A 68761-nucleotide genomic window follows, 5' to 3' on the forward strand; every position below is an offset into this window, starting at 1 on the left:
AACGTACGTCGTTGCATGAATATTTTGTCAACCATGCTTTTATTTATAATAATATTTTGTCTCTTGATGAATGGTATAATTATATTTAAACCCTTATAGTTTGAGAAATTACATCTAGTACTTCTATAGTTTGCTTCCGTCTAATAAATAAGTTCTAATATTAACAAAAAAATTAGAAAAAAAATCTATAACTACTTCTGATTGACTTATTACTGATTTATTGTAAGTCAAATAAATCTTTTTATGATCAAATTACCCTCATATATTTTCACGCGTTAATGCATGTGAGCAGGTATATCTTTACCGTTATAAAGGTAGTTTAGCCGAAAAAAATTATTTAACCTACAATAAGCCAGTAATAAGTCAATCAAGGGTAACTATCAATTTTCATTCAGTTTTTTGGTTAATATCAGCAAATTTAATGAATTTTGACTAACGGAGTGACTTATTTGTTAGACGGAAGCGAACTTTAAGGGTGCTAGATGTAATTTTTTAGACCATAAAAAATGTAGATATAATTATACAAAAGTTTAGGGGTTAGGAGTGTAATTATCCCTATATATTATTCATAAACACATCTTTCCTGCAACTTATTTGTAATGAAGAAACGGTAGACATGTTATATTAAAACGTTACCATATATTAACATAAACTGCATGAGATCGTCAACTGGTGCCAATTCACTTTTTTCCCACATTACATTGTTTTGTTAACTAAGTAACCTTGGCAATTAAATATGTGTTAATCCAAATCAAATTAAAAAACAAATGAATACGAAAGTATGATAGGAAATGACCAATCGCATGACACTTGTAATAAAAACTTGCTATATATCTATTTCATTGTGGTCCAATTAACAACCGAAAAATGTGAGATTTAGTTGTCGTCAAATTGGAAAGTTGGGAAACAATAGAAATCTATTTTGCAGGAGAGATCATGATGAAAATGGGAACGACTGTCGACCAAAACGATGCTGAACATCTCGTAGAAGCAAACGCTTATGACGATCATCTTCCCCCTTTGGTACGTGCACTAAAGGCTTCAGCGGAGAGAAAAATAATAGCTTTTCACTTTCCAGGGCATAAAAGAGGGCAAGCTGCACCGTCACCTTTAGCTGAACTCATCGGCACAAAGCCCTTTCTCCATGATGTTACTGAGCTGCCAGACCTGGACAAGTTTTACTCCCCAAAGGGTCATCTTCTGGAAGCCAAAAGGTTGGCTGCAGAGCTATTTGGAGCGGAAGAGACGTGGTTTCTGGTTGGGGGCACTAGTTGTGGTGTTCAGGCAGCCATTATGGCCACTTGCTCGCCCGGGGATACTATTATCCTGGTGCGAAACGCTCATATTTCCGCCACTACAGGTGTGATACTTTCTGGGGCTGTGCCAAAATACATAGTTCCGCAGTATAATTCCGAATGGGATATTGCTGCCGGCATCACACCCTTCCAGGTACCTACATCATTGTATATATTTTTGGCCTTTTATATTATCGTTTGCAGTATGTTGTATCTGGGACTAGTTGCAATAATTTCATTGAACAGTTAGGGAAAAATGCAATTTTAGTTTTGTAAATTAGGGAGGGTGACAATTTTGGTCTTATTCAAATTAGCATTTGCAATTCGGCCTTGTAAATTTAAAAATTATAGTAATTCTCAGTCCAATAATTATAATTGTCGGTTAATGCACATCTATACTCCATATAACTGAAAAGGGATAAAATGGTGTCTCAATTATTTTGGTATTTCAATTTTCATATTTAATTTAATTTATTAACTTTTCACACACTCATCTAACTTCCACTCCCCATTATCTTTCAATAGTTATTATTTTTCCTAAAAAAAAATATTTATTATTTTGCATATAGTATATTAAATAATAAAATTTTATAAATATTTTATTTTGAATCATATTTACATAAGTTGCAAACACATATATGATACAATTTACAAATATTATTTTTTTTATTCAAATCTTATTGCATTTTCTGTTGCATTTACCCATGATGTATGCAAAAAGATTTGAAGGAAAAAAATCCAAAAATGGAATATAATGTATTTAGTATTATCAAATACAGGTGAAATCGACAATTAGGGAATCAAAAGCGAGTAGTCGGAAAGTGGGTGCAGTTTTCGTCACATCCCCTACCTACAACGGGATCTGTAGCAACCTGAACGAGATTTCAAAAGTATGCCATTCTCAAGGAATCCCTCTGATCGTCGACGAGGCGCATGGAGCTCACTTCAAATTCCATCCTGAAATGCCTAAAACAGCACTGGATCAAGGGGCCGACATTTCCATACAATCTACTCACAAAGTTTTGTGCTCCTTTTCACAGACATCGATGCTTCATATTTCAGGCGAAAATATTGACAGAGAAAGACTCCACAAATGCCTACATGCCCTTCAGTCCACCAGCCCCAGTTGGCTCTTCTTGGCCTCATTGGATGCTGCCAGGCACCAACTAAGCACCGACTGCACTGCCTTCAATGACGTAGTTAATTTGGCTAATGTAGCCAAAATCTTGATCCGTAAAATTCCAGGGATTTCTGTTCTTGATCTTTCAGCATTCCCCGGCTTCTCAAGCATGGACCCTTTGCGTGTCACGATTGGTGTCTGGCAGCTGGGCCTCTCGGGTTTCCAGGCGAATGAAATATTGGACAATGATCTTGGGATCATCCCTGAACTCGTCAGCACAAACTCTGTGACTCTAGCGTTTAGCCAGGGAACAACTGGTGAGCATGTTCAGAGACTCGTGTCTGGATTGAAGCATTTATCGGAGAAATTTTCAGCAGTAAATTGTGGTAATGCAATTACTGGAAAAGCACGACCGTACGATGTTCCTGTCATGAGTTTGAATCCTAGAGAGGCCTTCTTTGCTAGCAAGACGAGAATAAAGTTTAAGGATTGCAGTGGAGAAGTCTGTGGAGAGTCCCTTTGCCCTTACCCGCCAGGAATTCCTGTTCTTGTACCTGGTGAAGTGATTACTGAGAAAGCATTGGATTATCTGCAGCAAATAAAAAGCCATGGTGGTTATATAGTTGGAGCTGCTGATCCTCAACTTGACTACATTGTTGTGTGCAAAACAAGCCACTAATAATGAGGCAAAAATCAGGGTATATATATTGAGAAAGATGCAACCCGCTCTGATATGGGATATATGTAAGACAACTACATATGAAAAAATAATTAATAACGTACATTCTTGTAAGTAGAAATGAAGCAAAAAATGTCTTATATGACGTGGTGTAATGCACATGCCATTTGTGCAATTCTATAATATATATAAATTTTTATCTCTTTCTTTTTCATCACCTCCCTCCCCCTCATGACCGTCTCCAGTCTCCACTTCCACTCCCTTTTTCTCCCACTGACACCGCCCCCTCCGCCACCTCCACCTCCCTCTTGCCCGGCCGCTCCCTCTCTCCATCTCCTCCTTGGTCCCCACCTCCCCGACTCCCCAATCCCTTCACCTCCCTTACTCACCAATCCCCCTCCCACGATCTTTGTCCATAGATTGAAATTAATATCTAAATAGTACCTACATAATGATACAAATCATTTTTAATTAATAATAAAAATAAATGTGCGTAATCCACACGAGGCATGGGGGATGTTTTTGCATCATTTTGAAAATTATGACCATAAATACTTTTAAGTATTTTTTATAATATAGGGACAAATTATATTTAACTCTCTCTCTATATATATTTATTATGGCTGCTAATTCTTTCTATATATAAAGTTCCTGCCAGAATGAAATGAATTTTGAGACATAAACGTTTGCTGCAAAATTTGAGTTATATAAGAATGAAGGGTAGCATTTCTAGGACAACCGATTGTGGAGTGACAATTTTAGGCAATTTAAGTCAAAAGTCCGTGGGAATATAAGTGTAGCCTGGATGATCGTTGCTTGATTTTGTTTATATTAATATAGAATAAAATGCAAATTATCCCCTGTGTTATACGAAATGAGTAAATTAACCTCTTTGTGAAAAAAAATATTAAAATATCCCCTTGTGAACAGAAAAATAGAACAATTAGATCCCTTACACGTTTTTTTCTTTAATTTTTTATTTTTTATTTATTTTTAATTATAAAAATTATATTTATAACCTTATTTAATAAATTTATGGCTCAAATTATGATTTATTTCTATTGGTGGTTAATATTTAAACAAATATATAAATTTAAATAATATAGCGAATATATAAATTTAAATAATATAAATGAATAAATATAAAATAACAGTTCTTAGTAGTTATTTATAATAATAGTTGAAATTATTAATGTATTAGATGATCATTATGTTTAATATGCATTCATCGTGTTTATATATTCGATAAAAGCCATAACAATTTTTGTATAATTAACTGGGAAAATTTATCATAATTAAATGGATTGTATAGAGAAAATGTTCCAAAACATACTCTAATGTTACATTTGGACGAAAAGATTACGATCCAAACAAGAATGTGAGAGAATGATTTCAAATGACTTATTAAATATATTTGCAATTTATCACAATACTACAAAATATAATAAAATTTAAATATTTTAAATTCTTTGTAATTTAAAATTACTCAAACAAAATTTAAAATTCTTAACTCCAAATTATCAATTCAAAAAGCATAAAATTCTTTAAAAATGATCAAGATTATAAATTCTCGAGTATTTTTTTTTTCTTGAGAAAATTCTCGAGTAGATTAAATGACCTAAAAAAACTCCCCCATAAAGTTGAGGCCTTTTTTTCTCCAGTACAAAGATGGGCCTGTTGTTTATGAATATGTTGGTGGTTTTGTAGCAAAGTCCTTTGAGGAAACCCTGTGACATACGATAAAGATCGGCCCAACAAGAATGTAATTACTCCATAAAAGATAAAGGAGTAGCATTAATCCTGTATAAAGAACGTTTAGGTATTCAGAGACAACCAGTGGATCTGCTTTCCTTCTGGATATGGTGGGTTTCTTTCGTTTTTCTCCTTAAAACAGACAAGATTTGAAGAGGAAAGTTTGAATAAATGCTAATATATCATACACCTTTTGCAGAGCTTGAGTCTGAATATTTGCAGTAATTACTGGAGTTTCAGGGTCAGCAGTACTCCGAGAGCTTGTATCTCCCAGGTGGGTTCCTGGAGAAGTATAAAGTTTTTATCAGCTCAGTTGATTATACTTAAACCTTTTGCTTTTTAATTTAGATGTTTCTTGGTACCAACAAAAGCTAGCCCAAGAATAGGAAACAGAATTATGTGCTCACTTGGATTCTATTTGAATTTCGGTGGGTGTTTAAAGATGACTCTTGGCAATATGTAGTTTAATGCGCCCAGTTAATCTTTTGGAGTGATCAATAATTGGTGGGTTGTTAGTTTGCTATCAGTGCAAGTAGTTTGCGGTACGTTGGTTGTGCAGCTTAATTTCACTAACCATTGCTACTAAGAGAATAGAGTGAACCTGGTAGAGATGATATGGTTGAGTCTAACTCTCACTTGAAGAGATTGAACTATTGGAACCATTGAAGAGATGAATGATTGGTTTTCATATTTCATTCAAATTGATGCATGTCACTAAGCCTAGGAGGAGTTAATTCAGTACTCTGTTTATGTGGGTGCATCTTGCAAATAACTGATTGGTTACCAATTATGTTGGATAAAGATTCGATTATGTGAAAGATGTTTATCCTTTTATGTATTTTGCATGAGAGACTTCAAGTAGCACAAGGGGAGAAGCAAGAACAGAAGGGACAAAGTGGAATTTTAGAATTTGAAACAGACAATATTATCAGGAATGACAATAAGAAGGTCAAGTTCTGCAGATCACCTCCTTTGGTTAGTGCATTAAAAGCTTCAGCTCAAGAAGATGCAGCCAGTTTTCACTTCCCAGGACATAACAGAGGACAAGTTGCTCCGTCATCCTTAACACTGCTGATTGGTGAAAGACCATTTCTGCATGACTTACCAGAACTTTCGGAGCTTGACAATCTCTTTGCTCCGGAGGAACCTATTTTAGAAGCACAAAAACAGGTAGCGAAACTTTTTGGCGCATCAGAGACATGGTTTCTTGTTAGGGGCAGTACATGTGGAGTCCAGGCAGCAATAATGGCAACTTGTTTGCCTGGAGATACTTTCATTCTTCCACGAAATTCTCATATCTCTGCAGTATCTGCCATGGTATTATCTGGTGCAGCACCCAAGTATATCTTTCCGGAGTATGGCCCTAGATGGGACATTGCCGCAGGGATCACTCCTTCACAGGCAAGTATAATGGTTTTTGTGAATCACATCTTTGGTTCTTTTAATTGTTTCAGTTACAGTTTGTATTTAGTTTAACATTATGATTTGTTTGTCCCAAGAATATATGATGGTCATGTTCACTTTGAACGAATGCTTGGTATTATTATTTCTAAGCTATTTAAATGTCTTTTGCACTTATGGAGGCCTATGTACCAAGATAGCCTGGTAAAAAGTTGCAAAGTTACTGGATCAAGAATCCAACTTACAGAGTTATGATAATCAAACACTATTAGGTCTCTTTTATGTTTGGTTGAGAATATTTTCCATCAATTGTTAAATTGATAATAATCTGAATGGAAGAATCTTGTAAAGACTTCTTTGAGTAGGGTTAACTTGGAAAAATCATATAACCATTATAAAATATAATAAAGTTCACTAGTATTTGTATATCTTCAATCATCTTACAAGTGAACATGGACTTAGAGAATTATTTTCTCTGAAATCTCCAGATTGCTGTTATAACAGGTAGCGGAAGCAATCAAGGAACTAGAGATGGAAGGTCGTAAACCAGCTGCCGTTTTGGTCATTTCACCTAGTTATCATGGTATATGTAGTGATATCAATGGAATTTTAAAACTGTGTCACAATAATAAGATCCCCGTAATTGTCGATGAGGCTCATGGGGCTCACTTTGGCTTCCACCCGCGGTCGCCGAGCTCAGCTCTTGCTCAACGGGCTGATCTTGTCATGCAATCGACCCACAAAGTGCTATGCTCTCTCACACAGTCATCAATGCTGCATGTCTCTGGTAATATTGTAGACAGGGAGAAGATTTGCAGATGCCTTCAAACACTTCAAAGCAGTAGCCCGAGATATTTGTTGTTGGCATCATTGGATGCTGCTAGAGCCCAACTAAGTGATAACCATGGAACTATTTTCAACAAAGCAATTGACTTAGCTATGGAAGCAAAAAGTGTGATTGATGAACTTCCTGGAATCACACTCATTGGCGTTCCGAACTTTCCCATGTTTCCTACTTTTGATCCTTTGCGAGTAATTGTTGGCGTGTTGCACCTTGGTATTTCAGGCTTTGAAGCTGATAACATCTTATACAGGGATTTCGGTGTAGTTTTCGAACTTGTTGGAACTCAATCTATTACATTTGCATTTAACCTTGGCACAAAGAGAGAGCATGTTTTGAGACTTTTCTCAGGATTGAATTATCTCTCAGCAACTTTAATGCCCACTGATGGCTCAGTAATTAAATCGGTTGATATCACGAACTTACCTTTCTTTGATGATATCAACATGGTTTTGAGTCCTAGAGATGCCTTTTTTGCACATAAAAGAAAAGTGAGCATCGATGAAAGTCTTGGTGAAATATGTGGAGAGCTTATATGTCCTTATCCACCAGGGATTCCAGTGCTGATACCGGGTGAAGTTATCACTGAACAAGCACTGCAATACCTGTTGCATGTTAAAAGCAAGGGTGCCACTATCAGTGGAGCTGCTGATCGTTTCCTCTCGTCTCTTGTTGTATGTGATGTCTAATAAATTTTTATACCTAAGAATGAAGAAACATTCTTGTGGAAGGATGTAAATTCTGAAGAAATGCTGATTGTTCAGGACTGGGAGTTACTGGCTTGCCATGTGGATTGGTGAAGCTTAATTCAGTCATATGTACAACAATTAGCCAAGTGTAGATTCTTGCTAGATTGAATGTAATGAAACTTATACTGGAAGCAACATAGGGCTAAGAGTTAGCTATTTCTTGGAAGGTATAATGTTCCTGAATATATTTTTCTGAATTTGAATTGTGACTACTGGAACAAAAGCAGTAAAATGCATTGGTTTTGAGATAAGAAACGTTCATAGTTGTTCCATGCAGACCCTTCTTGTTGTAGTAGTTGACATGCTCTTTCAAAGTAGTTGCCCTATATCTTGATGGCTCTTGGACTGACATTGTTTGCTATAAACTCTGTGTTCAGTACTAATAAGTAAACCTGTCATTTGGTACAAGCTGCAAGGAAAAAACAAAGATAGGTTGTGCCTCTCATTTCCAGTACATTGAAAAAGTCGTATCAAATGTTGCAAGGCATTGTGATTTCCATGAATGCTGAGATGAAAATGCTTGAACCATGAAAGCACACTGGCAAAGTGGTGATGTTAGTATTTTATGGCCCAAGGACCTAATTTAATTGGTAGGCCCATTATCGGTCCGCTTAAACATCTGACCCACTTGGAGGCCCTCACCCGACTTGGATTTGACCCAATTAATCGACCCAGATACTTTTATATTTATACCTAATTCTCCCCTAAACCTAATTCATTCTACCCATTCCTCTTCACCTGTGCGCTGTTGCCTGTGTATCTCTCTTTCTCTCTCTTTGATACCGCCTCTCATGGAAGATTCGATCTTCCTTCTCCACCATCGTTAATGGTGGTGGCTTTCCTTAGCCAAGTTAATGGCTTAAGGAAAGCCACCCCAAAGCAACCTTTTCACCTGTTCCATTTCTCCTATAAATAGGAGCTTTGTTCCTGGTCCAAAATCACCTTGAAACCGAGAAATAACTTTGAAATCTCTTTATCATTTCTTCTAATAAGTTCTAAGTGAACTGAGGTGACTGTGTGTGATGGGTTTCTGGGTTTGATCTCTGTGATCTTGTCTCTATGTGAGGAGCAATCGTGGGTCGGAGTTTCTGTGGGTGCGGTGCCAAGTGGACTGAATCTGGCTTGTTCCTAATCCTCTTTCAAATATATCGATTTATTTGCTTATTTCTTTAATTTCTTGTTATTCATTCATTTTGTAATATTGGTTTGTATTAAGGAGTTTCATACTCCAAATCACTTGTAATAGTTGGTTAGGAACTCTGTTGATAAAGGATACCACTTGGGTTGTGTACCCTACAGGTGATCCAGATGTTCGGTGCTTCTGACATGCATGCAAGCCAGGGTCAATCTTCTTGACAGCATCCCATATGCCTAGCCAGACTCCAAGTCTTGTTTTATGAGGAATACATTTGTTGGTAATGGAAGGGCAACACCTCAGAAGCGGTCAATCGTTCTCTTTGCATCAGTCTGAGCCTACTGACGTCTGATACGTGGTTGTGGTAACTATTCACACGTATTCTTGGTTTTTCTCCTAAGTGGAAACTGATAACATTGTTGACATTGCAGAAATTTATCAAAATGTTCTTTGTAGGTGGCATATTCATCATCTGTGTATTACTTGGCAGCTGATTCACATTAATGTGTTAAACCGTGTCGTATGACATGGTAGATTAACATCACCAGTTTGGACGTGCTCATTTTGGCTGAGTCCTACATGGCACATGGCATGACATCTGCTCATCTTGCTCAGTCCATAAGATATATGACATGGCAACTGACTCAATCTATCCATCCTTCATGGCAACGACTTGTATGTTACCTAGCAGTTGACTCCTTACTAGGGTCTTACATGTCATTTGATACATCTTCACTGTCCAACAACACACACTACATGGCATCCGATCCACCAACAGCAACCTCCCTGGCTGTTGACTTTTATGCTAAGTCATTAGCAACTCTATACACCAGTGTCCTGGTAGATGACTCATGAGATCGTGCAACATGGCAGATGAATATACAGTTGATTTAGTCTGACATAGCATATGACTTGTCATTTGACATACAACTCCATTCTACCAACTAAGGCTGCTGAGTCATGATGCTTGTCTACGTGGATTGTGGTTTAGTATCTGATTCATCAACATCATCCTATATGCCCACATGCCAAGTGATGCGGCTGATGCATCATCAACTTGGTAGTTGAGTTGTCAGATGATTCATCGTGGGTTCTATAAGGCACATAACTGGGTAGACGATTCATCTCCCTCGTCCAACAAGTCGTACGATTTGGCAGTTGAGTCATCTTTATACTACATGGGCTGCTGAGATGTATAGTTACTTAATTTACTCTGCTATCATGGCTGCTCAGCTGGCAGATGACTCGTCCACGTTCTACATGGTTGTCCGTTGGCAACTAGCTCATCTCCCATGTCCTACGCCAAATGCACGTGGCATATGATTTATCCCAGCATCCAACAGGCGGCCATACGCGGCAGATGATTCATTCTCACATACTACGTGGCCCATTATGCGATTGCTAACTTAACTGATTTTCCAACATAGCCACTGATGCTCTATTGAGTCATTCGGGAGGCCAACATGGTGTGTCACCTAGCGGCTGACTCAGCCACATGGTCCAACACAATCATTGACAAGGTAGATGATTCCTAAAACTGTCACACATGTCACATGATGTGTATTTGACTCGTCTCACATGTCCTACATGACTTGATTTGGAAGACAGACTCTCTGCACGTGTCCCAATACAAATGACGTTAGTGCACTGACAATTCTTGATTTCTGAACCCCTACTTCACCATGAGATATGTGCATTCAAGAATGATTCTTGGACAATACTTGTATTTTTGTCCACTTTCTCATCACTACATTATTTATCTTTTATAATTTTTCATGACTCAATGATATCTCAGTTTAATTGTTAAAACTAATATTCTATGAATAAATTTACTATCAGAATTCGAGTTCCACCAGCATATGCTTTCTCATCACTATATTATTTCTCTTTTATAATTTATTTTAGAAATATCACATTTACACCCCTGATTTATGGTCTATTTATATAAATCACCTCTACATTTTGCATAACTAAAAAAACCACTCATAACAGTCAAAAATCAAGGGTAGTGTTGACATATAATTTTTCAGAAAAATGCATAGGTTATGTAAGGTGATGTTGATATTTCTTGTGAGTGTATGCAAGTTTGTATATTGATGTGCTCGAGGTTTTTACGAAAGGATGAAATTGAGAATTTTACCCGCGAAACGATAACTCACCGGTGAAAACACGATTTTTGAGGGAGTGTTTTAGTAAGAGTAATCACTATCAATGAATAGTAGTTAGGTTAAAAAAGTAATATTTTTCATACTTATAGTAGTGCTCAAAGTTATATTGTGTGGTGGGTGGCATTTTGTATAACATGTGCCTCATATATGTTAAATTATTTTTTTACCATTACAGGTTAATATTTTTTACCAATATACATCATATATAAAAGTAAATTATATACTTTAAAATAATACAATATTAGTAACATCATGTGTGCAGTATTTCACACCGCAATGTCTATTTATCCTTGAAGTAGACTGGTTTGTGTAAACAAACAATAAGTCAGAAGATATAAATATAATTATTCTTTTATATTATTTTTCTTTATTATATTAATATATTAATCGAATGTATGTATTGTTCAATTTATTAAAATAATTATATGTGATTACCTTTTAAAAAAAAAAAAAACTCAACAACTTGACCTAATTGTTGCCAACCTTCCACATTATTTATGTGAAAGAGAACTTGTCATGGAACCTGTCTTATCTAGGAGTGTCAATGAGTCAAGCTCGATCTTGGCGAGCTCGAGCTCGACTCTTACATGATGAGCTCGAGCTTGGTAATTTTTTTATTTTTTTATTAGTTATTTATTATCATTATTAGATTAAATCATGGGATCGAATCATCAAATTTTTATATAAATTTATAAGTAATAAAATAGATTGCATAATATATACTATGTTATAAATATACCAAAATATAGTATGCAATTTCAATTTATTGTTATAAATATAAACTACTAATTAGTTTAGTAGTAATATAATTAAAATATACCAAAAAAAATATTCATACTGAACAATTTAAAAATTACAGAAAAATATCCATTATCTGAAATAATGCTATCGAAATACATTAAAATATTTTTATAGTTAGATTAATATATGTTCATAATTTGCAATAAATTTATATATTATAAATGTTAGCTTTATTTATTATTATTATTATTAGATTAAATCATGGGATCGAATCACCAAATTTTTATATAAATTTATAAGTAATAAAATAGATTGCACAATATATACTATGTTTATAAGTAATAAAAAAGATTGAAAAATTTATACTATGTTACAAATTTACTAAAATATAGTATAAAATTTTAATTTATTGTTATAAATATAAACTACTAATTAGTTTAGTAATAATATAATTAGTAAAATATACCAAAAAAAATATTCATACTGAACAATTTAAAAATTGTAGAAAAGTATCCATTATCTAAAATAATGCAATTGAAATACATAAAAATATTTTATAGTTGAGATTAATATATGTTCACAATTTATAATAAATTTATATATTTATAAATATTAGTATTAAGTGCTCACCGAAAGCCCTCAAATAACTGTTGGATTTAACGTTTGCGCCTTGGGGATTGATGTTAGTACATCCCCAGTGATACTTGGATGATTCATTCTTTGGAAATATATCTTTGCCTATCAAAATTATGACAAAAAAGAAGCTAATGAAGCAACGGAAAGGTCTTGAAAAATACTTGGATGATTCAAAATGCTTGAAAAGTAAGAAGCTAAAGAAGCTAATCACCAACCTGAGAGTTGTAGTAGCAATACTTTTTGAGGGTTCTGTTAACATTTACCTAAGCACAACTTGCGGAAATTAATTCTGCGGATCTAATTTCATGTCCAAACAAGCTTATAATTTTTTTATTGGAATAAAGCATTATGTAAACCTAACAGTGAAATGAAAATTATGTCTAAAAATATTTTCAAAATTATACTGAAAATTTTTAAAAAATGTCCTATAATTTTTTTATATATCCTAATGAAAAAGAATTAAAATATTACCAATCAAAATAATAATAACATCGAGTGATGTTATAAATACAACACCATCAGTTTGCAGTTATAATAATAATAAAAAAAACCTTACACTCACGTCACCAGACACATAGAAAGTCTCTAAAAAATATTATAAACATCAGTTGAAAATAAATAATTCAAGCATCATTCCATATTTACTCAGTTCTTGCATAAATTGAGATCCCATTATCTAGGATGTTACTTAATTCTTGCATGAAAGACTTTGTTGATCACAACATCCAGTTATTTTCTTGTATACATTTTTGTTTCATCCAATGGGAGCAAAACAAAGGCTTGTGGAAATTTTCCATCTCATCTGGAGTGATGACGAATAACAGTATGGGTCTGATTAGCTTTTCGATAAGTTCCTCACAGTATGGACAATTTAAGTTCCTCTTTATTTGTGATGCAGGTCGCAAGATAGAGATCGAATCGTCGAATTTGGATACCCTCAGATTGGATCATTGAACCCTTTTCGAGCATTTTAAAAGTGGATCCTAAGAAAAAAAAAATACTTTAGGCCCTCCGATACTTAAGTTAGAAAAGTGGGGTTGAATTCGTCCTTTTATCTGTCTGGTGGAGTTTGCATTATGGAAAAGCAAAAAAAAAGGATTATAAAATGATAAATTTTCAAAGCGTATAACTACAAATTAATATTAAAGGGTTTTGATAAAACAACACAAAATAACTAAATTTTGAACTAATTCAAAATTTCACGAAACTTGAACCAAAAGTAAACAATGCTTTGATTAAGCAAAGAGAGCTTTCATCATCCAGCCGTATTGTATAACAAGTGTGAAACTTTTATTGAGCAATGCTTTGATTACCAAAGAGATAATGGCATAAGCATAATCCACAAAGTATCAGCTTTCTGCACAAGACTTGATATGGATACCCTCTTAGGAAAAGACTCAAAATTCCATGTCTTCTGCCCTCCTATTTTCATATATCCTGTCCATGCCTTTTCATGCCTTTTCCAAGGCACACTTATTCAGTTTTCCAAGTAAAGTGGGTTGCATGATTACCTGGACCCTGGATAACCAAATTCTTGCATAGCAGAAATCAGTTTTGGGTTTCATCTACTAATCGGTTCTCGGGAAGTGCTTGCAGAGCTGGTCTTGGTAATGCTTTTTCGTTGCCACTGTCATTTTTGGTTGACTTCTTGGTGATCTCTAGCTTTTCCTTCAACATCTTGGACAGCTTTCTCACACTCAACTCATTCAAATTGTCGGCATTCTCAATAGCGTTTTCAGCTGTCTTTACTCTGTCTTTCACAAGAACCAATTTACTGCCACTACCAATGTTCTCTTTGTTATCTGTGAAAGCAGTCACCATTTTCATTGTTGCAGTTGCGTTGCTTGCAGAATTTTTACTCGGCGTCAAACAGGTTGGTTGACTGATGAGCTGTGAATCTAACTCTGCAGCAAAGCCGAGTGGAACACCTTTTGCACCCGGTTCATCACCTAGTTGCTTGCATGGTGAATCCTTTACAGCAGAAAGTGCATAATTCACCTCCACTCCACCATCAGACCGCACCAGATCAGCAGCAACCTTTGTGCTTTCGTCATGCTGAAGAATTTCAATTTTATCAGCCTCCTCGTTAAGTTGTACAGAGATAGCCAAATGATCAATGAAATCGGCTTCTGTAACATCCTCCAGCATTTTTCTAGTTGACACTTCTTCTGTAGTTTGTTGCAATCTGAGTTCTGTGAATTTCTCCAAGGTCACATCTAAATTGTGGACAGCAGCCTTGTCTTGAGGTCCTATCTCTTTCTCACCATTCAGTTCTTCTGTGTTTTCAACTGTAACTTCAATCTCAGATGTACAAACATCATAAGATCCTGCACAAGAATTTTTATATGTAAACAAGATAGTAATAGATCATTTGGCTCATAAAAATTACAAAGACAGACCAAGGAACACACACACTTTCACTTTCATTAACTTCAGCTTGTGTCTCAAAATCAATACCTGTTTCCTCATTTTCCACATCACTATTCTCCTTCACCTCTGGCTTAGGACCATCTGCCTCAAAGTGCAGGCCTGGTGCCACTTCGATCTCTTGAACCATTGATATAACCTGTTCTTCAGCTGAAACAACTTCTGATTTATCTTTCTCCTGAGAACTCTCATCTATCGGTACCTGAAAATCGAAAACTTAGAGGGTCATACAACAAGCAATATAGTATTAAACATGTAAACATCACTCGTGATTTAATGCATTTTATAAGTCCCTGAAAGAACAGATACCAGTAATTTCTGATACTTCATCAGAAACAGATTCAGGCTCTTCTTTTGCAACATTTCTCCGGCGTGTGCTTCTGCCACCAGTTGGAGGCACATAGGGAGACATTACCTCGCATCTCACTGGTGATTCAGTGGATGATTGTGCAGTTTCAGATTGAGACAGCTGCGTCAATTCTTCAATTCCTTCAACCTGCCAACCACAAATCACAATAATTTTCTCGAAATAAGGAATAATACAAAGTGAAAAAAATATTTAAAAAAAAAAACAGAGCAGTAACAGAGACAGAAGACAACATTTAAGTAAGAATGTAAAACCCTGAATCCGTCCATGTATAAATGCCTGGTTAAGCTCAAAACCTCAAACAAAATTTTCAGAAAAATAAACATAATTCCAGATATAATTTCAATACATGCCAGTTAAAAGAATTAATTTAATCAGATTAAGTTAAGCAGTTAAAGGCCAGAAACCTGAACAAAGCACTGGAAAATCCGGAACAAATCCTTAGGACAAGATTATATTACGAAATACAAGAAAAACAAACAGGCAAACATGAAACTGAGCTCTCCCAAAATTTGAATAATGGATAAATAAACTTACGAGCTGGAGAGCTTTCAGAGCGTCGGCCATGGCAGCATTGGTCACGTTTGCAGGAATTTTGTTCTTCTTGCAGAGAGCTTGCAATTCTCTCCTTGTAAGTTTCTGGAAATCCATTGCTCCGGAATTGGGGACTTCAGATTACCGTTTTCTTCTTGTTTGGGGAGAGGGGAGGGGGATGGGAGGGGGAGGAGCAGGGGTTTCTTGTAATGCGAAGTGAAAGTACCATATATATATATATATATACCCACACGAAATATGACCGTTGGGCTTTTGAAATTTGCATCCCAACGGCTCTTTCCTGGGAATGTTACCGTTGCAAATCACACACACACACACTCGCCGCCAGAAGCATCAGGAAATTGAATTCGTATATAAACCCAATTCGACCGATTTATTCGTATCAATCAGCAACCCAATCATCTCCTATCGTTTCTCTCTAGTTTATTCGTTTTTAGTGTTACTTGTTCTATTGTTTATCCTTACTTTAATTAAATTCAATCTTCAACTGTTCTATACTAATTACTTATTTTTGCAGGCTTCTGTTACACTGTTTTGTTTTTGTTTTTGCAGCGCATTTGATTTCTGTCTGTTTTAGTATGTTGAAATAGTTGATCTTGAATCTGCTTCATAATAATATCAGGAGTTAGACATTACTGATTACCCTGAGATAGGGGTGGCAGATGAGTCGAGCCGGCTCAACTTTGAGCTCGAGCTCGCGGGTGAATATTTTTTATTTTTTTTATATATATTTTTATTTTTGAATTATTTATTTATTTAATTTTATATTTAATATTTGATCAGTTCTATAATCAAAATTGACCATATATTATAATTATTAATCTATATCATATATTTTATTTTAGATAATAATGAATTATGGTACTTTTATCTATACATTAAATCTTTATACTAAAATAAATTTAATCAACAACTTAGTAAATTATAATATTTTTTATAATTAAAATTATTGTTTAATATTATATATAGAACTTTATGTTATATTTTAATATATATTTGTATTACGTTAATATTTTTTAAATTGACAAGTAAGTGACTTATAATTTTTTATTATTTATAAATTTATGTCAAAATTTAGTAATTCCTATGAATTAATCTAAAAATCATAATAATAATAATAATAATAACAACAACATAATAATAATAATGATAATAATGATGGTTGAACAATTCTAATTATTATTTTATTATATATATAATGAGATTAAAAAGTTTAACCTAATTCAACGATACACCGTCTTGAATGATTATATTTATGTTCTAAGTACGATATCTCGACATCCGTATACACAATAAGTCTAAAATTTTACCAAATGTTCAATAATTACGATATCTTAAATTTCGAGCACCTGATTCATACGAAATTTAAATATATACAAGACTGTGTCCATTAGATCATATCAGACGGTATGATTTAAAATCACATGGCGTAATTTAACGATACACCGTTTTGAATGATTATATTTATGTTCTGAGTACGATATCTCGACATCCGTATATCCAATAAGTCTAAAATTTTACCAAATATATTTTTTTGTAAGTTTTATCATATCTAACGGTTTGATCTGAATTTTGATGGTCCGATTAACCCATGTTGTTCAACAATGTAAGATGATAGTTACATTAATGTTATACTAACATTTATAAATATATAAATTTTGCAGATTGTGAACATATATTAATTTCAACTATATCTATGTAAATTTTTATAATTCAATCTCATGATTTAAAATAATAATAATAATAATGATGATGATGATGGTTGAACAATTATAATTATTATTTTATTATATATATAATGAGATTAAAAAGTTTAAGCAATAATTAAGATATTTTAAAATTCAGACACCTGATTTATACGAAATTTAAATATATACAAGACTGTGTCTATTAGATCATATCAAGCGGTATGATTTAAAATTACATGGCTTGATTCAACGATACACCGTCTTGAATGATTACTCTTATGTGCGAGTACGATATCTCGACATCCGTATATCCAATAAGTCTAAAATTTTACGAAATATATTATTTTGTAAGTTTTATCATATCTAACGATCTGATCTGAATTTTGATGTCCCGATTAACCCATATTGTTCAATAATATAAGATGATAGTTATATCAATGTTATACTAACATTTATAAATATATAAATTTTGCAGATTGTGAACATATATTAATTTCAACTATATCTATGTAAAAATTTTATGATTCGATCTCATAATTTTAAATAATAATAATAATAATATAATAATAATAATAATAATAATAATAATAATAATTATAATAATAATACCAAAAGTCAAAAACCCCTCTCTCTTTCTTCCCTATCGTTTCTTCTTCCTCTTTCTTCCTCTCTCTCTCTCTCTCTTCTCTCTCTCTCTCTCTCTCCATTTTTTCCCCTCTTATTTCTTCCCCATCGTTTCTTCTTCCTTTTTCTTTCTCTCTTTCTCTTTCTCTTTCTACCTCCGTTCTTTCCCCTCTCTTATTTCTTCCCCAAATATCTTAGAACCCTAGCCCCCAAATTCACGGCAACAAGAAAAGCTCGTCGGCGGCGACGAGGTAATCCTCTCTGTTGACACAAGGTTGCTTTTGCAATTGACTGGTGCAGAATATCCTAAAAATCTTATCTTACAAACTAAAGTTATAGAAATTTCACAAACTAAAAATATTTGGAATGGCTTTTGCCAATATCACCAACGAAAAGTCTGTTTTTGCTGTTCTGTTGTTGCTTGTTGCTGTTCTGTTGTTGCTTGTTGCTGCTGTTTGTCGCTCGCGTTCGAGCTCGAGCTCGAGCTCGAGAATAGAGTGTCGAGCTCGAGCTCGAGCTCAACCTCAGCGAGCTCGTCGAGCTCGAGCTTGAAGTTACAGAGTCGAGCTCGAGCTCGACAAAAATGGTCGAGCTCGACTCGTTGCCAGGCCTACCCTGAGATTCCAAATATGGATTATAGTGTTAAATTTGTGTGCTCATTGTGTGATTCTATATAAAAGGACTCAATAACATTTATATACTCTGCCTGGTCCACAGTTGGATCGGTTCATACCAAACAGATCGGCAATGGATTTCGACTATGCACATTACATGCTTACAGATGGGAAGAAAGGTAAGGAAAATCCAGCTGTGGGCTCTTCTCCATCCAGAAAGGCATACAGGAAGCAGCTTGCGGAAACTTTTAACATGAACAGGACCCGGATTTTGGCTTTCAAGAATAAGCCACCGACCCCAGTGGAGGCCATTCCAAATGAGTTCTCATCAGCTGCTCATCAAGTCAAATCTGCCAAACCCCGTCGGCACATCCCCCAGGTTGGTGCTAAATATGAATACGTTTTGTGTGCAAATAAAAAGCCATGGTGGTTATATAGTTGGAGCTGCTGATCCTCAACTTGACTACATCGTTGTGTGCAAAAAGAGCCAGAGCCGCTAATAATGAGGAAAAAATCATGGTATATATATTGAGAAAGATGCAACCCGCTCGCTATGATATGGGATATATGTCAAACAACTACATATAAAAAAATAATTAATAAAGTACATTCTTGTAAGTAGAAATGAAGCAAAAAATTTCTTATATGACGTGGTGTAATGCACATGCCATTTGTGCAATTCTATATGATTTTTAATAATAAAATATTATTTATATAGAATACAATAATATTTAATTATATTCATGTAAAATAATACTGATATTTATAATAATATATATAAATTTTTATATCTTTCTTTTTCATCACCCCCCTCCCCCTCATGACCGTCTCCAGTCTCCCCTTCCACTCCCTTTTTCTCCCACTGACACCGCCCCCTCCGCCACCTCCACCTCCCTCTTGCCCGGCCGCTCCCTCTCTCCATCTCCTCCTTGGTCCCCACCTCCCCGACTCCCCAATCCCTTCACCTCCCTTGCTCACCAATCCCCCTCCCACGATCTTTGTCCATAGATTGAAATTAATATCTAAATAGTACTTACATAATGATACAAATCATTTTTAATTAATAATAAAAATAAATGTGCGTAATCCACACGAGGCATGGGGGATGTTTTTGCATCATTTTGAAAATTATGACCATAAATACTTTTAAGTATTTTTTATAATATAGGGACAAATTATATTTAACTCTCTCTCTATATATATTTATTATGGCTGCTAATTCTTTCTCTATATAAAGTTCCTGCCAGAATGAAATGAATTTTGAGACATAAACATTTGCTGCAAAATTTGAGTTATATAAGAATGAAGGGTAGCATTTCTAGGACAACCGATTGTGGAGTGACAATTTTAGGCAATTTAAGTCAAAAGTCCGTGGGAATATAAATGTAGCCTGGATGATGGTTGCTTGATTTTGTTTATATTAATATAGAATAAAATGCAAATTATCCCCTGTGTTATACGAAATGAGTAAATTAACCTCTTTGTGAAAAAAAATAGTAAAATATCCCCTTGTGAACAGAAAAATAGAACAATTAGATCCCTTACACGTCTTTTTCTTTAATTTTTCATTTTTTTAATTTTTAATTATAAAAATTATATTTATAACCTTATTTAATAAATTTACGGCTCAAATTATGATTTATTTCTATTGGTGGTTAATATTTAAACAAATATATAAATTTAAATAATATAGATGAATAAATATAAAATAACAGTTCTTAGTAGTTATTTATAATAATAGTTGAGATTATTAATGTATTAGATGATCATTACGTTTTATATGCATCCATAGTGTTTATATATTCGATAAAAGCCATAACAATTTTTGTATAATTCACTGGGAAAATATATCATAATTAAATGGATTGTATAGAGAAAATGTTCCAGAATATTCTAATGTTACATTTGGACGAAAAGATTACGATCCAAACAAGAATGTGAGAGAATGATTTCAAACGACTTATTAAATATATTTGAAATTTATCATAATACTACAAAATAAAATTCAAAATAAAAATTTAAATATTTAAATTCTCTGTAATTTAAAATTACTCAAACAAAATTTAAAATTTGTAACTCCAAATTATCAATTCAAAAAGCATAAAAATTCTTTAAAAGTGATCAAGATTATAAATTCTCGAGTACTTTTTTTTTTTTTTGAGAAAATTCTCGAGTAGATTAAATGACCTAAAAAAACTCCCCCATAAAGTTGAGGCCTTTTTTTCTCCAGTACAAAGATGGGCCTAATGTTTATGAATATGTTGTGGTTTTGTAGCAAAGTCCTTTGAGGAAACCCTGTGACATGCGATAAAGATCGGCCCAACAAGAATGTAATTACTTCATAAAATATAAAGGAATAGCATTAATCCTGTATAAAGAACGTTTAGGTATTCAGAGACAACCAGTGGATCCGCTTTCCTTCTGGATATGGTGGGTTTCTTTCGTCTTTCAGACAAGATTTGAAGAGGAAAGTTTCAATAAATGCTAATATATCATACTCCTTTTGCAGAGCTTGAGTCTGAGTATTTGCAGTAATTACTGGAGTTTCAGGGTCAGCAGTACTCCAAGAGCTTGTATCTCCCAGGTGGGTTCCTGGAGAAGTGTAATGTTTTTATCAGCTCAGTTGATTATACTTAAACCTTTTGCTTTTTAATTCAGATGTTTCTTGGTACCAACAAAAGCTAGCCCAAGAATAGGAAACAGAATTATGTGCTCACTTGGATTCTGTTTGAATTTCGGTGGGTGTTTAAAGATGACTCTTGGCAATATGTAGTTTAATTCGCCCAGTTTATCTTTTGGAGTGATCAAGAATTGGTGGGTTGTTAGTTTGCTATCAGTGCAAGTAGTTTGCGGAACGTTGGTTGTGCAGGTTAATTTCACTAATCATTGCTACTAAGAGAATAGAGTGAACCTGGTAGAGATGATATGGTTGAGTCTAACTCTCACTTGAAGCGATTGAACTATTGGAACCATTGAATAGATGAATGATCGGTTTTCATATTTCATTCAAATTGATGCATGTCACTAAGCCTAGGAAGAGTTATTTCAGTACACTGTTTATGTGGGTGCATCTTGCGAATAACTGATTGGTTACCAATTATGTTGGATAAGATTCAATTATGTGAAAGATGTTTATCCTTTTATGTATTTTGCAGGAGAGACTTCAAGTAGCACAAGGGGAGAAGCAAGAACAGAAGGGACAGAGTGGAATTTTAGAATTTGAAACCGACAATATTATCAGGAATGACAATCAGAAGGTCAAGTTCTGCAGATCACCTCCTTTGGTTAGTGCATTAAAAGCGTCAGCTGAAGAAGATGCAGCCAGTTTTCACTTCCCAGGACATAACAGAGGACAAGCTGCTCCGTCATCCTTAACACAGCTGATTGGTGAAAGACCATTTCTGCATGACTTACCAGAACTTCCGGAGCTTGACAATCTCTTTGCTCCCGAGGGACCTATTTTAGAAGCACAAAAACAGGCAGCGGAACTTTTTGGAGCATCAGAGACATGGTTTCTTGTTGGGGGCAGTACATGTGGAGTCCAGGCAGCAATAATGGCAACTTGTTTGCCTGGAGATACTCTCATTCTTCCACGAAATTCTCATATCTCTGCAGTATCTGCCATGGTATTATCTGGTGCAGCACCCAAGTATATCTTTCCGGAGTATGACCCTAGATGGGACATTGCCGCAGGGATCACTCCTTCACAGGCAAGTATAATGGTTTTTGTGAATCACATCTTTGGTTCTTTTAGTTGTTTCAGTTACAGTTTGTATTTAGTTTAACATAATGATTTGTTTGTCCCAAGAATATATGATGGTCATGTTCACTTTGAACGAATGCTTGGTATTATTATTTCTAAGCTATTTAAATGTCTTTTGCACTTATGGAGGCCTATGTACCAAGATAGCCTGGTAAAAAGTTGCAAAGTTACTGGATCAAGAATCCAACTCAAAGAGTTATGATAATCAACATTAGGTCTCTTTTATGTTTGGTTGAGAATATTGTTTTTTCCATCAATTGTTAAATTGATAATAATCTGAATGGAAGAATCTTGTAAAGACTTCTTTGAGTAGGGTTAACTTGGAAAAATCATATAACCATTTTAAAATATAATAAAGTTTACTAGTATTTGTATATCTTCAATCATCTTACAAGTGAACATGGACTTAGAGAATTATTTGCTCTAAAATCTCCAGATTGCTGTTATAACAGGTAGCGGAAGCAATCAAGGAACTAGAGATGGAAGGTCGTAAACCAGCTGCGGTTTTGGTCATTTCACCTAGTTATCATGGTATATGTAGTGATATCAATGGAATTTCAAAACTGTGTCACAATAATAAGATCCCCGTAATTGTCGATGAGGCTCATGGGGCTCACTTTGGCTTCCACCCGCGGTTGCCGAGCTCAGCTCTTGCTCAAGGGGCTGATCTTGTCGTGCAATCGACCCACAAAGTGCTATGCTCTCTCACACAGTCATCAATGCTGCATGTCTCTGGTAATATTGTAGACAGGGAGAGGATTTGCAGATGCCTTCAAACACTTCAAAGCAGTAGCCCGAGTTATTTGTTGTTGGCATCATTGGATGCTGCTAGAGCCCAACTAAGTGATAACCATGGAACTATTTTCAACAAAGCAATTGACTTAGCTGTGGAAGCAAAAAGTGTGATTGATAAAATTCCTGGAATCACACTCATTGGCGTTCCGAACTTTCCCAAGTTTCCTGCTTTTGATCCTTTGCGAGTAACTGTTGGTGTGTTGCACCTTGGTATTTCAGGCTTTGAAGCTGATAACATCTTATACAGGGATTTCGGTGTAGTTTCCGAACTTGTTGGAACTCAATCTATTACATTTGCATTTAACCTTGGCACAAAGAGAGAGCATGTTTTAAGACTTATCTCAGGATTGAATTATCTCTCAGCAACTTTAATGCCCACTGATGGCTCAGTAATTAAATCGGTTGATGTCGCGAATTTACCTGTCTTTGATGATATCAACATGGTTTTGAGTCCTAGAGATGCCTTTTTTGCACATAAAAGAAAAGTGAGCATCGATGAAAGTCTTGGTGAAATATGTGGAGAGCTTATATGTCCTTATCCACCAGGGATTCCAGTGCTGATACCGGGTGAAGCTATCACTGAACAAGCACTGCAATACCTGTTGCATGTTAAAAGCAAGGGTGCCACTATCAGCGGAGCTGCCGATCGTTTCCTCTCGTCTCTTGTTGTATGTGATGTCTAATAAATTTTTACACCTAAGAATGAAGAAACATTCTTGTGGAAGGATGTAAATTCTGAAGAAATGTTGATTGTTCAGGACTTGGAGTTACTAGCTTGCGATGTGGATTGATGAAGCTTAATTCAGTCATATGTACAGCAATTAGCCAAGTGTAGATTCTGTGCTAGATAGAATGTAATGAAACTTATACTGGAAGCAAGATAGGGCTAAGAGTTAGTTGTTTTTTGTAAGGTATAATGTTCCTGAATATATTTTTCTGAATCTAAATTGTGACCACTGGAACAAAAGCAGTAAAATGCTTTGGTTCTGAGATAAGAAACGTTTGATCTTCATAGTTGTTCCATGCAGACGCTTCTTGTTGTAGTAGTTGACGTGCTCTTTCAAAGTAGTTGCACTGTATCTTGATGGATTATCTTCAGAGGAGGGTTCCTCGATTGCCCGTACAGCTCCCTGAATTAATTTAGGTTGCTTCTAAAGAAACCTGGGACTGAAACTCTTTGAACTGACGTTGTTTGCTATATAAACTCTATGTTCAGCACTAATAAGTAAACCTGTCATTTGGTACAAGCTGCAAGGAAAAAACAAAGATACGTTGTGCCTCTCATTTTCAGTACATTGAAAAGGTCATATCAAATGTTGAAAGGCATTGTGATTTCCAAGTATACTGAGATGAAAATGCTTGAACCATGAAAGCACACTGGCAAAGCGGTGATCCAGATGCTCGGTGCTTCTGACATGCATGCAAGCCAGGGTCAATCTTCTTGACAGCATCCCATATGCCTAGTCGGACTCCAAGTCTTGTTTTATGAGGAATACATTTGTTGGTGATGGGAAGGCAACACCTCAGAAGCAATCAATCGTTCTTTGTATACACCGAGAGGAAAAAACCATTTTAGCAACTAGCATGACCAGCCAAAGCCAGTTATCCTTAAAAGTTTGTCGGCGTGATAGCACATCATCCCATTTTAACCAAAAGAAATCTGTCACCATTAATCAAAAGACTGCATCGTAGAGTTTGTCCATTTTGGTTTCAAAGTTGACAAACCCTAAGTCATTAATTATGTGAGGGAGAAGAGTGTTGTAGTTGATAAAAGCAAGTGTGATGGGATGAATTGATCCCCAAGCGCACCTGATGTCTGTTAACTATACATGTTCTTTTTGGCGCGATCAGCATGGCATCAGTTTGAGCCTACTGACATCTTATACGTGGTTGTGATAACTATTCACACGTGTTCATGTTTAAGATGATATGGCAATTGATTCTTGGTTTTTCTCCTAAGTGGAAGTTGATAACATTGTTGACATTGCAGATATTTATCAAAATGTTCTTTGTAGGTGGCATATTCATCATCCGTGTATTACTTGGCAGCTGACTCACATCCATGTGTTACACCGTGTCATAAGACATGATAGATTAACATCACCAGTTTGGACGTGCTCATGTTGGCTAAGTCCTACACAGCACATAACATGACATCTGCTTAGCTTGCTCAATTCATAAGACATATGACATGGCAACTGACTCAATCTATCCATCTTTCATGACAACGACTCGTATGTTACCTAGCAGCTGACTCCTTACTAGGGTCTTACATGTCATTTGATACATTTTCATTATTCAGCAACGCACACTACGTGGCATCTGATCCACGACAGTAGCTTCCCTGGCTGTTGATTTTTATGCTAAGTCATCATCAGCCCTGTACACGAGTGTCCTGGTAGACGACTCATCAGATCGTGCAAGATGGCAGATGATATACAATTGATTTAGTCTGACATGGCATATGACTTGTCATTTGATGTACAACTTCATTCTACCAACTGAGGCTGTTGAGTCATGATGCTTGTTTATGTGGGTTGTGGTTTAGTTTCTGATTCATCAACATCATCCTATATGCCCACATGCCAAGTGATGCGGCTAATGCATCATCAACTTTGTAGTTGAGTTGTCAGATGATTCATCGTGGGTCCTATAAGGCACATGACTGGGCAGACGACTTATCTCCCTCGTCCAACAAGTCGTACAATTTGGCAGCTAAGTCATCTTTATACTACATAGCTGCTGAGATGTATAGTTACTCAATTAACTCTGCTATCATGGCTACTCAGCTGGCGGATAACTCATCGACGTTCTACATGGTTGTCCGTTGGCAACTAGCTCATCTCCCATGTCTTGCGCCACATGCACATGGCATATGACTCATCCCAGCGTCCAACAGGCGGCCATACGTGGCAGTTGATTCATTCTCACATACTACATGGTCCATTATGCGATTGCTAACTCAACTGATTTTCCAACATGGCAATTGATTCTCTATTGAGTCATACGGGAGGCCAACATGGCGTGTCACCTAGCGACTGATTCATCCACATGGTCCAACACAAACATTGGCAAGGTAGATGATTCCAAAAACTGTCACACATGTCACATGATGTGTATTTGACTTGTCTCGCATGTCTTGCATGGCTTGATTTGGCAGACAGACTCTCTGCATGTGTCGCAATTCAAATGACGTTAGTGCACTGACAATTCCTAATTTCTGAACCCCTACTTCACCATGAGATATGTGCTTTCAAGAGTGATTCTTGGACAATACTTGCATAGTGTTTGGATTCATTTTCTGAGTGTTTCGTTGTGTTTTGTGGAGATAGAAAGAGAAAAATAAAGATAAATAAATGTGTTAGAGATAATATATATGTTTGAATTTATTTTTGGAGATAATTTAAAATAAATCTTATATATTTAATGTTGTATTTTGGGAGATAAAATTACTATTGATAGTCAAAGCATTGTCAAATCATATCTTTTTATATATATCTATGTATATGTGTGTGTATATATATGTATGTATTTATGCTAAAACAATTAAAAATATATAAATACGGTGTTTTTAAATGATGGCAAACATTTGGTATGTTCTTACTTGTCTCGAAAATAATTTGAAAATAAAAACAAACATAGTGTTGTATTTTTGTCAACTTTCTCATCACTACATTATTTCTCTTTTAAAATTTTTCATGACTCAATGATATCTCAGTTTAATTGTTAAAACTGATATCCCATGAATAAATTTACGATTAGAATTTGAGTTCCACCAACATATGGATATTTCTCATCACTACATTATTTCTATTTTATAATTTATTTTAGAATATTCATTTATATCCCTGATTTACGGTCTATTTACATAAACCACCTCTATATTTTGTATAACTAAAAACATCTACTCATAACAGTGGAAAATCAAGGTTGGTGTTGACATTTAATTTTTCAGAAAAATGCATAGGATATGTAAGGTGATGTTGATATTTCTTGTGAGTGTATGCAAGTTTGTATATTGATGTGGTCGAGGTTTTTACGAATGGATGAAATTGGAAATTTTACCACGACACGACAACTCACCAGGTGAAAACATGTTTTCGAAGAATTTTTTTTAGTAAGAGTGGTCACTATCAATGAATAGTAGTTAGGTTAAAAAAAAAAATATTTTTGGTATTTATAGTAGTGTTGGAAGTTATATTGTGTGGTGGATTGCATTTGTTTAATATGTGCCTCATATATGTTAAATTACTTTTTTACCTTTGCAGGCTAATATTTTTTTACCAATATTACATCATACAGCCCCCCACACTCGGATGGAATATTCACTAGTCGGTGTAATATTTTGTGCGAGGGTAAACAATCGAGAAAATGTATTAAGCCTAATAAATGAGAATGGGTGGGTGGGAGCTATTAATTGTCCTCCACCCACTCACTTCCTTATATTTCTCTCCTTTCACTTGCATTCCCTCCATTTGCACTTCTAACTCCCAACTTCATTTTTTCTCCACAATGGCTAGCAAAGGTAACTCTCTCTTCCTTAGTTAATTTTGTTTCTTCTTCATTTGGTATTTTTGCTTTGTATTTTGCTTCTTTGGTTGAAATGTAGAGTGGGGAGGGTGATTGTGAAAATGACCGTGAGTTAGATGGCCGATAGACAAAGTCATACCCGACGAAAGGGGGGCACGACAAAGGTGGGGGAGGCGAGGCTTCGAGGTAGAGGGGGCCCGCCCCCCTCCAGCTCGAGGCTCTGGGGGGTGAAGTTCCCCTCCCAACTTGCGATCGTGCCTCAGGTGGTTCCGTACCGGGGGTCGATAGAGGGGAAGTTGTGGGGATTCTAGAAAGTTATTTGCCTGATCATATTGCCGCGATTATGAGTTTGCCTAAGTGTCATTCTTTTGACTCAGGTGAGAATTTTTAGAGGATATGTCTGATTTTGAGTTGAACTCAATGGGGTCTAGACGTAGCGAATAATTTGATGAAATACCATCTAGCAGTGAAGATGGGGACGCTTATAATTAGCGATGTGAGAGTGACGATGAGGTCGTTAGTGAGGAAGAGGAAACTGAAAGTGAGGGGGAAGAGGTTGAAAGTGACAGTGAGGAGGCCGAAGGTCACCGAGGTGTCCACCCGACCGAGTGTAGTTGTGGCGTTGGGAGTTGATGGGAGGTGTCAGGCCGTTCCTTGTTGTCGCATTCCACGTTGTCGCACGGTGGATCTCGGTACTTGTGACAAACTATAAAGCAGCTTGCCATCATTCGCGTAACTTTTAGGGTGCATTCCGCACATAAGTTTATTCTTCCCTCTCGGGTAGAGATCCTCCAGCTGGGTGTTTCACTGTTTATGCCACTTATTTCCATAGCGAATTTTCTATTCTTTCTCATCTCTTACTTGTCAAGGTAATTCGGAGTTATGGTATTTGTGTAAGCCAACTTACGCCAAATTCATTTATGTGTTTTGAGGGTTGGCGACGTCGTCTTTTAGAGTTGAGGTTTCCATTAACTCTAGAGAGCTTTCACGCTTTATGGATTGTCCACTGCGTGGCGGAGGTGTCTGCTTCTTCTAATGACTGGCGTTATTTTTACTTCAATTCACAAAAAGCTTGTAGGTTTTTAGACGGGTTTGTTTCCTCTAAGGGTCCTTGGAAGGAAAAATTTTTTACGTTAGAGATGATGGTTAGGGTTTAGTCTCGGAGTGGAGTAGCTCGCACTTCAAGATTACTCACCGTAAGGAATTTGGAAAACTGCATCAGGGGTTTATGGCGGCGGGGTTGTTTAGCCGAATGATAGACATTGTTCATTATTTCCCCTCTAGTATTCACTTGGGGGTTTATGACGGCAGGGCTGTTTAGCCGAATGATAGACATTGTTCATTATTTCCCCTCTAGTATTCACTTGTAATTGTCATACAGTGTTTAAATTGTTCCGCTATATCTTTCTGGGATGAGTTTGCCTTACTATGCAAGTATTTTGATTCGGTGTTGCCTCAAGGGATGATTTTGCTTGAGTCTAGGAGTTGGATCTCTGTCAACTTCACTTAAGGAGGGCAAAATTCTCCGGGGTCAACGCCGCTGGGGGTTGATCTTAGTGGACTTTCAGTTAGGGGTCCCGGGCCAATTGGTACCTCAAGGGGGCCTCTCGAAAATCCATAGATCTCCCTTATCAAAGTACTTTTCAACTATAGCGGAAAAATTAACTTAATTACTTGGGCGTGAATTACAAGAGTTTCACAAGGGGTTGACGGGGAGGAAATAAAACGTTCCACTTTTAATTTGCCCCATATTACAAAACAAAGCCAAAAAGTGAACTTTACTACGTAGAGAACAATTTTACCTACCCAGAGAACTTAAGAGTAAAACTTCTTGAGATTTGCGACGTTCCACGTGCGAGTAATGTTCTTTCCATCGAGCTGTTGCAACTTGTACGCTCCTGCATTCACAACCTCTATTACCTTGTAAGGGTCTTTCCACTTTGGATCCAACTTCCCAACGGGACCCGAAGCCTCGGCTTTCCGAATCACCAGGTCTCCCACTTGAAAACTTCTTGGCCTGACTCTTGCGTTGTATACTTTAGCTATTCTGGTTCTATACATAGCGGCCCAGATTGCGGCTCTTTCTTTCTGGCCTCTTCAATAAAGCTAGGTTTATCCTCAATCCTTGCTCGTTAGAGTTCGGGTTGTAATATTTCACTCGCCAACTGAGTTCTCCTATTTCTACCGGCACCATGGCTCTGTCCCATAAGATAGGTTGAATGGGGATTCTCCCGTAGGAGTCCTTGGCGTTGTTTGATACGCCCATAAAATGCTAGGGAGCTTATCCACCCATGCCCCCTTGCACCAGTCCTTAAGTTTATTCCCCGAAAACTGAGTCCCATTGTTAGATATTAGGGCGCGGGGATGCCAAAATGGCATATGATGTTCATCCACAGGAACTTGATCACTTCTTTCTTTGATATCTGGCTAACAGCTCGGCCTCTACCTACTTTGTAAAATAGTCCACCTCGACGATCAAAAACTTTCTTTGTCCTGTAGCTTACGGAAAAGGCCCGACTAGATCCAAAAGGGTAGGGACTTTCAAGGGGCTGCATTAGCGCTGCCGGCTGGTGATTAATGTTTGCATGTTCTTGGCATGCCCGACATCGCCTTACCAACTCATGTGTGTTGGCTAAAAGAATCCCTGCCTGAGGGCTTTCCCAACTAAGGTTTTTCATCCCAGGTGGTTTCCGCAAATTCCCTCATGTATCTCTCTTAGGTCATAATTCCCTTCTTCAGGACTTAGACATTTTAAGAGGGGTTGCGAGAAACCACATTTGAATAAGTCTCCATCTATCATGACGAAGCGGGATGCTTTTCTTCTCAAGGTTGTCGCCTCCTTTTGGTTCTCTGGTACAGTCTCATCTATTAGGAATCTGACAATCTCTACTTTCCAACTAGAGGGTATTAGGTCCTCACACATAATCTCCTCTTGCTTCTCTGTCGCGGCTCTTTCCAACTAGAGAAAAGTGACTCTTCTGCTTCGAATGACTGCCATCGAGCTTGCTAACTTGGCTAGTTGGTCGGCCACGGCATTATTTGTTCTCGACACCTGAACAATAGAGGCTTCTTCAAACTTTTCAAGTAAATTTTTTGCTTTCAAAGAATCTTTGGCCATTTTTTCCTCTCGTGTCTCAAAGGATCCCTGGATCTAGTTAACCACCAATTGTGAGTCGCTATAGATAACAATCTTTTTCACCTCGATAGCTAAAGTTAACTTGCCTTCTGTTAAAAATGCCTCGTATTTTGCTTCATTGTTCGACGAAGGGTATTCCAATTTTATAGCATGCTCAAACTTGTTTCCTTGAGGGCTTTCTAGAACTATCCCAGCCCCACTTCCCGCCAATGTGGACGATCCATCGACGTCCAGACTCCAGGAAGACGTAGAAATACTTGCCTCGTCGTACGCCAACTCGACGAGGAAATCAGCTAGCGCTTGTGCTTTGATGGCTGGTCTGGGGTGAAACTCTACGCTGAACTCACTCAACTCCACTACCCATTTGACCATCCTCCCAAAAAGCTCTGGACTCGACAATACTTACTTTAAAGGATGATTTGTCAAACTATCACTTGGTGCAACTGAAAATACGACCTCAACTTTCTGGCTGCAAGGATTAAAAGGATGGCTAGTTTTTAGATTTGGGAGTATCTGGATTCAGCTCCCTGTAATATCTACTAACATAATACACCGGGTGGTGCTCTCTGTTTTCCTGGCATACCAAAACCGAGCTAATGGCATTTTTCGAAATCGCCAAGTAGAGGTAGAGGGTTTCCCCTGTTTTGGGTTTCGTCAATAAAGACCGTGAAGACAAATACCTCTTTAGCTCGTCAAATGCTTATTGGCTAGATTTGCTCCACTCAAACTTTGCTGTGCCGCGAAGGACCTTGAAGAAATGTAGGCCCTTATCTGCGGATCGCTAAATGAATCTATTCAGGGATGCCAATCTCCCCGCGAATTTTTGTACCTCTTTGACCGACTTTGGTAGGGGCATGTTCATGATAGCGCTAATTTTCTCGAGGTTTGCTTCTATTCCCCTCCCGGAGATCATTTACCCGAGAAACTTTCCTCCCCTCACCCCAAAGGTACACTTAGCGGGATTTAACTTCATGCCAAAAGCTTTAAATATTTGGAAGCACTCTTTTAGGTTCTTGACGTGATCTTGCTCTTTCATGCTCTTAACCAGCATGTCATCTATATAGACCTCCATATTTCGACCAATCCAATTTTTAAACATGTGATTGACAAGTCGTTGATATGTCGCTCTTGCATTTTTCAGGCCGAATGGCATGACATTGTACCAGAAAATCCCTTGGTCCGTGATAAAACTTGTTTTTTCTTGATCTTCTGGAGCCAACGAAATTTGATTGTAACCTTGATACGTGTTTGGAAAGCTCAACATTTCACATCCGGAGGTGGAGTCAACCAAGATGTCCATCCGTTGGAGGGGGGAAGGGATCCTTTGGACATACCTTGTTCAAATCTGTGAAGTCGATACAGAGACACTATTTTCCGTTTGGCTTCGGAACCACAACAACATTAGCTAACCACTCGGGGTATTGTATCAGGCGTATATGCTTGGCTTTGAGCAGTTTATTCACTTTCGCTTTTATTGTTTGATTTCTCTCCAACCCGAATATCCTTTTTTTCTGCTTTATAGATTTTGCGTCGGATTTACATTGAGCTGGTGAGTTATAACATCAGGTGAGATCGCATAGAAATCCATCATGCTCCATGCGAACACTTCCTCATTTTCAGTCAAAAATCGAGTTAAGCTCTCTTCGGTGGACAGGCACATTGATGTGCCTATCTTCGTTGTCTTCTTGCCGTCTGGGAGAGATGGATCATCTTCAACTCTTCCACGGCTTCAACTCTTTTCTCCCCACAAGTTGTTCCTAAGTACTTTTTTTGGGCGTCTCTCCTCTCATGCCTCATATTAGTCATCTTTCTCTCTGTTTTTTCATCTGCCGCTTCATTCAGTTTTTCATGCGATCTCTTAAAGGTATTCACGTAGCATTCTCTTGCCATTCTTTCATCCCCCATAGCCTCCCCCACGCCGTGAGAAGTGGGGAATTTAAGTTTCGGGTGAAAAGTAGACGCTATCCCTTAGAAGAGGTTTAAGCTCGGTCTCCCCAAGATAACGTTGTAGGCGGATGAAGTCTTCACCACGAGGAACGTTACCAATTTGGTGGAGATATGCATCATGGAATATAATATTTGCTGAACTCCCACTATCCACTAAAATCTTTTTGACCGAAAAGTTGGAGATCGTACCTGAAATGACCATGACATCGTTGTTTTGATTTCTCGTTGGGTCCAAGTCTTGCCGGCTGAATGAAATCTCATCTTCTTGTTTCGAACTAATATTATGAACTTGAATAGGGGTTTGCGCATGGTTTCCCCTAGCAGCTCGGGCAAGAGCCTTTCCTGCATTAGCCGAGTCATCGCCAGCCGGGCCACCCAAATTTATGGCGATAACCCCTACTATAGGGAAGTTGTCACTGTTTTCGATTTGTGTGGACGTTGGATCCTGAGGTTGGGGATTCGTTCCCTAGTTGATGTATTCTTTCAAGTATCCTCACTAAATCAGCTTTTCTATCTCATTTTTCAAGTAGTGGCACTCCTCCGTCGTGTGTCCTCTATCTCAGTGGAAACGACAATATTTGTCGGACTTGAGCCTCTTAGGGTAATCTTTCATTTCTCTCGGCAATTGATTGATTAATCCTTATTGCTCAGCCACGACTAATATCTCTCCTCTAGGAGCGTTCAAGGGGATATAGTGAGCGAACCCCGCCGGAGGACCCTCTTCGGATCCTTTTCCTCTTCCCGACCTTTCCTTTTACTGTTAAGGGATGGATCCAAAGCATTCAACTCCTCAATATGGATGTATTTCTGGGAGCGCACGAGTAAATCTTCCATAGTGCTAGGGGGCTTGCCGGCTATGGACTCCTTGAATCTTCCCCGTAGCAGGTTCTATTGGACAATACTAGCCAACAACTCATGATTAACATAGGGAACCTCATGCACTGCATCCACGAATCTTTGCATGTAGTCTCTCAAAGTCTCGCCCTCCCCTTGGCGGATGGTGAATAGAAATGCAGCCGTTTTAGTTCCTGGAGAAGTGATGCAAGAACCGCTGAATCAACTGCTCGAGGCTAGAAATAGTTCCAGCAGGCAGTTGGTTGAACCATGCTAATGCATTCTTTGAGAGCGCGGTGCGGAAGACCTTGCAGTAAGCGGCATCACTCAGATCGTACCAATCAATCTTGGCGTAAAATTTGTCTAAGTGTTATTGTGGGTCTCCTGTCCTATCATATTCTGAGAGATTCGAGACCTTGAGGCCTGCTGGGAGCACTTCGGCTAGAATGTTCCAAAAGGGCTACGTCTTAGAGGGGCTACGACTAACGACAAGTAGGAATCCTCAGCTCCCCTAGATGGTGGGGGAGCGGAAGATTCTCGATTGCAGAGATTTTGATCTTGAGTTTGTGCAACTTCAGGCCTGGAGATCCTGCTGTTCACTTCTTCCCACCTTTACTCCTTCTCGGGAACCGAGGATAATTCTCAACTTGTGCAAGGGTTCGCAGGTTGTCACGCTACAAATTGAGCCACGGCTAGTGCCGCAACTCAAGTAGATGCATCGCGTATCAGGGCTAGTAAAACTTCTTGCATCAGTTGAATCATCGGTTCTTGGAGTGGAGCTTCCGGGGGAAGTGCTCTCCCAATAGGCGCGGGTGGAGATTGTCGACGTGGTGGGGGAATCTCCCCATTGAGGGGTATTTGCTCATGCGTCAGGGGGGTTACCTCCTGGGGCGGTGACTGTTTGCGAGGCGGGTCTTGTTCCGCCCCGTTCACTTAGGCTTGGGCGTTGCGGATCACGTCCAAATCGTGGACATTTGAGCTTGAGACCTGATTTGCATACTCAGTGTCGAGGTAAATTTTCCCACAGACAACGCCAATGATGTGGTTGAGGTTTTCACGAAGGGATGAAATTGAGAATTTTACCCATGACACGATAACTCACCGGTGAAAACACAATTTTTGAGGGAGTTTTTAGTAAAAGTGATCACTATCAATGAATAGTAGTTAGGCTAAAAAAATAATATTTTTGGTATTTATAATAGTATTGGAAGTTATATTGTGTTGTGGGTGACATTGTTTAAAATGTGCCTCATATATGTTAAATTATTTTTTTACCCTTGCAGGTTAATATTTTTTACCAATATACACCATATATAAAAGTAATTATATACTTTAAAACATTACAATATTAGTAACATCATGTGTGCAAGTATTTCACGCCGCAGTCTCCACTTATCCTATAAGCAGACTGGTTTGTGTAAAAACAATAAGTCAGAAGATATAAATGTAATATTCTTTTATATTACTTTTTATTAATATATTAATCCAATCTACGTATTGTTTAATTTATTAAAATAATTATATGTAATTACCATTTAAAAAAAAAAAACTCAACAACTCGACCTAATTGTTGCCAACCTTCCACATTATTTATGTGAAAGAGAACTTGTCATAGAACTTATCTTATCTAGGAGCGGCAATGAGTTGGCGAGCTCGAGCACGAGCTCGGTAATTTTTTTATTATTTATTTATTATTATTATTAGATTAAATTATGAGATCGAATCACCAATTTTTTATATAATTTATAAGTAATAAAATAGATTGCATAATATATACTATGTAATTAATATACTGGATAATTTAAAAATTGTAGAAAAGTATCTATTATTTAAAATAATACAATCGAAATAAATAAAAATATTTTATAGTTGAGTTTAATATATGTTCACAATTTGTAATAAATTTATATATTTATAAATGTTAGTATTAAGTGCTTACCGAAAGCTCTCAAATAACTGTTGGATTTAACGTTTGCGCCTTGGGGATTGATGTTAGTACATCCCCAGTGATACTTGGATGATTCATTTTTTGGAAATATCTCTTTGCCTATCAAAATTATGACAAAAAAGAAGCTAATGAAGCAACGGAAAGGTCTTGAAAAATACTTGGATGATTCAAAATGCTTGAAAAGTAAGAAGCTAAAGAAGCTAATCACCAACCTGAGAGTTGTAGTAGCAATACTTTTTGAGGGTTCTGTTAACATTTACCTAAGCACAACTTGCGGAGTTTGCTGATGGAAATTAACTCTGCGGATCTATAATTTTTATATAATTCAAAATGTTCTATAATTTTTTTATACAAAGAATTAAAATATTACCGATCAAAATAATAAAGACATTGAGTGATGTCATAAATACAACACCATCAATTTGCAGTTATAATAATAATAATAATAATAAAAACCTTACACTCACGTCACTAGTCTCTAAAAAAAATTATAAATATCTGTTAAAAATAAATAATTCAAGTTTCATTCGATGTTTACTCAGTTATTGCATACATTGAGATTCCATTATCTAGGATGTTACTTAATTCTTGCATGAAAGAATTAAGTGAACAACACCACTTTGTTGATCACGATATCCAGTGTGGAAATTTTCCATCTCATCTGGAGTGATGACGAATAATACAGTATGGGTTTGATTAGATTTTCGATAAGTTTCTCACAGTATGCCCTCACAGTATGGGCAATTTAAATTCCTCTTTGTTTGTGATGCAGGTCGCAAGATAGAGATCGGATCGTCGAATTTTGATACCATCAGATTGGGTCATTGAACCCTTTTCGAGCTTTCTAAAAGTGGACTCTGAGAACAAAAAAACAGGTTAGGCCCTCCAATGCTTAAGTTAGAAAAGTGGGATTGAATTAGTCCTTTTGTCTGTTTGGGGGAGTTTGCATTATTGAAAAGCAGAAAAAATGATTATAAAATTAATATTAAAGTGATAAATTACTTTGATTATTTTGATAAAACAGCATAAAACAACTAAATTTTAAACTAATTCAAAAATTTCACGAAACTTGAAACAAAATTACAATGCTTTGATCAGCAAAGAGGCAATGCTTTGATTATCCTGCCGTATTGTATAAGTAGTGAAACTTTTATTGAGCAATGCTTTGATTACCAAAGAGGTAATGGCATAAGCATAATCCACAAAGCATCAGCTTTCTGTACAAGACTCAAAATTCCATGTCTTAAAGTGGGAGGGAGCAGCAGCAAACTAACATGCCTTTTCCAAGGCACACTTATTCAGTTTTCCTGTTTGATGAAACATCACAATTTCAGTAATAATTATGTTAATTATCAAAGACCAACATGTTTTCTCACCCTCAATTTTTTCTCCTACATAACCTATAGAGAAAGCCAGTTACCATAATCCAAAGACTACAAATACAGGACAACAGACAAGAGTAACATGCGGTAAAAACATTGGTTAAACACCAAGTAAAGTGGGTTGCATGATTAACTGGACCCTGGATAACCAAATTCTTGCATAGCAGCAATCAGTCATGGGTTTCATATACTAATCGGTTCACGGGAAGTGCTTGCAGAGCTGGTCTTGGTAATGCTTTTTCGTTGCCACTGTCATTTTTGGTTGACTTCTTGGTGATCTCTAGCTTACCTTCAACATCTTGGACAGCTTTCTCACACTCAACTCATTCAAATTGTGGGCATTCTCAACACTGTTTTTAGCTGTCTTTACTCTGTCTTTCACAAGAACCAATTTACTGCCACTACCAATGTTCTCTTTGTTATCTGTGAAAGCAGTCGTCACCATTTTCATTGTTGCAGTTGCCTTGCTTGCAGAATATTTACTCGGCGTCAAACAGGTTGGTTCATCACCTAGTTGCTTGCATGGTGAATCCTTTACAGCGGAAAGTGCATTATTCACCGCCACTCCACCATCAGACCGCACCAGATCAGCAGCAACCTTTGTGCTTTCGTCATGCTGAAGAATTTCAATTTTATCAGAGATAGCCAAATGATCAATGAAATCATCTTCTGTAACATCCCTCCAGCATTTTTCTAGTTGACACTTCTCTGTAGCTTGTTGCAATCTGAGTTCTGTGAATTTCTCCAAGGTCACATCTAAATTGTGGACAGCAGCCTTGTCTTGAGGTCCTATCTCTTTCTCACTATTCAGTTCTTCCGTGTTTTCAACTTTAACTTCAATCTCAGATGTACAAACATCGTGAGATCCTGCACAAGAATTGTTATATGTAAAACAAGATAATAGATCATTTGGCTCATAAAAATTACAAAGAGACCAAGGAACACACACACACTTTCACTTCCATTAACTTCAGCTTGTGTCTCAAAATCAATACCTGTTTCCTCATTTTCCACATCACTATTCTCCTTCACCGCTGGCTTAGGACCATCTGCCACAAAGTGCAGGCCTGGTGCCACTTCGATCTCTTGAACCATTGATATAACCTGTTCTTCAGCTGAAACAACTTCTGATTTATTTTTCTCCTGAGAACTCTCATCTGCAGTTGTGCTTGCATTGGTACCTGAAAATTGAGAACTTAGAGGGTCGTACAACAAGCAATATAAGGTTAAACAATCGTGATTTAATGCATTTTATAAGTCCCTGAAAGAACAGATACCAGTATAATTCCTGATACTTCATCAGAATCATTCGGGCCTTCTTTCAAAGTCATATCGTCATCTTCACCAGCATCTTTAAGTAAGCAATTCCTTCTTGAAAAGCCCAGACCCTTCATTTTCCGCCACATTCAACTTCTCCACATTCTTCTCCGCCAACCTAACTGACCGACGTATACACTTTCTGAACCGCACTCTCTTCATTCACCCTTCTTCTTCGGCTAGTAACTCCCATTCGAGCAGGAGTCATTGAAACATCTTTCTTTTCCTCCTCTACATATTCCATCCACCGGGAATCCATTTTCCGACAGGCTGAGGCCATCTGACTCTTCTTTCTATTAGTTTGCGCCACCAATGCTGGAGTTTCGGTTACATCAGCCTGTGATTCATCAGCATCTTTAACCCCCAAGCCGTACGCCGAGTCCTAGTCATTGGCTTCACAGATTCAGGCTCTTCTTTTGCAACATTTCTCCGGCGTGTGCTTCTGCCACCAGTTGGAGGCACATAGGGAGACGTTACCTCGCATCTCACTGGTGATTCAGTTGATGATTTACCGATTGAGACAGCTGCATCAATTCTTCAATTCCTTCAACCTGCCAATCACAAATCAAAATAATTTTCTCAAAATAAGGAATTAATACAAAGTGAAAAAAATATTAAAGAAAAAAAAAACAGAGCAGTAACAGAGACAGAATACAACATTTAAGTAAGAATGTAAAACCCTGAATCCATCCATGTACAAATGGCTGGTTAAGCTCAAAACATCAACAAAATTTTCAGAAAAATAAACACAATTCCAGATATAATTTCAACATGCCAGTTAAAAGAATTAATTTAATCAGATCAAGTTAAGCAGTTAAAGGCCAGAAACCTGAACAAAGCACTGGAAAATCCGGAACAAATCCTTAGGACAAGATTATATTACAAAATACAAGAAAAATCAAACAGGAAAACATGAAACTGAGCGCTCCCAAAATTTGAATAATGGATAAATAAACTTACGAGCTGGAGAGCTTTCAGAGCGTCGGCCATGGCAGCATTGGTCACGTTTGCAGGAATTTTGTTCTTCTTGCAGAGAGCTTGTAAGTCTCTGGAAATCCACTGCTCCGGGGAGGGGGAGGGGGAGGGGTTTCTTGTATATATATATGACCGTTGGGCATCCCAACGGCTCTTTCCTGGGAATGTAGATCATTTTCTTCTGTGTTTTCAACTGTAACTTCAATCTCAGATGTACAAACATCATAAGATCCTGCACAAGAATTTTTATATGTAAACAAGATAGTAATAGATCATTTGGCTCATAAAAATTACAAAGACAGACCAAGGAACACACACACTTTCACTTTCATTAACTTCAGCTTGTGTCTCAAAATAAATACCTGTTTCCTCATTTTCCACATCACTATTCTCCTTCACCTCTGGCTTAGGACCATCTGCCTCAAAGTGCAGGCCTGGTGCCACTTCGATCTCTTGAACCATTGATATAACCTGTTCTTCAGCTGAAACAACTTCTGATTTATCTTTCTCCTGAGAACTCTCATCTGCAGTTGTGCTTGCATCGGTACCTGCAAATTGAAAACTTAGAGGGTCATACAACAAGCAATATAGTATTAAACATGTAAACATCACTCGTGATTTAATGCATTTTATAAGTCCCTGAAAGAACAGATACCAGTAATTTCTGATACTTCATCAGAATCATTCGGGCCTTCTTTCAAAGTCATATCCTCATCTTCACCAGCATCTTTAGTAAGCAATTCCTTCTTGAAATGCTCAGACCCTTCATTTTCCGCCACATTCAACTTCTCCACATTCTTCTCCGCCAACCTAACTGACCTCGTGTGCTATACACTTTCTGAACCGCACTCTCTTCCTTCACCCTTCTTGTTCGGCTAGTAACTCCCATTGGAGCAGGAGTTATTGAAACATCTTTCTTTTCCTCCTCTACACATTCCATCAACTGGGAATCCATTTTCCGACAGGCCGAGGCCATCTGACTCTTCTTTCTATTAGTTTGCGCCACCAATGCTGGAGTTTCGGTCACATCATCCTGTGATTCATCAGCATCTTTAACTAGGGTCTTGCTCTTGCAAGCCCGAGTCCTAGTCATTGGCTTCACAGATTCAGGCTCTTCTTTTGCAACATTTCTCCGGCGTGTGCTTCTGCCACCAGTTGGAGGCACATAGGGAGACGTTACCTCGCATCTCACTGGTGATTCAGTGGATGATTGTGCAGTTTCAGATTGAGACAGCTGCGTCAATTCTTCAATTCCTTCAACCTGCCAATCACAAATCAAAATAATTTTCTCGAAATAAGGAATAATACAAAGTGAAAAAAATATTTAAAAGAAAAAACAGAGCAGTAACAGAGACAGAAGACAACATTTAAGTAAGAATGTAAAACCCTGAATCCGTCCATGTATAAATGCCTGGTTAAGCTCAAAACCTCAAACAAAATTTTCAGAAAAATAAACATAATTCCAGATATAATTTCAATACATGCCAGTTAAAAGAATTAATTTAATCAGATTAAGTTAAGCAGTTAAAGGCCAGAAACCTGAACAAAGCACTGGAAAATCCGGAACAAATTCTTAGGGCAAGATTATATTACAAAATACAAGACAAATCAAACAGGAAAACAAGAAACTGAGCGCTCTCAAAATTTGAATAATGGATAAATAAACTTACGAGCTGGAGAGCTTTCAGAGCGTCGGCCATGGCAGCATTGGTCATGTTTGCAGGAATTTTGTTCTTCTTGCAGAGAGCTTGCAATTCTCTCCTTGTAAGTTTCTGGAAATCCATTGCTCCGGAATTGGGGACTTCAGATTACCGTTTTCTTCTTGTTTGGGGAGAGGGGAGGGGGATGGGAGGGGGAGGAGCAGGGGTTTCTTGTAATGCGAAGTGAAAGTACCATATATATATATATATATACCCACACGAAATATGACCGTTGGGCTTTTGAAATTTGCATCCCAACGGCTCTTTCCTGGGAATGTTACCGTTGCAAATCACACACACACACACTCGCCGCCAGAAGCATCAGGAAATTGAATTCGTATATAAACCCAATTCGACCGATTTATTCGTATCAATCAGCAACCCAATCATCTCCTATCGTTTCTCTCTAGTTTATTCGTTTTTAGTGTTACTTGTTCTATTGTTTATCCTTACTTTAATTAAATTCAATCTTCAACTGTTCTATACTAATTACTTATTTTTGCAGGCTTCTGTTACACTGTTTTGTTTTTGTTTTTGCAGCGCATTTGATTTCTATCTGTTTGTAGGAAACGCTCACACACACCAAAAATATACGTACATACATTGTTTTGGTTCTTTTTGCTTTGTGTTTTTTTCTGCTAACGTATGGAAACAGGAGCGATAAATTCATCTGCATCCTCGAACAAGACTAAATCGCGATGCCCGCTTCAAGAACAGTTACTCCAAAGAAGAAATTCGAGGGAAAACGTATGCCCTTGTTGTCCTAACAGCTATATTGTGTTAATTCTAGGACGTGGGTGATTTTTTAGTTGTTAAAACAATTTGGGCTCTCGGATTTTTTAGTATGTTGAAATAGTCGATCTTGAATCTGCTTCATAATAATATCAGGAGTTAGACATTACTGATTACCCTGAGAATCCAAATATGGATTATAGTGTTAAATTTGTGTGCTCATTGTATGATTCTATATAAAAGAACTCAATAACATTTATATACTCTGCCTGGTCCACAGTTGGATCGGTTCATACCAAACAGATCGGCAATGGATTTCGACTATGCACATTACATGCTTACAGATGGGAAGAAAGGTAAGGAAAATCCAGCTGTGGGCTCTTCTCCATCCAGAAAGGCATACAGGAAGCAGCTTGCGGAAACTTTTAACATGAACAGGACCCGGATTTTGGCTTTCAAGAATAAGCCACCGAGCCCAGTGGAGGCCATTCCAAATGAGTTCTCATCAGCTGCTCATCAAGTCAAATCTGCCAAACCCTGTCGGCACATCCCCCAGGTTGGTGCTAAATATGAATACGTTTTGTGTTGAGCTCAATTGCAGTATTTACTAAATTGTTGACTCATTTAAATATGTTCATGCAGACTTCTGAAAGGACACTAGATGCCCCTGATCTTGTGGATGATTACTATTTGAATTTACTAGATTGGGGCAGCAGCAATGTTCTTTCCATTGCTCTTGGACACACAGTATATTTGTGGGATGCTTCTGAAGGAACTACCTCAGAACTTGTTACTGTTGATGAAGAAAATGGTCCAGTGACTAGTGTCAAATGGGCTCCTGATGGAAGGCATATTGCTGTGGGTCTCAACAACTCTGAGGTTCAGCTATGGGATTCCACAGCTAATAGACTGGTTAGCACTTTATAGTTCATCTTGTCAATTGTTTTCTGTTATCTTAAAGTTGATCAAATTTTCACCCTACTACATATTTGTGCTGCAGCTGAGAACTTTGAGAGGGGGTCATAGGTCACGTGTTGGTGCTTTGGATTGGAACAATCACATTTTGACAACCGGAGGGATGGACGGTCAGATCATTAATAATGATGTCAGAGTGAGAGCACACATTGTCGAAACTTATCAGGGACATCATCAAGAAGTTTGTGGCCTTAAATGGTCAGCATCTGGCCAGCAATTAGCTAGTGGTGGAAATGATAATCTCCTCCACATATGGGATAGATCCATGGCCTCATCAAATGCCCCGACACAGTGGCTTCACAGGCTTGAGGAGCATACAGCTGCTGTTAAAGCACTTGCATGGTGTCCTTTCCAGGGTAACTTATTGGCCTCTGGTGGAGGTGGAGGAGACAGGTGCATAAAGTTCTGGAACACGCATACCGGTGCATGCTTGAACTCAGTAGACACAGGCTCACAGGTTTGTGCTCTTCTGTGGAACAAAAATGAACGTGAACTGCTTAGCTCTCACGGTTTTACTCAGAATCAGCTCACTCTCTGGAAATACCCTTCAATGGTGAAGATAGCAGAGCTCACTGGTCATACGTCACGAGTTCTTTTCATGTCTCAGGTACTGATTATATCATGTGTATGAAATCATATCTTGGTGGTTGATCTATAGCGAACTTAATCCAATTTCCTTGTGTTGTCATTGTGTACATTTTTCAGAGCCCAGATGGATGCACAGTTGCATCTGCAGCAGGGGATGAGACTCTCAGATTTTGGAATGTTTTTGGGACACCCGAAGTGGCTGCTAAGCCTGCAGCAAAGACAAGTTCAGAACCATTTGCTCACTTGAACCGCATCAGATAATTGGTAGTAACAAGTATTAGAATGATGAATCATAGAAGCCTATTCTATCTCTTAGAATTTTTATCCTCTCACAGGCTCTAACCAGACTACCAGAATGCATCGTGACCGGATATTTGCCCTTTTTGCCTGTAAAGTTGGAATACTTCTGAATTGCATTGTATATAAAAGTGTAGACTGTGTACAAATTCTGTTGGCTAGTCACACATCGTGACAAATATTTGCTAAACTCATATACTCTTAGTTCATAATGCAGAACATTTCACCCAACTTCAATTCTCTCTTATTTTCATTTAGTTTATCTTCTTTGAAGATCTCAAGTCTTTCTTTTACCTACCTGTTGTGGATTTGCTCTCTGGTTGCTGTTTAATACCAGACACACGGTGATCAGAGACGACTGTCGAACTCTGTCTATCAAAATCAAACCAATCCTGCTTGCATAAATTAACTTTAATATACTTGATATTTAGGAGAGCTATATGTATAAAAATGATCGAATTGTATGATTTTTTTATTCTATTGTAATTAGATTTTAAAAAAAAAAACCAAATTCATTTTAAGATCACAATTAGGTCGAATCAACAAATTTTAAATGTCTAACAGCAATTTTGTCACTTCAAACATAGGAAAAATTGACCTTCTGATTCATGCCATCCTTTCTTGAAGGGTAACATGAAATGTGCATAACCAAATTATCATCTACAGATGCGTTCTATGGCCTCCCGATACATTTCTTAAAATAATTAAAACAAAAAAAATGCATTAAAGTAATTCTATTCACATGCAATAAATTTGAAGGCGTACGCATTACTCTAGCAATCTATGTCACGGTCCATGCCACATAGCAGCATTTCTTAAAGTCAAGAAAACTCACTTAAACTAGTTGACCAGAAATGTTAAGCTTTGTATGCGGCGATCCACCCTCCTCCATCTCTCTGCCACGTCGATGCAGACAATTGATTTGCCTCAGGTGTAACAAAGACAAATCACAACTCTGTCCTGAATCTTACGAAATTATTTGATAGCAATTTGCAATATGGGAAAATAGAGAAAGAACGGGAAAGAGAGAAAAACGGAAGAACAAAATTCCGGTTGACAAAGAATCGTGGAAATTATTGGGAAAACGGAGGCCGGGGCGATTCGAAGATGAGGGCAGAAAAAATGGGTGAGGAGGCAGCCATATCCATATCCATATCCATTGCATATTCTCTTTGTTATTACAAGGACAAAACTACAACTTGAAACAACACAAACAAATGTATTTTCACAAAAAATATTTACAATACATGTATTCATGAAATTAATTTCATGTATATACATTGATCATACACCCAACTATTCACTACAAAAATTGCAAAACCTGCAAATAGTTCCCTGTAAACCATAAGTTTCTTTCCGGATATAAGTACTCAGGTGCAAAGTTTGTTGAACATGAGCTTGTACATCGGATTTCAGGCGGTATAAACAAGATATCAAAGCTCATGAGACTCTTCCAAATTGACCTCATTTTGGCTATTAACTAAGTCGCCGTTGCTCTTCCGTTTGGATGGTGTCCTTTTCCTTTTTGTTGATTGGGTTTCAAGCTTCAAGCCTGGATCCTCGGAATGGTTCATCGAAAGCCCTGGCCCGCTCAGCTGCAAGTCTGTGTCGACATCGGGGCTTACCCATGTGATCGGACGAACTGCAACATCAACAAAAGTTGCATTATCAACTGACATCTCTGACTTCATATACAAAACAAAATGAAGAAATTTGGGTCACCTTCTGAAGGATCAAAGGATCCAGGGGTTCCATGATCACCAGCATCATTTGCAGGTGCGACACGATGGGGACGCTTTCTCACATAGTTTTCTTTCAAAGGTCTAGGGATTTGGAAGGAGAACTGTGACAAGTTAATGCCTTCTTCTATGTACTCTGGGTGTTCGTCAAGGTACCTGCAAAGAGAGCATCATCAAATCCCACAATGAAATGTCAGGAAAACACTGATCACAGCCAAGACCTATAGCTATTTCATAGTTATCGTGAAGAGATTATACTTTTGAATTTCCACCATGGAACGAAGTCTCTTGCCTGATGGTGCAACATAATACCTGTAATGATTTATTAAAAGATGACAAGAATTAGAAGTCCATCGCTTTTTACCATATAAATGACCTTAGGAGCATAAACTGTATTAGCGTAAAAAATTGATGCAGGAAATCAAAGGATCAGAAAAATCAAGTTTGTATACATCATGTTCAGCAATATGTTAAGTGAAGATACTCGAGTTGGTTCATGTTCTTGTCCTCTTTCAAGAACTCCAGAAAACAGGCCAAGTTTGGTAAACATCTCTACCCTTTAAGAGACAGCAGATGCAGTCCCTTAAAAGAATTATGTAGAAGTCTCACAATGTTTCTTTCTATCATTATCAATATTCGTGACACTCTAATGTTTCAATGCCCAGGAAAATTTTGATACAGTTGTTAGCTGCTTATCGGGACTAGAAAAAGGACTGCTCCTCTTCTTTCGAATAAATTCCTTCAAGAGCATCAAAAATCTCTTCTTCGGTTCCTCTGATTCATCTCCATGTAAAGTTTTATACTCAGCATCGAAAGTACGAAACAAGTTAGTTATCTTTTCTCACAAGAATCCCTGGTTCACAGCCTCATTGAAATCCTAATTAGGTTTGTCTGGTGAACACTACAGAATTCACTTGAGCGTTCGGTCTCATATCTATTAACAAGGTCGAGAAAAGATCAATTCAGAACTAGTGACAGATAAATAGAAAGCATACTCTCTGAAACTTATATTATTGTCATTGATAAGGAAATGATATTTTTCTTTTCCAGTTCGGCTTAAGCAAACCTTATTTCCATTTATCCCCCAATGCTAGTTTCTAGGATACCTTTCTTAAAAGTTCAACACACAGCATGGAGAAGAAAACACTATACACTTGTGTAATGACTCCTACTAATATGTGCTCTTCATCTGATAGAATGGGGTCCTATTATGGTGGTATTAAACTGATGTTTCAATATAAATAGGTGCTAAATTAGTTAAATTTCTTCTGTTCACCTATTTCCTTGAAATCCAGATATAATTTCTCAAAAGCATTGGTCATCCTTGGGTTGCCCACAAACAGATCAAAGCATTAATGCACCTTTAAGCAGAAGGACAGAACAAACACAAAAAGAAAAGAAATAGAACGTAGAACGAAAGGAAATAGAACACAGAACGAAAAGAAATAGAACACGTACACATCTGCAAATTTGGTGCCTCCTTCGCCTCTGAATCTCAAAAGTCTTTGCCACCCAGGAGGGGGCCGAGCAATGCTAGGTTTGTCGATTGCCCAAAGCCTACTGCCATCTTGGACTATATCAGGTGGATCATGACATGATATATCAGGCCGCCATTCTCGACCTGTTTCACAGAAGAAGGGTTGTTCCATAATAAGCTCTCGTATTTCCTCATACTTCTCCTTTGTTGGAATGAGCCTCCATTTAAAACAGTTGGCACATTGAACAGTGAAGGCCCCTACAGATGGCAAAACTCTTGGTGTCTGATTTGAAGAGGGATGTCGTCTTGAAAAGGGTGGAGGTTGATGAGCAACGGCATCCACAATGGTTTCAGTTTCACCAGCACCATTGGATGTAGGATCATAAAGCACCAATTGATATTGGGAATTTTCAGATGGATTTTCGTCATCCTCCACACTATGATTGTTTTCCAACCCTCCTGCAGAACTAACATCTACTTTATCCTGAGAATTGATCGCCAGGCTGCCGGGAAGATTAGAACTATCTGAGGCACTGGGTTCTCCTTCCACCTTATTCAAGTGATCATCGGTGGTCAAAGAATTATCAACGGTATTCTCACCCTTCAACTTGATGGTAAGTTTTAATGCTGGCCGCTGCATTGCTCTCTCTGTCATCACCTAAGTGTCTCGAGTATAATCATGAAACCATATGTCATTTATCTTTGGATATGGTTCCAGAGCTTGCAAAACTCTCAAAGACATAATGTACTAGAAAGTCATGACATATGATATCTTTTACCCCAAGAACAGCTTCAATAACTGTCAATACAGAATGAATAAGTTATAATCTACTTGCCATGAGATTCCAAAGGGTCCATGCCCATTATAGTCAGAATAACCACAACTGTATCTTCATCTCAGGGCAATTACCAATTTAAGGAACCATATGAATCATGGTAGATGGAGAAAAGAAAGAGAAGAAGGAATGTCATAAACCAAGGTAGATGTAGTAAAAGACACAAATTTCTTCTGCAAAAATAGGAAAAGAAGAAATGAATAAGCATAAGCTTTTATTCAGATACAGAAGTAAAAATTCACATAAACCATGGAAAATTATAATAGATGAAAACTTACATTGACAAAAGTGCACAAAATAAATCACAAATCAATAGTAGTACAACATGAGAATCACCAAATAGTTTACCCGAACAATTGCAATGGTTGAACTCGAGGGCCAGATGAATAAACAAGTAAGATCATATTTTCTATTTATAGTTGGACCATACGGGGAGCATAATTATCACTCAATAAGTATTCAAAGGTTTTTAGACATATTTCTATACCTAGTATCCAAATGAGAAGCCAGATACTGCTACATGCTTGTGATGTATAACTACTTAATTGCAAAAACAAGTTAATGCTACAAGCTGAATAAAGGCAAGCTAAGGATGAAAGGTACTTTCTCAAAATAAAACTTCAACTACTTAATAGCCTAAAATTTACTATATGTGCTGATATATGAATGCATAAAAGAGCCTCAATTATCTGCCTAAAAGTGTTCTTGCCACATTTATCTAAGAAGCCCAACCTCAGATGATGGTGGAAGCAAGTTTTGCTTCCTCTAGACTCACTGGAAATCACTAGAAAAGAATCCTGCAATTTTACAAGCAAATAAAAGTTGATGGCGATTAAACAACAAATTGAGTGATTAGCATAAACAATCAACTTACGAGAAGAACTCATAACTTTGTGATAGAGTAATAGATTCATGAATCTTTCAACATACCAATACATTTTTTTTCTTTTTTGGTTAGTTATACAGGTTGTGTAGCCTAATAAACCTAGGAAGTAAAACATTAAATAAGCACCTTGTGATTCAATATTCTCCTCCAGTTACATTGACAAGGTAGCATGATTTAACTCATACAACCACTCCTTGTGCTTAGAAATCGTGTTCACATAGTGTTTAATGAAGTCAAAAATTGTAAACCAAAGATGGAAAGTCACCTTAGCTTTGTATCCTTAGAATTCATGATGGACTTTTAGGAAATCCTTAAAGAGAGGATCTAGAGCTAATATATTGCTTCTATTCACAAAGTGCAATTTTAATTAACCTCAGAACTCTAAATTCTGAGAACCATCTGATAAAGAGCCATATGTATTCTTATCCTCTTCAGGATAATTAATAGCATGGGAATCTTCAAGACCTGTGTCGATAAAATTTGTATCAATATGCCAAAGCAGCCAAACATGACATTATGAACGAACCAATGCTGTTTGCCAGATTATTAAAGTCAATAGGTTGTCAGCAGGCAGAAAGGATACAACGGATGTTCAAGTAACACTAACATGTAAGACCATAATCAGAAACCCAAGACTTCTCCTAACCAAGGAGAACCTGCTGTCAGTGAACTTCACAACTTCGAAAACATTTCAAGAAGTAATAATTGCAAACTGCAAAGTTTATTTAATAATGTGTACTTTTGTGATCCATCCTCACTGGCGTTGATGTTACTAGAGGCTAACTGCCAATAAGAATATGAAGCAACATGCAAAATAAATCTAGATAACCATCTTTTTCCTGGTATTTTTCTTCAGGACTCTTTCAGTAAGATGTTCTCATCCCCTTTGGTCCTTAAGCACATTAAAATAAATGCACATGATTAAAAAGAAAAAAGGTTTGGGGAGAGAGGGACAGAGGTAAATGAATTTCAGATAATTGAATGGCAAATCAACAATATCTATTAATATCTCTAAAAAAATGTAAATATGCAATGTTAATAGATAAATATGCAAACAGTAGCAGTGTCTTCCTTTCCATCTAAGAATTGATGCATGTATGTGCCACCCTCATGCTTGCACACACATGGAGAATGGGCAGGTGGAGAGAATTGACCATTTGAAAACAAAATATTAAACAAATGCACATTGAATCATGAAAAAAAGAATGATAATTTTCCTATTCTTTGCATTTTAATTCTGTCAATGTAGCTGGAGAAATAACTATAAGCGAACAAGAATGAAGGGGCCAAAACATGAGAACTAACAAAATCAGATTTCAAAACATATTTTGTCAATCTCACTAACTTGCACCTTTGACTGTAAAAGTAAACAATGTATATACAAACGCTTGTTTACGAGTATGTATCTCTTGTCCATATTGTATAAATGGATGCATGTATTTGCATGTACATATAGATACAATAAGCAACAATTACACAGATCCTACTGAACGTCCTTGCGGCAAAAGATTCTTGGATGCAATTTCCATCACAAATTTATAATATAATGGTGATACCAATACCTACTTGCAACAAAATTAGCATTCAGAAATCAGGTGTTTAAAGAATGAACTGAAGCATTTATGACCATCTCTACTTCCAATAAACTACGGATACTGCAGGCAATGTATAGGTGGCAAAGAAAAAAGAAATGGTAGCATTCAATAGCATGTTACAAGAGGAGACGGTGGAAATCCTTGAGTGCACCTTCAATACAAAGGAACTAGGTATCAAGTAACAACAGAAACATGACATATGAAGAGCCAAGAAACATTAAAGGCATTCGCGTGAATTTTTGCTAAACGTCAAAAGTGGTTGAAAGATGTTGTCATACATGTTTTCTTGATCTTAGCAATTCCTTCAACTTTTTTCAATTTGAAACTCTTGTACCACAATTTCTCAAATGAGAATACCCTGGTGATATAAAAATAATCTTCCTTTTTCTAATTGGAATTAACCCTTGTACAATCAGATAGATCAAAACTCACACGCTAAATTTTGGAAATATTCAAGAGTATGCTCTTTATGCATTAATATATGCTAACTTAGACAGCAACCAAAAAATAAGGCAACGACAGCAATATATGGCAAGATCAACTCTTCAGGATGACATGAAAATACTAACTAATTGCTGCTGAATTTACCTCATAGAGGTAGGAAAGAAAGTTGCTTGAAACAAAGTTGAGGTAAATGATTGATTCTAAGTCAACTTGGTCAGCATCCTTTGTTCCTAGTGGGATTTGAAGCCCAAAGAATAAAATTGCACCACCGTGAAAATCATATATTTTTGGCAATCACCTAACATAATTAACCCAAGAACGAGAACAGAGCTCAAACACTAAACCTGTGGATTCCATCCCACTTTTTCATATAAATTCTGGAACATTAAATATGGTATTATCTGATAAGAACGCATCCACAAACAGAATGTCAAGGCACACAAACCATATAAATATATACTCGAAAATATAAATTTAAAAACCTAACGCCAGAATTCAGCTTTCAACTACTAGCGCAAAACGAGGCATTTATGGAATTTTCTTTTTTCAAGAAATAAGAAAAGAGAGTTCAGAAACCCTGCACCTGCAATTCAAAACCCATGATCAACCAATTAATTAAATTTTTTTTAAAAAAAAAAGGGGCATATAAAATGCATGTAAACCAAAACCCATACCTAAAATAATCAAAACGATTCGGTGAAGATCAAATAGAATGTGATGAGTTAACATAAACGAAATGTGAAAAACTGAATTGATAAAAGATCTTGGGGTTAAGCACCAAAGATCCACAGGGAGGAAGCAGGAATTAGTGCAAGAAACCCTTCGTAAAACTCGGCACATTCAAGCGTACAAACATGTATTTACATAAAATAAAGAAATAAATTGAAAGTGGCAGTGGGAGAGAGAATTACAGATGAGGATTGGAGGAGATCTGAGCCGATAATTAACAACAAACCCTCGAATCACTTGAGATTCTGGAGCAACTATGCACGCAGAATGCTGTGTGTGTGTGTGAAATGTGTTGCAGAGGTTTTCTTCTCCTCGACAAGTGATGGAGGAGGAGGAGAGAGGAGGAGGAGAGGATGAAGACGAGAGGAAGAGTTGTAACTTATTACACGCATTTATATACGGTTGGTAGATTTTAACAACGACTGATTTAGCATACATTAATTGACTTTTTTGGTACTTTATCCCTTCTTCTCGTGCAATTAGGGGTGGGTTTTCGCATCGAATACTACATGTCTCTACCCGATTTTATTAGGGTTTGGATCTTTTCTAAATTAAAAATTTAAATATTAAATAATTCAATACTAACTGATGCTAATAAAGTTGAAAGTAATGAAGTCGTTGGAACAAATTAATACATTAAAAGAACAAATTCATGATAGGAAGAAAATTAAAGAAGGTTGCTTCAAAATTTAGACCAAACAACTCAAAAATAAGCTCTACAATATTCCTCAGGCATGCAATGGCAATGTTATTGCACCAGGTCCGCATGGACGAAGAGTACTGGAGAACGATGCGAAACGAACATAGTTTCCAAATTGATGCCCACAAACTTCTTCGGCTTCTTCCCCATCTATAAGATTGAAACTATAAACCTTTCGTTCAGTTGCAAATATCAGAAAACTCCCATTGAAAACGGCAAAACCTTCCACCCTAAGATGGTCAATTTTAGATAGTGCCAATGCCATGGCTTTTACTCGCATTCTGAAAACCCGCTTCCAGTAATATGAAGACCTTGTACGTACCAACACCCATACAGTGAAAGTATTCTTCAACAATTTAACCAAACATATTGAGTTAAATTCAGAGTTGTTGGGATGATTACCCCACTTGAATATGCGTAGCATGGAGTCCCAAACTCCTTTTCTTGCACCTTTTGGTATTTTCAAGAATCTTGAATTGGAATTCTTGATGTCATAAGCCACAATATAAGGCCAGAAGAACCTGCTTCCCTTTGCAAAATAGTTGAAGCAATTGGAAACCATGTAAACCACTCCGTTCTGCTTGACCATATGCTCGAAATTCATATCTCTTTGGCCAACATCGACTCTCCCTCCATCCCTCCAAGTTCTTTCTTCAGGAGAGTAAATCTTGGAATGGAATTTCTCACCCCACTCGTCAGGGCTAAATAGTGTCAGCAATAAGAAATCGTCTTTGCTGTCTTCGTCTTTTTCACACACAAAAACGATGTTTAAAAGACGAAAAGTTGATCTCTCATCTGGCAAGGGGATAGGCAAATAGCTCCAAGTTGTCGGATTGAAAAGAAACAACGGGTTTTCGTCATCACCGATGTTTCTGCAGCAAAGCAGACCGTTGCTGGAAGCGATGATATTGCCATGGTTTGCCAAGAAATTCAGGGATTCAAGAGGCAGGCTGCTGTTGGAATTCTTGGAGGATAATGCGTGGAACTCCAGGTTGCCAATCCTGTACCTCTGGAAGATATCAGGATAGATAAAGAAATCCCTGTCCGAGACCAACTGCATGTTCTTGAACTGTTTTCGAATGAAAAAGTCATCAGACAGCAGTTCCTTGGATGATTTGCAAACTGACGATAATCTGTACAAGCTCTTCGCTGGCAGCCATGAAAATATGTCAAAGAGTTCTCCATTGAACGCCATGGTTGATCGAGCTTAACAACTAATATGTGTAGGAAAAAAAAATAATGTGTGTTTAAAGGGGTTACAAAATACCTATTTTATACTAGGATAAGACATTGATGATTTTCTTATATAATTTGAGTAGGTCTAGGAATAAGATCCCTAGTATATGTAGGATATATGCATGTATATGAACTCAGACTCATATTAGGAAACGTCTAGCTTATAAATAAGGAAACTCTAAGTAGAATTAATCATTAATCTCTTGCTGTGAAGGATTCTATTACCAACGTTGTTTCAGGTGATCAAGAGACTTTCCATAGGTTTCCTGTTAACTTCCTCCCGTTTAATATAATTTATTTTAGGAATAATTATATTTGCATTCTAATTTATGGTGTATTTATATAAATCATCCTCTCGGCCTCTCAATAATTACATATATAATCAAAAAATATTAATATTATTTATACTAACCATCTTTGTTTTTTAAAAAATTACATACATCCTTAGAAAATATCAACATCATTATGTAGACTATCCTACACTTTGATTATTATGGATAGTTTTTATAATTATATAAAAAATAAGGATAATTTGTATAAACAGATCATAAATCATGAGTATAAATGTAATTATTTATTTTTATTGTGTTTTATTTATTTATTTATTTTTTGTTACAATATGTAGAGGTAATAGATTTATTATTTTGTTCGGACGACATTTCTAAAGTTGACTATCGTTACAAATGTAATTGATATATATTTTACGTGTAATGTTTTTTTTCAAGGGTTAATTATACTTAAATTTTCTCTAAAAATATAAAATTATGCTTTCCCCCCAAAAGTTCCAAAATTACACTTACAATCCCTTCGAAAATTTATTATTTACAATTAACCCTATTTCATTAGAGTTTGAACAAAACATAGTGAAGTTAGCCAAAAGAATTATTCAAATTTCTAGTTTTTTACCTTTCATTGAAACAGAAAATTCTGAAGAGTGTGTAAGTATAATTTTAAATTTTTTTTAGAAAAAGTGTAATGTTGTATATTTAGACGAGTCTAAAAATAATCAACTCTTTTTAAAATTAGGCCAATACAATTACAGTTTTTGCCAACATCAAAGTATTAATGTTCAGGAAAATAATATTTGTCATCAAATTGTAAAAGAAATTCAAAATTTATATTTATACAACTGAATTACTAAAAACAACAATTCCCGTTTCCCGAACCTTAAATATTTTCGTAAATAACCAACCTATCATATGAAATTTGAACAAATACAAATTCGGTCCTTCATTATTGCTTAATTTAATTTTGGTCCTAAACCATTATCATATTTTAACTATTAATTTACAAACTTTTAGAAATGTCATCCAATTTAAGGTTGTCAGACACATACCCTAAAATTGGCGCTCAATTGAATGTGTGTTTGGATTATTTGTATCAGTTGAATTCTTTATCTTTTATATGTTACTCATAAATTTATTTCAGTTCGAGAAAAAATGATAGTAAAAGTAATTAAAAATAATTAAAAGGGCTAAAATTTAATTGAAGTTAAATTAGAAGAAGGGTAGTCTATATTGATGTTTTCTAAAATTAAGTTTAAATACATATATACTTTTTGTCTTTTATAAAATTATAATTATACACCTTAAAGTCTTAGTTCTAAGGAAAATTGTAATTTTCGTTATGTAATTTAGGGGTAATAATTTTATTCTTGTATGTATTAATTTTTATAATTTAATTTTGTAACTTTAAAAAAATAATAATTTAGTCCTTTTTGGCATGAAAAGCGTACAGACGGGTAACAATTTTATTCTTGTATGTATTAATTTTTACAAATTAATTTTGTAACTTAAAAAAAATAATAATTTGGTCCTTTTTTGCATGAAAAGCGTACAGGCGTATGACCTTTGAAATTGAGACTTTTCAACCAGATGAAATTGTCATTGTCAAAATTCTTAAAATTATAAAACTAAATTACCAACATGAATTCATACACAACCAAAATTGGCATTCGTCAAATTTCATAATGAAAATTGTAATTTTCTTTAATTATGATTACTAATACACCCCGCATTGGGAATGAATTTGACCAACTATTTTACTAGTATTGCCACAAAGGGGTCATTCTTGTCTTTTTACACTAGCTAGGACAAGAAATTTTCGCATTTTGATTAAAAATTAATTTCTTCGAGGGCATTCCCATCCTATTTAGCAACCCTTTGTTCACGTTCACACAGCGACAGACCTACTGAGAAATTGAGCAGAGGCAGCAGCCACAGATCAGCTCGCAAGAAACAAAATCAAACCCAGAAACTCAGTCAGAAATGGCTTCGAAGGTGTCTCTGAAGGCGGGGAAAGGGAAGGTAGTGAAAAAGTCGGCGGCAGCGGACGAGGAGGAGGGGTCCATGGCGGTGGCGGCGAAGTTCGTCAAGGAGTGGAGCACCTGGACTATGAAGAAGGCTAAAGTCATCACTCACTATGGTTTCATCCCGATGGTCATCATCATCGGCATGAACTCCGAACCTAAGCCGTCTCTCTCTCAACTCCTCAGCCCCGTCTAAAACCATTTATCTGTTGATGTTGAATTCCCTTGTTTTGTTGTGTCTATCACTTGACATTGTGGTCTGGGATTTTAATATAGTGTACGGGATGTATTCGAGTATTTTCGTTCTTCTGATATAGTGCTAGGGATTTACGCGGAGTTTTTTCAAATGCTGGTTATATAATATGGCTTAATAAAACGGATTTAGTTTGGCTGTTGATTTTGATTTGGTGTCATATAACACACTGCTTCTTTCGGGTATCAATGTTTAGTACTTTTTCTTAGGACTCCTGAATTGAACTTTGATCCCTCAACTTTTATGTTGGTGGTACTGATTGTTGATGGTTGAATGTTGGTTGCTCTGATATTTGTTTGATTATTGTTTGTAAGGTGTTTGCATTTTCGAAAAAGCTCCTGTCTAGTTTGTTGGTGAGTTGTGCTTGAAGTTTGAGCCCATAGCAATGTTGTGGCTTATCATTAGCTTATATTTGAGATTCCTCTGTGTTAATTCCTGCCTAGTGTCTGCAAAGTAGGTTTATCACGACTTGTTATCTTGTTGCGCCCTTTCAACGTGAAGATAGTATATGTGTAATACGTATATGATGCATTGTTTATTTTTGTTTTTCCTTACTTGAATATTTTCCTTAGGAAGTATATCGAAATCTTGTGATCATATTGGTCTGTGGAATCAATCTGAACGTATGTGATTCCGGGGAAACATGTTTCGCTGCATATAGATCGATGTCGCACTTGCATTTCCACAGGAGGTTGGAGATTGACGGTCTTTGCTGTGTTTACACGCATCAAATATGAAAATATGTGATCACATTTTACTCGCACAGCATAGCTGGTTTTATGTCACTGTTAGATTAACAAATAATGAGTTTCATGTATTTAGAGTCATATCTTGATTTTCTAGAGACAAAATATGTTTCTTTTTTGTTATCTGGCTGTCTGTAGATTGCTATGACACCTCTCATTGCACGATAAGATCTAATGTTTCCTTCACAGGACAATTGACTGTTTAATTTGCTTATTTCTTCATCCACCTTCCTCTTTTACCTTTTCCTGCATGCCCCCTTTTCTGTCACTTAAGCAATGATAACTTTTTTGCAATCGAAATAATTGGTGGTTTTGTTAGCTGCTGTCTTGCTGTAATATCACTGATAATTGTAATGGTGCAATTATGCTGGTGCTAGCATCTATATACATAAGAATATTTTATATGCTGAAACAATTGATTCTTCTTAGCAGTCTTTACTCCATATGTGACATGTCAGCTAACTCTTTGTATTTCTGCTCCCGGTTTTCTGACCTGGGATTAGCTCTGCTCTGCTCTACATTAGTCTTGAAGCTTGTTACTATTTCTTCAACCTCTTGCCATTTGATGGTCTGGCCTCTTCCGAGGCTGGAAGATTGCATGACTTGAGTTTGTAGTTCATGCCTTGGACTACTGCATGTCTGCATAATAAGAAAAGATGGTTAGAGAAGATAACCCCACCATAGATACTAAAGAATAGATTTGGTTCTACTTCATTTCTATAAATCAGGTGTTGTACAGAGTTCTTGGACTCCCAGAGCCAGTTTCTGCACTTCCTCTGGAAGCAAGAATTGAGAGTTTTGGATGTGGTGTGAAGGTGAAGAATTTTTATTTATTTTTACACTCAAGCATACAAAACATGTATACAATCAAGATTTGAATGCAAGACTTCCAACAGCAAAGTCATGTGTTTGAACTATTGAACCATTGGGTTGTGCCCTTGGGTGACAAAATGTTGATGCAAATAGCATACATGTTATTGCTTCAACATACAATAAGTTTATATAGCACACTCTGTAACCCAATTTGACAATTTCTGTACCCACATATGGCCGAAATATTTCGATTAGGAATTTTCAGCTTATTTTATTTCATACTCCTTTGTTGTGGACTTTTTTTAAGCACTGGCGTTGTTTATTGGATCATAATAAGGGAAAAGCCAATATTTAATATAAAGATATAATTTAGAAAACAAATAATTTTAAACGAGGAGTGGTGTGAGGCATAAGATGAAAATATTAAATGACCTGAGACGAGAGAGAAGAAATAAGAACTAAAAGAAATTTACTTTCTATAAGTAAGGGTAGTTCAGTCATTCAATTAAAAATATATGAAAGAAGTTATTACTTACACAATTTTATTTGAATTAATTATTTGAAAGATCATGATTTAAACAATAATTTGATTGGAGAGGAGGGTATACATATAACAAATTATATGATTGAGGAGGGAGAGAGAGAAAGAATAAGACGTAGAAGAGGAACAAAAAAGATGATAATTTAATTCTCTTTTTCCATTTTTTCGTTAAATATACACCAAAATCAGTTATTCTGACTCCTCCTTAGTTAATAGTATTGCTAAGTTCCAACCTGTTGGTAAAAATAGCAACGATATATATCTTCCTCGTATTTTATTTTTTTATTTTACCAACATTTTTTTAGTATCTTATAATGTATTTTACTTTAGTACTTTTCCTCAAACAAAATTGGATTATGAGGGACGAATTCCATCCAAATTAAATTTGATCTAATTAAAACAATTATGTACTTGTAATGCAATTAATTATTTTCTTTTTAATATGCGCTAAAATTTATTGCGTCGTGATTCTGCCTAGCTCAGGGACGCACTACATTCAGAGGGCAAAAGACATTATTTTCCCACACAAGAAGTCGGCAAAAACAAAGTTAAAAGCGAAAAATTCTTAGTTAAATCAGATTTAATTAAATTGCACCAACCACACAATAAATATGATATACTTATTATATAATTCGTTATTTTTATTAAATTGTATATCAATCACATAATAAATGTATAACACTTGCTATAAAATTAATTTAAATATGACCAAAATCAATCCAAATTAAATTTTGGATCAAAAGGAGGAAAACCAGTTGCAACACACTTCTCCGATCTTTTCACATGATTTCTTATGGCATGAATATATGTATATATATATATATAAAGTGATACAATAAGATATGGGAATTTAAAATAAATTAGGCAGAATCTATCACTCCTTAATTATCTATAATAATTTGATTTCTTGAAGTCTATTACCATATCAAGACCTCATTATTTAACTCTTCATCTCTCTCTTAATTCATCCCTTCAATCCACAATTATAGATCCATTCTTCTTAGTTTCATTAATGTCTTCGTAGAAGAATTTCTTGAAATCCCCCATGCAGACAGCCTGAAGACACAGTGCCACAACCAAAGATCCATCCCCCTCGTAACCCGGCAGGACCAGCGAATCCCCGTCGCAGTCATGTGTTCCGGGAGCCATGAAGATTTCTCTTCCCCACCCAAAGTCTAAGCCCTGCAGAGGAAGAGCCATCCAGCTTACCACTCCAATATTCGGGTTCCCGTAGAATGGCCCCTGATTTGTTCTCAGTGTATGTATATCTTGCAACATGGAGAAATCTTTCAGGTTTTTCAAGAAATCGATGGCCGAATGCACGTATTCGCTCGTTACGCTGTCGATCGCTTCTCTTATTTTGCCTGCAGCGTAGCCTAGTGGCCTTGTCATCAATTCCCCTGAGAAGCTGGTTGCAATAACATCAACTATTGCATTGCCGAAGAACTTCTCCGGGAGTGGTGGCTTCATGCGCCTGCGTATGTCAACGCATATGCCCATTGCAGTTGGCTGCTCGTGTACATGCCGGCGGGCTTTGCACGAACATCTCCATATATGTGCTGCTATGGACTCGTATCGGGTGTAGGCACGTACCCTGCGATCACAAGCCCGCGTCCTGTTAGCTTCGTTCTTGAGCATTTCGACCTGGATTTTCGACAACTTGAACATGGTAATTGTTGTTTCCTTTTTACTCTCGTTTTCGCTGCTCGATTGGCCTATTAGAAGGGGTGGAGGGTCGAACTGTGCATGCTTGAAACGTGGTTGTGCCGAGGGAGGCTCTCCAGCGCGCAATAGTTTCCTGTCAAGGAAAGGCGCTGTCTGTAACGGCTCCCCGCGAGCAAGCCTAGCCCATTCGGAGATGAAATGGAGGGCGCTTTGCCCGTCAGCCACAGCATGAGATATAGTATAGCTTAGAGAGATGCCGCCACATTGAAACTTAGTGAGCTGAGCGCACAGCAGTGGAATTTCTTCAATGGGGACCATATAGTTTATCTGAGGAATAAGGTAATGAAAATGGGGAGATGGAGTTAGATCACCAAGGTCATTCAACGTCGCCTCACAGTGAGCTTCAATGAGTTGGGCACCTTTGCCGTTGCAGTCAAGCTCGAGACGGGCACCGTCTAGCCAGCGTAGACGGCCGGCCAACGGGTAGAAATGCACCAAGACTCGTCTTAAAGAAGTCCGAAGGGTAGTGAAGATGGTGTCTTTGGGTGTGAGCCAGTTCTGGGGAGGCCTGTAGAAATAGATTGTCGGGACATGAGTTAGAACACCGGTTTGGTCGGATTCTGTCAGGGGCATGCAGCCGTTGCATGTCGGTTCAGATGGCTGGACTAGGCAAGAAGAGTTCAATATGACTTTGATTTTCATTTTGAGAGAAGAGGGAGTTGTCGTATGGTATTGGATTTTATTACATCATTAATTATGTGGTATTTATAGACCACATTTTGGGTGGCATTTGAGTCTTATGACCATAGATTAAGGAAACTGGAACTGAGTTCATGAGCTGTACTATAGTTTAGTTACCAGTAATGGTGGAGAGTTGTGGATGAAATGAGCTTTACGTGAGTCGTAATTGTTCCATGAATTCTGACTTGTTTTAGCAATCCTCCGCATGATGCTAAATTCCCACAAGCTTTGATATTTATCCTAACTGCAAATTAATTCTTATTATATTAATACAAGTGCGATATTGACGTTTGTAAAGCCTTGAACACTTGCCGTTGAAGTGCATACGTATACAAATATTCTCAAATTTGCAGGCCAAAATACCCCAAAAAAGATATATTTTTTAAAAGATTTAATGAAAAATATCAAGAATAGACGTTCAAATACATACGATTCCTCTCCCAAACAAACTCCCACTCTTGTCTCTCCTTTTTGCCTCGTCAATTCATTATTGTTCAAACAGTCATCATCTATTGCCGACCAAGAAGTCATTTTTGCCCAAGCGTGCGACCTGTGGTAAAATTGCAAAGTTAGTCCCAAAAAATAGAATCATCTCATAATTGATACTGTATTTTATGAAATTTTAAAATTAACCTCAAATTCTGTTAAAAATTGCATATGGAAGTCAAAACCATTGCACAAAGAACCCTCCCACTGTGGACTAGCATGTGAAAGTCACATTCCCTGTGCAATTAATGGGTCAATAAGGTAAAATTGCAACATTTGTCCATAAGAATGGATCATTTCAACTTTGATCCTGCAATTTATTGAATTATATATTTTGGCCACAGGTTCAATTAACATTTGCATCATTTTTCTAAAATCGTATCCAATTCGATTATTAATTGTAATAATAGGCCGCATGTAATATTTCTAAAATTATTAATTCACTCCGCATGTAATAATCCAATTATGTGAAGTGGATGGAAAGTGTTGCACTGCATCCATTATTTATAGGCCCATACCAATTTCAGATCCTGGTCTTCTCCAATTATCTTGGGAAACAGGTTATGGAGAAACTTCAAAAGCCTAATTCATGATATCTTCACCCAACCTCATTCCACAAATGCTATTGATTTGGGTCGAAATTCATGCAACTTTTTTAGACAGAATGATCAGCTAAGTTGTTCAAACTTGCTACCTCCCTTCAAACAAATGTTAAAGGCCTTGAGAAAAAAAAAACAAATCATTAGACTTGTTGAGGTAGTCCGAAACTAAAATCTTTCGATACTTAAGTCAGTGTTTGGTATTGAGGTCATCAATAAGCGGGTCGCCAGAACATAAACGAGTTCAAGCGATCTAAAATATAGTTTTGGGAGTGATTAATGTCTTATCATAATTGCACTGACCATGGAATATTTATAGTGTATGAGGTGGTCCAGTTGTCCAATGGTTATCCGCCAAGTGTGTCGGGTTATCGGGATGGGTCGTGGGTCCCAACTCGAGTAGCGACTCGAACCCCTAAAAAAGGCGCGGATCCTTTGGATAAAGTTGCAAATTTGAACTCCTTTAAGGGAAAAACAGTCTTTTTCAGATAAAATTAGGGTTATACCCATCATTAATTATCATACTAATACCATAAAAAATATAGAAGCTATAGACAACATTGCATCAATTTGACGGAAAATTCTTACCCATATTAGGTTCGGTCGAACCAAACCAATCATAAAACATGTGTAATAGACTTTACCTGTGATTGATAACTTTTTTTTAGCTATACATCAATCACATGACAAGTGCATTGTACTTGCTCAACCAAACTCGATTTGAATTAGAAAAGCTCATACTCTCGGCACGCTAGTTTAGGTGATTTACATCTGAAGTGGCAATTTTGGGCTCAAAATGGCAGGAGCAGAGCTCTTTCTGTTGCCTTAAAATTTTAATAACAAGAATTGTAAGCTCAAAAGGACCATTGCACTTGGATTTGTTCACACTTCAAGAACTGATTGTGCCAGTTTTATCACCCAAAACTCAGACAAATCAAGTGAAAGAATCACCAGAAACCAAGAGAAAGAACATCTTTTGCATTGATGAAATACCTTTACAGAGTTATATTTAACCATAGCCTGCAAAAGCAAACCCTTTTCTTTTGGACATTGTTAATTACTAATCCAGCACAACCAGCTTCTGATACTCTTCACCTGAAATTGCCATGTCCATGACGGCCTCAGGATTAAGTGTGCCACCCTCCTCCAGAAACAAAGTCATCAAATTCTTTGAAAACCCACTCACAAGCGCGACGCCTGGCTGGTTCCCTGGCACCGGTGTGGCCCTCGAGTCCCTCAAATTCCAAAATACAATTTCAGGGATGCAGTCTCCATATCCTTTCTCTGTAAACTTCCTCACGATCGCCTGATAATCAGTCTCCCAAGGCACTTCAGAGGCCTGATCAAATTCCATGTCACTGAACACAAACAACCTCTTAATCATCCGATCAGTGGGCAGATTTCCCTTCACAGCAACTTCCAGTATCACATCAAATACCTTCTGGAAGTTAGTAGAATACCCCCAATCCATACTTCTAACAAACTCAGATTTTTCGCGCAAGCTATCCCCTTCGATCGCATGAAGCTTCGGATCTGAGCTAAACGTGATGATCTTTCCTTTCCAAGGCTCTTCACACAACTCCGAGACCAACATCCCAAGCGCGATAGCAACATTCATTGGAATTCCAGCCATACTACCTGAAACATCAGAAACTGCAAGGCAATTATTAAGTTTTCCCTTCCGGGCCATGTCATCCACCACTCTCTTCCATTGAAGCTCGGCCACTTGACCGCCATCGGCATCATCCAAAGAAGCAATTATCTCATGAGGAAGCAATGCACCAGCAGCGATTTTGGCTTTCCCAGACTTCACCTTCTCGAGATACTCCTCAAATCTTTCCTTATCGTGCTTCAAGAATTTCTCCTTGTAGAATTTCATAGCAACAGATGCCACTCTACTGTAAGGAATGGATCCCCATTTGTTGGCTCCGATGAAAACTTCAGGCAATTCCAGGGATTTACGCAGTGGAACCAGTACTTGCTTCCTCAGACGGTCCCTCACCCGATAAGCATAATGGGCGTCCTCAATTCCTTCGTATTCTGGATGTTCCTCCCTAGGGAACATCTTCCTGGCGATGGTTTCACACAATAGTGTCATTTTATCGAAGGAAGAATCCAGGGAGGGGCACCATTTCGCGGCGAGGCTGATTTTATACACATCCCCTGAATTCAACATCTTCAAATCCGATTTCAAACACTGGGCGAAAAGATCAGACACCCGATCGTGCAAGAACTTGAAATCAGGATCACGATTGAACCTCTCAACAACCCTCTTTGCCCTGGCAATCTTCTTCTCTTCTCGGCTCGATTTCTGCTCGGTCTTCTCTGTTTTTTCATTTCTTTCTACACCACTGCCCCTTCCCCTCCCCCTCCCCTTTCTGCCACGTTTCCTCTTCATCCACATCTCCTTCGCTATTTTTCGTGCATCTACCCCTTCCAGGAGTCGGAAAAGAATCTCGGGCAAATCCTTGAAGTACCCAAAATTGGCCAAGGAATCCAAATTTCCCGCAAGAGTTTTGGGGTGATGCTTATGCAGCCACAACGCAGCAGTGTAGTAGCCTTCTTTATCAGATTTCCCAGTACCCCGGACTCCCCTGAGATTGCAGACAAGCTTAAGGGCCTTCAATGGATCTTGACTCCAAGCGAATTCCAGGCGGTAAATCAAGGTTTCCGGTGGAGTATCGGGAACAACATGGAAGAAGAAATCCAAACAGGGATTACCCGTTGTGAAAAACGTCGGGGAAAGATTCTCCGTAAGGCCCATAGTTGGATTACTAGAGAACACCGTCTTGTTAAAATTTTCCACCATAAGGTCCACGAAGGGATCACTGTTGGCAGTGTTTATCTTCTTCTCCTCGTCGGCGGCCGTAACGGTGGAAGTGGCGGCGAATTCTTGGTAGATTTCTGGTGGCCCAAGAAGAATTGAAGTTGATTCGGCCATGATCGGGAAGCTAGTAGTGAATTGGGTGATGGGAATGGGTGAATTTAGAGAAAATATATAGAGAGGAGAATGACTTGGTGGCTACGCATAAGTCAATACTTTCTTCTGTCGGGATGACTTCGACTTCGTTGCTCATTTCTAGAGTGCTCAAATCTCAAATGCGAAATTCTTTTCATGTGTATTTTTTTATTTTTTTTCTTTTTTTTTTAAGTGTGCATTTAATTTCGTTACCACCCCAAATTTAGGAAAAAAATCATAATTTTTTTCGAAAAGTATGGATTATCTACATTTTTCTCAAGAAATATTAAAAAAAAAAAGTGGTATTTTATAGATAGTGTTACATTTTCTAAAATGAAATTAGTGCAAATTCCAAGAATAAGATAGAAATACATTCGCATTTTACGAAAAACATATTTGTGATTTTTTTTATTTATTGGGATGTTAGAATACCTAGAAATAATATTCAAAAGAAAAATTTTACACACGTAACTAAAATATAGCTAATATTTCTTATTCGTGATACAAGACTAGAAAATGGGAGATAAAATCAAGAAATCGTATTATAATCACTTGGACTTTGAATTGTAGATATTAATATTCGGCTCCTTATTTTGGTAAATATATATTTTTTCTATAGATTGAAAATAAAATTTTATCTTTTTAGTATTTTTCAAAAAAAATAACATTCCGTTCCAAATAATGATTCGACACGACTTACTTTTAACACGAATTTTAGAACAATAATGAAAAAGAAAATATTATTTTTTAATTCTGATTGAAATTTATAATTATTTTGGTCAGTAATTGAATAGTTCCAACTACTACCTTTCCTTTAAGCATTATAGAAGAACCATTCTTGATAGTTGACTAGTTCATATTAAAAATGTATTTTGCATTTTTCTATTTTAATTTCCATAATTATATGAATTTAAATTATATAGACAACTTCTCTAAAGTCGACTCACTGCAATCTATACTATTTATTAAAAAACTGAAGTCTTTATAGTAATTATCATTATGGTTAGTAAAATATTAATTGCTTAGAATATTCTTAATTATACGAATTTTTTATGAATAATTATTTTTTATTAATTTGTTTATTTTAGTAATTATTTCTCATTTATACACATTAAAACCTATTTATTTTACTAGTTTTGTTGTGTAAATATTTTATCTTTAATTAAATTAGTTTTTATGTATGTACATTGAGTTTGCTTTAGTCTCTAGTTATTTTTATTAGTTAGTATCAATTTTAATAAAAGTATTCTTTGTAATAATAATAACAACTATCAAAATAAGAACAAAAAAATATGCATGCAATAAAATTAAATTTTGATTAACTATTATATAAGTTTTATTGACTTTTCTAATTATCGGATGTTAAAATAAATTATTTTATTAAAAAATGGGTTTATGCTATTATCCATGTGACAAAATTGCATATCAATATTACATGATTTTATTATATAATGTTACTATATGACGTATTTTTAATTATAAAAATAACAGTCTGCTATTATAACTATTAAAAAATTATTTCTAAGAAAAATATGAATTTTACAGAACTTCAAATAATTTATTTATTGATGGAGTACATATATAATAAATTAATATTGTTAGATAAAGTTTAACAAAAATTAATCAAAAATAATTATTTTAAACAAAAGATAAGATTATAAGATGTCAAACACAATGAATTAAATTTTACTCTAAACAATATTAATTATATATTACCCCATTGTCGTAACTTTGATATAATCAAGTCCACTAAATCATAACCAAAATAACTATTGATTTAAATACGAAAGTAATGTATTGCTTGAAATTTGTATCTAAAACTTACAAATTTAATTATAAAGTCATGTAAAAAATGAATCAAATATACATCCCATGTTGTGCACGAAAGTAATTATTCAAATTATTATATAGTATAAAATATATTCAAATTGTTCTCTTGATTTTGTTGAGACTTTTCAAAATTAATATTTGTTGGGAAAAAAAAGACTAATTAGGTCAGAAGATTGTGTTTTCGAATATTTTTTTTAGTATGAGAGTTATGTTGGTGGGTAATTTATAAATATTTTTGTAAACAATTTAAGATTATTGCAGCTTGCTTTGATATGTGATAGTGATCGAAAAAAGGTGAAAGGAAAGAAAAAAAAATTGATTCATCCCAATCACATGTGGGATGTTATGCATTGGGTATTTATTATGATATCTCATATCACATGAATTATGAACTAATAAGATGAAAAATATATAAATATTGACTAAAAAACTCAAATGCATTTATTTGATATCCCTTTTCAACAAGTTATTACAATTGAATTTCATAATGCACTATGCGGTCTGGAGGTAATTCTCGAGTCAAACGGGTTAGTGCTGCCTGAGTGTGATAAATAGTATCAGAGCATATTGCTAAGCAGAATCAAGAACTAAGTATTAGAGGGGACAAAGTGCTATCCGTGGAGCCACTTTTTAAATTTGCGGAACAAAGTGCTACATGCACGGGAGTCACCTGTAGACTTCACGGCCACCAACCATGAATTGTGTTACACCGTGACAAAGATCTTGCATTTTGAATAAGGGGTGGATTGTGATACCTCTTCCCATATAAATTAAGAACTAATAAGTTAGACAACATATAAGTATTCACCAAAAAACTCAAGGAGACCCATTGTATATTCATTTTTTATGAATTGTCCTAACCATTTTAGGATCCATTATATAAGTTTAAAAGTTTGTATGTCCAAAAAATTCACGACTCAGAACATGACATTTATATTTCAACAACACTAATTGATGCCCAAGCCAAAGTTGGCAAAATTGGAACAATACTAATTAAGGTAATTTCTTGCCAATAGGAAAAAGAAGCTCCAACATAGATTGAGGAGGAAAATTTAAACAAATTAAAAAAAAATAAAAAGGAAAATTGTAGGGGTCTGGTCATCTTCAACCTAGGCAATTTACATGGTGGTTTTTTGTTGTTTAGGGTTTACCAAAAACTTTTCCAGCAACAATAGCAGCTCTCATGGCATTGTTAATGGATTTGACAACATCCTCAACTTGACACGTGTTCCCTCTGAAGGAGGGTGCACCGGATCTCTTGAACGCCTCCACACAGTTGAGGAATTCTTTATTGCACTTTTGGCTCAAGTAATCATCTGCACCGCACACAAAACACACACAAATCACAATTCACAATCAATAATCATTCTCTCATTATTTACTACTTTCTCTCTCTTCATTATGCAATTATCAAGACACGAGGGACCTCTCAAAAAGAAAAAGAAAAAAAAGGACACGACAGACATTGATAGGCTGTTGTTTGTCTCATTTCCTGTGAATCTTATCATGTGCTCAACTTGGAATATATTGTCATTTTATTACATTATATTAAGGTTTGTAGAAATTAAAAAAGAATGCATGTAGGTTAAGGAAGTTTTATGGGTTAATTGTACTTTTTTTTCCCTCTAAAAATACTAATAAACCTAAAATATTTTTAAATTAAAATAAAAAAAAAAAGAGCAATACAATCCCAAAACTTGTAAACAAAAAGCTCGTTGTCTCGTAAAAGAATCGTGTTTTCCTTCCTTTTTTAAGTTTATAAGTTAGCATTGCTCTTTCTTTCGTTTAAGGCTTCTTTTGTTTTGGTTTACTATTATTTGCACATGGCACCTGTTGTAATTAATTCGAATTGTTATATATTTCGATTGATCGAAATATTTGAAGTAATTTGGATTTAAAAAAATTCTATTAGAGCATCCATTTTAATAAATTTACTAAATCTAAAGTTTGACTGTTGTGAATTAGAATATATATGGTATGAATTATTATTATTATTTGGTATATGTAGAAATGAATCCATTGCACAATTTATAAATTAAACTTAAAATATCATAAGATAATCATAAATAATATTAATATTAAAACACATCTCAAAGAAATAAACAAAATTATATTATCAGAGCAGATTAACATCCACATCAGCAGAGCAGCACGTAAACCGACAATCACTTAATTATGAAGTATAGAATGAGATGAAATGATTAAATTAAAGAATGAGGTTGAAAGAATCCCATCAAATTTTCATACAAAATTAAAAAAATTAATTAAATTAATAAAAATGTAAAATGAAATTAAACTTACTTCCCATTTTGGATATACACTGATCATGATGCATACAGCAAGCATCCAAGCGATCACAGGGCTGCTCCCCCGGGCATCCGCTGTACAAAAGTCCGCAGTATTTTCCGTATCTCAGAAATGGAGGAGCTGCGATTAATATTTTTTAATTAATATTTAATTCCAAATA

The 68761-nt window shown here is 36.5% G+C and overlaps 14 protein-coding genes across 22 annotated transcripts in view; 5 read left to right on the plus strand and 9 right to left on the minus strand.

The window, feature by feature from the left end:
• LOC105161629 (arginine decarboxylase-like) lies at positions 880–3216 on the plus strand. Its single transcript, XM_020694060.1, has 2 exons — positions 880–1449; positions 2075–3216. The coding sequence occupies exons 1-2, from the start codon at positions 937–939 to the stop codon at positions 3092–3094; spliced, it is 1533 nt and encodes a 510-aa protein (XP_020549719.1). The 5' UTR covers positions 880–936; the 3' UTR covers positions 3095–3216.
• LOC105161782 (arginine decarboxylase-like) lies at positions 5666–7777 on the plus strand. Its single transcript, XM_011079594.1, has 2 exons — positions 5666–6251; positions 6756–7777. Exons 1-2 carry the CDS (start codon positions 5666–5668, stop codon positions 7775–7777), a joined length of 1608 nt encoding a protein of 535 aa, XP_011077896.1.
• LOC105161783 lies at positions 13648–15163 on the minus strand. Its single transcript, XM_020693961.1, has 2 exons — positions 14975–15163; positions 13648–14844 (listed from the first exon to the last, which is right to left on the minus strand). Exons 1-2 carry the CDS (start codon positions 15072–15074, stop codon positions 14066–14068), a joined length of 879 nt encoding a protein of 292 aa, XP_020549620.1. The 5' UTR covers positions 15075–15163; the 3' UTR covers positions 13648–14065.
• On the minus strand, positions 15133–16037 carry LOC110011266. Its single transcript, XM_020693889.1, has 3 exons — positions 15849–16037; positions 15254–15440; positions 15133–15146 (listed from the first exon to the last, which is right to left on the minus strand). Exons 1-3 carry the CDS (start codon positions 15960–15962, stop codon positions 15133–15135), a joined length of 315 nt encoding a protein of 104 aa, XP_020549548.1. The 5' UTR covers positions 15963–16037.
• Positions 18230–24435, plus strand: LOC105161631 (arginine decarboxylase-like). The gene is made up of 5 exons (XM_011079371.2): positions 18230–18429; positions 18896–19171; positions 21302–21376; positions 21948–22502; positions 23008–24435. The coding sequence occupies exons 2-5, from the start codon at positions 18926–18928 to the stop codon at positions 24031–24033; spliced, it is 1902 nt and encodes a 633-aa protein (XP_011077673.1). The 5' UTR covers positions 18230–18429; positions 18896–18925; the 3' UTR covers positions 24034–24435.
• LOC105161630 lies at positions 36975–40481 on the minus strand. Of its 2 annotated transcripts, none has more exons than XM_020693962.1 (6): positions 40075–40481; positions 39782–39967; positions 39405–39651; positions 38405–38995; positions 38123–38308; positions 36975–37961 (listed from the first exon to the last, which is right to left on the minus strand). In XM_020693962.1, the coding sequence occupies exons 5-6, from the start codon at positions 38220–38222 to the stop codon at positions 37408–37410; spliced, it is 654 nt and encodes a 217-aa protein (XP_020549621.1). In that variant the 5' UTR covers positions 38223–38308; positions 38405–38995; positions 39405–39651; positions 39782–39967; positions 40075–40481; the 3' UTR covers positions 36975–37407. The 2 variants fall into 2 exon arrangements, with proteins under 2 accessions (XP_020549621.1, XP_011077672.1); XM_011079370.2 differs by having other exon boundaries at positions 36975–37994.
• On the minus strand, positions 38563–41278 carry LOC105161784. The gene is made up of 7 exons (XM_011079597.2): positions 41090–41278; positions 40239–40680; positions 40075–40182; positions 39782–39967; positions 39569–39651; positions 38957–38995; positions 38563–38826 (listed from the first exon to the last, which is right to left on the minus strand). Exons 1-7 carry the CDS (start codon positions 41201–41203, stop codon positions 38563–38565), a joined length of 1236 nt encoding a protein of 411 aa, XP_011077899.2. The 5' UTR covers positions 41204–41278.
• On the plus strand, positions 41475–43942 carry LOC105161632 (cell division cycle 20.2, cofactor of APC complex-like). Its single transcript, XM_011079373.2, has 5 exons — positions 41475–41866; positions 42132–42407; positions 42494–42763; positions 42852–43433; positions 43532–43942. The coding sequence occupies exons 1-5, from the start codon at positions 41765–41767 to the stop codon at positions 43673–43675; spliced, it is 1374 nt and encodes a 457-aa protein (XP_011077675.1). The 5' UTR covers positions 41475–41764; the 3' UTR covers positions 43676–43942.
• Positions 44911–51808, minus strand: LOC105161633 (methyl-CpG-binding domain-containing protein 2). 8 transcript variants are annotated; one of them, XM_020693963.1, is made up of 7 exons: positions 51600–51808; positions 50833–50918; positions 47838–47936; positions 46909–47726; positions 45709–45762; positions 45434–45606; positions 44911–45353 (listed from the first exon to the last, which is right to left on the minus strand). In XM_020693963.1, exons 4-7 carry the CDS (start codon positions 47580–47582, stop codon positions 45145–45147), a joined length of 1110 nt encoding a protein of 369 aa, XP_020549622.1. In that variant the 5' UTR covers positions 47583–47726; positions 47838–47936; positions 50833–50918; positions 51600–51808; the 3' UTR covers positions 44911–45144. The 8 variants fall into 8 exon arrangements, with proteins under 8 accessions (XP_020549622.1, XP_011077679.1, XP_020549623.1 ...); XM_011079377.2 differs by lacking the exon at positions 50833–50918; XM_020693964.1 differs by lacking the exons at positions 47838–47936; positions 50833–50918 and adding an exon at positions 48496–48560.
• Positions 52146–53312, minus strand: LOC105161785 (F-box protein At5g49610-like). Its single transcript, XM_011079598.1, has one exon. It carries the CDS (start codon positions 53310–53312, stop codon positions 52146–52148), a length of 1167 nt encoding a protein of 388 aa, XP_011077900.1.
• LOC105161634 (mitochondrial import receptor subunit TOM7-1-like) lies at positions 55507–56133 on the plus strand. The gene has a single exon (XM_011079382.2). The coding sequence runs from the start codon at positions 55621–55623 to the stop codon at positions 55855–55857; it is 237 nt and encodes a 78-aa protein (XP_011077684.1). The 5' UTR covers positions 55507–55620; the 3' UTR covers positions 55858–56133.
• LOC105161635 (spermidine hydroxycinnamoyl transferase) lies at positions 58864–60427 on the minus strand. Its single transcript, XM_011079383.2, has one exon. It carries the CDS (start codon positions 60379–60381, stop codon positions 58987–58989), a length of 1395 nt encoding a protein of 464 aa, XP_011077685.1. The 5' UTR covers positions 60382–60427; the 3' UTR covers positions 58864–58986.
• Positions 62461–64579, minus strand: LOC105161636. Its single transcript, XM_011079385.2, has one exon. The coding sequence runs from the start codon at positions 64444–64446 to the stop codon at positions 62566–62568; it is 1881 nt and encodes a 626-aa protein (XP_011077687.1). The 5' UTR covers positions 64447–64579; the 3' UTR covers positions 62461–62565.
• The window catches only part of LOC105161637 (phospholipase A2-alpha), a 1881-nt gene continuing 540 nt past the window's right edge, over positions 67421–68761 (minus strand). The window contains exons 3-4 of the mRNA XM_011079386.2: positions 68596–68721; positions 67421–67610 (exon numbers count right to left, since the gene is read on the minus strand). Of these exons, the coding sequence (XP_011077688.1) occupies positions 67435–67610; positions 68596–68721 (302 nt within the window). The 3' untranslated portion in view covers positions 67421–67434. The remainder of the gene's footprint in view (positions 67611–68595; positions 68722–68761) is intronic.

This window comes from Sesamum indicum, linkage group LG5 (genome assembly GCF_000512975.1).
Source record: "Sesamum indicum cultivar Zhongzhi No. 13 linkage group LG5, S_indicum_v1.0, whole genome shotgun sequence".
Classification (NCBI taxonomy): domain Eukaryota; kingdom Viridiplantae; phylum Streptophyta; class Magnoliopsida; order Lamiales; family Pedaliaceae; genus Sesamum; species Sesamum indicum.

What these genes read in the sequence shown, in the direction of transcription:
- LOC105161629 (XM_020694060.1), top strand. Translation starts at nt 937, where the DNA reads ATGATGAAAATGGGAACGACTGTCGACCAAAACGATGCTGAACATCTC. An exon ending in CCGGCATCACACCCTTCCAG is followed by an intron (nt 1,450 to 2,074) that starts GTACCTACATCA and finishes TATCAAATACAG; the next exon opens with GTGAAATCGACAATTAGGGA.
- LOC105161782 (XM_011079594.1), top strand. Translation starts at nt 5,666, where the DNA reads ATGTTTATCCTTTTATGTATTTTGCATGAGAGACTTCAAGTAGCACAA. An exon ending in GATCACTCCTTCACAGGCAA is followed by an intron (nt 6,252 to 6,755) that starts GTATAATGGTTT and finishes TATAACAGGTAG; the next exon opens with CGGAAGCAATCAAGGAACTA.
- LOC105161783 (XM_020693961.1), bottom strand. Translation starts at nt 15,074, where the DNA reads ATGGTTCAAGAGATCGAAGTGGCACCAGGCCTGCACTTTGAGGCAGAT. An exon ending in TGTGGAAAATGAGGAAACAG is followed by an intron (nt 14,845 to 14,974) that starts GTATTGATTTTG and finishes ATTCTTGTGCAG; the next exon opens with GATCTTATGATGTTTGTACA.
- LOC110011266 (XM_020693889.1), bottom strand. Translation starts at nt 15,962, where the DNA reads ATGGATTTCCAGAAACTTACAAGGAGAGAATTGCAAGCTCTCTGCAAG. An exon ending in CTCTGAAAGCTCTCCAGCTC is followed by an intron (nt 15,441 to 15,848) that starts GTAAGTTTATTT and finishes TGTGGTTGGCAG; the next exon opens with GTTGAAGGAATTGAAGAATT.
- LOC105161631 (XM_011079371.2), top strand. Translation starts at nt 18,926, where the DNA reads ATGGATTTCGACTATGCACATTACATGCTTACAGATGGGAAGAAAGGT. An exon ending in CAAGAGCTTGTATCTCCCAG is followed by an intron (nt 21,377 to 21,947) that starts GTGGGTTCCTGG and finishes TGTATTTTGCAG; the next exon opens with GAGAGACTTCAAGTAGCACA. An exon ending in CAGGGATCACTCCTTCACAG is followed by an intron (nt 22,503 to 23,007) that starts GCAAGTATAATG and finishes CTGTTATAACAG; the next exon opens with GTAGCGGAAGCAATCAAGGA.
- LOC105161630 (XM_011079370.2), bottom strand. Translation starts at nt 38,222, where the DNA reads ATGGTTCAAGAGATCGAAGTGGCACCAGGCCTGCACTTTGTGGCAGAT. An exon ending in TGTGGAAAATGAGGAAACAG is followed by an intron (nt 37,995 to 38,122) that starts GTATTGATTTTG and finishes ATTCTTGTGCAG; the next exon opens with GATCTCACGATGTTTGTACA.
- LOC105161784 (XM_011079597.2), bottom strand. Translation starts at nt 41,203, where the DNA reads ATGGATTTCCAGAAACTTACAAGGAGAGAATTGCAAGCTCTCTGCAAG. An exon ending in GAAAGTGTATAGCACACGAG is followed by an intron (nt 40,183 to 40,238) that starts GTCAGTTAGGTT and finishes CGGAAAATGAAG; the next exon opens with GGTCTGAGCATTTCAAGAAG. An exon ending in TGAAGTATCAGAAATTACTG is followed by an intron (nt 39,968 to 40,074) that starts GTATCTGTTCTT and finishes TTCAATTTGCAG; the next exon opens with GTACCGATGCAAGCACAACT.
- LOC105161632 (XM_011079373.2), top strand. Translation starts at nt 41,765, where the DNA reads ATGGAAACAGGAGCGATAAATTCATCTGCATCCTCGAACAAGACTAAA. An exon ending in CCTGTCGGCACATCCCCCAG is followed by an intron (nt 42,408 to 42,493) that starts GTTGGTGCTAAA and finishes ATGTTCATGCAG; the next exon opens with ACTTCTGAAAGGACACTAGA. An exon ending in ATTCCACAGCTAATAGACTG is followed by an intron (nt 42,764 to 42,851) that starts GTTAGCACTTTA and finishes TTTGTGCTGCAG; the next exon opens with CTGAGAACTTTGAGAGGGGG.
- LOC105161633 (XM_011079374.2), bottom strand. An exon ending in TTCTTTCCTACCTCTATGAG is followed by an intron (nt 47,586 to 50,832) that starts GTAAATTCAGCA and finishes CGAGACACTTAG; the next exon opens with GTGATGACAGAGAGAGCAAT. An exon ending in ATCCTTTGATCCTTCAGAAG is followed by an intron (nt 45,354 to 45,433) that starts GTGACCCAAATT and finishes TTGATGTTGCAG; the next exon opens with TTCGTCCGATCACATGGGTA.
- LOC105161785 (XM_011079598.1), bottom strand. Translation starts at nt 53,312, where the DNA reads ATGGCGTTCAATGGAGAACTCTTTGACATATTTTCATGGCTGCCAGCG.
- LOC105161634 (XM_011079382.2), top strand. Translation starts at nt 55,621, where the DNA reads ATGGCTTCGAAGGTGTCTCTGAAGGCGGGGAAAGGGAAGGTAGTGAAA.
- LOC105161635 (XM_011079383.2), bottom strand. Translation starts at nt 60,381, where the DNA reads ATGAAAATCAAAGTCATATTGAACTCTTCTTGCCTAGTCCAGCCATCT.
- LOC105161636 (XM_011079385.2), bottom strand. Translation starts at nt 64,446, where the DNA reads ATGGCCGAATCAACTTCAATTCTTCTTGGGCCACCAGAAATCTACCAA.